The sequence below is a fragment of the Mya arenaria genome, chromosome 10, assembly GCF_026914265.1.
Source record: "Mya arenaria isolate MELC-2E11 chromosome 10, ASM2691426v1".
Lineage (NCBI taxonomy): Eukaryota > Metazoa > Mollusca > Bivalvia > Myida > Myidae > Mya > Mya arenaria.
The window spans coordinates 24,634,569-24,691,137 of NC_069131.1; the positions used below are offsets into that span (position 1 = coordinate 24,634,569).

The window sequence follows — 56,569 nt, forward strand, 5'->3', positions numbered from 1 at the left end:
TTTTGCATATTTTTTTTCGACGGTTAGTTCACTTACATGGGCACTATACGGCCGATTTTTCTACGTTTAAACACCTTTTGTGTTGGGCGAGGAAGTTTTATGCTTTTTTTATGTGATGCAGAATTAGAATAAGCGTGTGCTGATACAAATGTTAAGACGCGAGCTGTAAGACAGGTTATAATTTATCACAAAAGGCAATTTGTTATCCAATGAGAACGTACCGCGTATTTGTTATGCAAACTAACTTACCAGCTACACTTGTATACTATTCTAGCAATTCATATACACCGCCATTTTATTCCGCATCACACATTTCCCTCACTTAAAATTCGGAAAACACAAAACACGTTAGACCCCCCCCCCCCCCCGATCCAGGTACCCAATTGTTTCGATGAAAACACTAGATTATACTGGAATGAAGAATTTGTGTCTTTTTAAATACATGTACACACAAACTACAAAGAACTGCCATTTTCCAAAGCCTTTAATTCATAATAGAAACCTAACATACAAAACCTAAATTTCAAACATAACAATTTTTTTTTTATAAATACTGTGGTCGAAGCATAACCGTGACTATAATTACACACAACATGTCCGCCAGCAGACAGTATCGCAGATAAATTCACTATGCTACAAAATATCCGAATCGGAACACCTCGACCATTATCCAACAGTCTATCCCAAAGCTTTCCGGAAATGGCCGAGTTGTTACGATTGTCGTTAACAGAGAGGGGGACAATGTTTGAAACCGTAAACAATTCTAGAACATACTAAAACAATTGTTAAGCATGCAAAAATGTATATTAGCTAAAATTAACAAGAAATGCAAACTTATTTAAGGTACTCATAGAAAAAATATAATTGTAACAGAAATGTGTCTAAAAATGTACTCGATTAAGCTAATGTGTACATGGCCTAATATTAGCAAGACATTCGAAGTTATTTTAGGTAACCATAGAAACACAAACAGAAAAATCCAACGTTCGTCACAAGTGTTTTTAACACAACACTTTCAAATTTAATATAACTTTAGCTACACCAAAACGTGCAAAATTGTGCGTATAATAAACAAATATTGTCAACAAATCTTGTGTTACGGCAATTTTTATCTATGCCGATGAATATAGCACTTATATCAAACATGTTTCACAAAAATACACTGCCATTCAGACGTCGTTAACGGATTCTATCCTAGAGAATAATTAACTACAAGCGAACCTCGTTGGCTCGAACTCCCAGGGACCGGCGAAATATCCTCGAGCCTCGGAAAAATCGAGCCAAGCGGGAATGTTTACTTTTAGTATATAGAAATCGGTCCTTGACATCGAGTTCGAGCCAACGATGATTTCGAGCCATACGTGTTCGAGCCAACGATGATTTCGAGCCATACGTGTTCGAGCCAACGATGATTTCGAGCAATACGTGTTCGAGCCAACGATGATTTCGAGCCATACGTGTTCGAGCCAACGGGGTTTGACTGTAAATGCACTGTGATAAAATGTTGATTGATACAATCACGAATGAACTAGCTTCAATATCACGAACATACTTAAGTAAAATGTCAATCTCAACCTTAACTCTTTTACCGCAAACCACCAAAAGGTGTTTAAAATCGCATCTAGGTATTTTTCTCACTTTTTAAAAGCACAATATCTCGTAAAATATGTTGATTAAAATCTCTGACGAAGATTCGAAAGAAAAAAATATTCTACTGCAAAAAAAAAATAGTTGAGTACAACATATTGTGTTTTAACAATTACTAAGTATATTTTTATCTCTAGTATTAGTTTTCTTTGAAGCATTGACTACAGCTAAATAATGTCATAAAACCAAATAGAGCATCATTGAAATGCCATATACTGTAAAATAGTATGTCATTTGAGTGTTTTAACCCAGTAATGTATATATAATAAATGGATTGTTACTGCTGCGTTTTGATCCGGAACGTCATTTTCAACTCTCGTGATTTTGTTCATATATTGAGTTCGAGTCGAATTAAAACGCTCTCGGATATAAACGCATTACTAAAATCCATACCTATATGTTAAATTGAATATGTTTAGGCGTTTAATTATTTCATCGTTATAAACACTCGTTTTAAATATATCAGGTTGTATTTTAGATATTCTATAATTCGAAGGTAAATAAACACCTCCACCAGTCCACAGTTTTCGAGTTATCGCCTGTTCTAATTATCGCCTTTTCGAGTTATCGCCTATTCGAGGCACCACTGTTCGAGTTATCGCCTATTTGAGGCACCACTGTTCAAGTTATCACTGTTTGAATAATCGCCTATTCGAGGCTCCACTGTTCGAGTTATCGCCTATTTGAGGCACCACTGTTCAAGTTATCACTGTTTGAATAATCGCCTATTCGAGGCATCACTGTTTGAGTTATCGCCTGTTCGAGTTATCGCATATTCGAGTTGTCACTGTCTGAATAATCGCCGATTCGAGGCATAACTGTTTAAGTTATCGCATGTTCGAGTCATTTTCCTGTTCGAGTTATCGCTTGTTTGAGTTATATTATGTTCGAGTTATCGCAGTTTCACTGTAGTACACTAACTATATGGACCATTTTGTTTCACAGAAATTTTGAAAAAAAGGACTCATTCACTGATTTCGTGTAAGCAAAGATGTATAACTTTGTTAAAACTGAATTATTTTCTTCACTAAACAGCATTTGTCACATTCTCATTTGAACAAAGTGTGTAATTCCAAGCCCGAACTCATTTAAATTTCATTGTCGTTTCGTAAACATTTCGGCAAAATCGCATTTTCTGACATAGTGTTAACAATTATTAATAACAAAGTTCTATTTTAAACTTTTGATAATGTTTTATCATTGAAATAATCATTTTGTTCACATTTCACACCAACTTCCTTATTTTTGATGCCTGACCCAATACAACTTGAACGAGTACCTTTAAATTCTTATTCTGAAATTCATGAATATACACCTTTAAATCAACGTGCCATTCTTGGCGTACTGTCTGTTGCTAGGTATAAAGACAATTTCCTAACTGACGGCTTTTTAGCATCATCTGAATGTTTCGTATTGTTCCCTTTAATTACTTGTTGCTTGTGTGCTATTAAACACATCGACTCGTCCGTAGAAACAACAGGAGTAGCCTGTTTAATGCTGGTGTTATGTTTTGTCTTAAATGGGAACTGCTTTCTTTCGATTGCCCGCGAGTAGGAGTTTAATTCGAAAGACTCAAACGGTTTCTTATTTTGGATGAAGTTAATTTTACGCCCAGTGGGCCAAATTGATTTAAAACCGTGGTGGTAGGAAGTTAAAAGATTTTTGTTTGGATAGAGAGCATCTGAGTTTGCAAAAGGATGGACTGACAGGATCACTGTTTCTTTGTTCGGTTCCGGTTTCCGGTACGTCATTGGAAGGCTCGCCGTCTGTGGACGCTTAATGGGTGGTTTTGGCGTCGCTGGCGTTCTTGACGTTGCCGATGCGATTGTGCGACTGAGGGGATGCGCCGACTGAGCACGCCTCTGCGGAAGCGGTATCCTCTCATGAGCCTCGATATGTCTTCCACCAAGGTTTAAGTCAATTTTCTGCTCTCTTTGGGAATACGGCATTTTCATGTGAGGCGACCTTGGCCGTGTCAGAAGCCTCGTTGGCCACCGACAGCGCTCCGACACTGGCGACCTATTTTCATCATTGGATACATTTTTCATGAGGTCAATGACACTAACACTAACAGACGTTCCGTTAACGTCCCGTGATGATCGCGCACTTGTTGAGCGTTCCCTGCCTTGTCTGACCGTCCTGACGTTAGCCTTTGGCGTTGTGTCGAGGGTCAGGTCAATGTTAATATGTGAGCAAGGAATATCAGATCTACGGGCAGTGTCCGGGCGACCGGTGTTACTTTTTGAAACTGTCAATGATGGTGCTGTGGCAGAACGCTGCAAAATTGCATTTTGCAAATACTCCGCACGTGTTAAGCGATCCGATTCTTTGAGGTTTACATTTAAATCCCCGGATGTAGGGCTTTTCGGTAAATCAATACGCATTATTTCATTAACGAAGTTTTTTACTCGTTCAGTAGGCATTTCTGATTCCAAATCTTCCAGTTTGCTTAAAGATTCCGTAGAACTAACACGTGACAATGACTCATGCACGTGGTGTGCTTCTACCATGTCCTCGTCTTCTTGGTTATCGTCGTAAATAGCACGTGCAGAGTGCTTTGTTGCTGGATGCGATGTTGACGCTGCTTTCGCCTCTTCCGTTTCATCCCCTGACATATCTATATCGTATTCGTCAGGTAGATCAAGCATCTCTGAACAATTTACAGAATCCATTGTTTCTACACCAGAGTCAACAAAACTTTCAGTGAATTTAGTTTTCAAAGAAGCAGACGAACTTTGTCTGGAAAATAATTTCTTCTTATGTTCAATGTGTAAAACCGGTTTAACATCAGGTTTTTGTTCATGTTTATCATTCACTTCTTTTTCATCTCCTTTTCTTTCAACATCATAGTTAGAATGTTCGTCTTCTTCTTTAATAGCGTCTAACAGAAGCTGACCCGGGGTATCCGGTGGATCAGTTAATCGATTATCATCATCTACTTCCGGTTTTTCTAAATTTGCACAATCGAGCGTGCCATCATCGGTTATCACTTCCGGTGTATCAGGTGTAGTCTGCTTCGCGTCTAAGAAAACGCTGTCGCTCTCAGATGATACTGACGTCACACGATCCTCTCGCTTGACCTGAAAACGATAAATTACAGAGTTAAATCCTATTTACATCCTATATAAAATGTAGAAACCAGAGCCATTCTCAATTGTTAGATAGATTCCCATTTGCCAATGAGTTAAAATAAAACTTGTATTTAAGTGTGTTGATCATGGGAATCACATAGAATACATCGTTTTCTAATATCAAATGCCAAAAAGAACGTTAGTACAAAGTATGAAGCATGTTGTTTACGCTTGTGTTCTGTGTATAACGCAATGGATCGCAGTGTTTGCGTATTTCTTCAATTCGAAATACTAGGTTTGTCTATGTATCTGTACTAATCACGTGACATTCAGATGCTTATTATACACAATATAAACTGGGAAACCATTAATTTATGCGCTATTTTAAATGGGTAAACTTAGACAGCTACAACATATTCCTTAAATCAAGGAAACTATTCCTTTAAATATGTAAAATGATGTATTATCGACTTCATACTAGGTCGTATCGACAATTATATGCTTGTTTTGTTGAAATAATGTATTTGCCCATTTTGGGACCATCTGGTGTATAGCCCCTTTAAAATTTACATCAAGCGAAACATTTAATCCAATTTCAGTAAAAAGAGTGCACAAAACTGTCACAAAATACAAACACTTACAGTGTCTGTAGAAGAAGAAGAGGTATACCCCCACAACATAGAACGTTTCCGCTGATAGTCAGCTTTCTTTTTCGTATCTTCTTCAGTCTTCTCTGTAACTACTTCAGCCTCTGAGGTGACTGCTGTTTCCTCCTTTTCCTTTTCACCGCTTCCTAATTCTGTTTCAACACCACCTCCGTTTACATCGTCTGCGTTTTGATTAGGAATTACGTCTGCGTTTTCGCCGACGTTTTCGTTTAGAACGTCTGCATCCTTGTCAGCGTTTTCAGCCTTAGTGTCGTATGCTACGCTAACTGGGGCAGTGCTTTCAATGAGACGCTGCGCTAATTCTGCTGGAGATGTAATAAGTGTCTCGTCTCCTGACTGTGGCAGTAAAAACTTCCGAAAATCTGAAAGTTCAAATATGGAAAAAATGTATTAAAACCTCTGCCTCAGATTATACAGGGTAACGATTTAACCCTTTGCATGCTGGGTAAATTGTCGTCTGCTCAAAAATGTCGTCTGGTTTATTCTAAATTTCTTTCAATTTACTTAACTTTGGGGATATATTGACTGAGTGGCAAACAGCTTGGAACCAGACCAGACTCCGAGTAACTCGATGCCTGGTCTGGTTCCAAGCTGTTTGCAAAGCCTTTAAAATTGCCATCAGCAGTCTAAGGGTTAATATTCAATATGATATTTGCTAAACAAGAGTAACACAAGGGGTTTTCAGCGCTCACGTACCCGTTTTCCTCTTTTTATAAATGGACAATTAAAGCTGCACTCTCACAGATTGAACGTTTTGACAACTTTTTTTTATTTTTTGTCTTAGAACGAGCAAAGTTTTGGGTTAATATCTGCAAACCAGTGATAAAAGACTGATGATAAAAGATTAGATCGCAGATTTTCATATTTATGCTTCAACATTTATGTTTAAGGCGATTTTCTTAAACCGTTAGTAACGGTTTAAGCCACAAAACATTAATTTTGGAATCGAAATATGAACATCTGCGATCTCATTTTATGTCCGCAGTCTTTTATCACTGGTTTGCAGATATTAACGCAAAAAATTGCTAATTCCAAGACCCCCCCCCCCCCCCCCCCTCCACCCCCCCAAAAAAACCAACAACAACAAAAAAACCGGTAAAACTGTGAGAGTGCAGCTTTAAAAATCCCTTAGTAACGCACCTTACTGAACAATATGCGTTTTAAAACTGATAATTACAGTTATTCGTTTCATGAGAATATCTGCACGGATTTCCTTGTAAACAAATCAAGTGTTTACGCTCATGTTTCCGCGAACGGAATCACCTAACGGATTATGATTAAATAATAAATAAGCTTCCGACGCCAACGATGATCCAAGTACCTTTTAGTCGTTTAATAATTAATTATAACAAGCGGTTCGAGCATGCCTACTTAATACCGATGCAGGTTTAGTAAAGCAGAAATAAACAATAACTATAACACAATCAATTGTGCACAGTATATATATTTATACACGTATATTATACATCTACTACTCACATTTCAAAAAAGTTATATAACATTGGACGGTTTGCAGTCTTTGAAGAAATATTTTATAATCCCAAACTTAGGAACTTAAACATTAAAATATATATTAAACATCTAAACCCGTTTCTAAAAAATGTTGCATGACACTGAATGGTTTGCAAAGCCTTTAAATGAAAAACTATGTTATAATCCCAAATATTCAAACTTAAACATTAAACACTATATATTATACATCTACTCACATCTCAAAAAAGTTGCATGGCACTGAATGGTTTGCAAAGCCTTTAAATGAAGAAATATCTTATACTCCTAAACGTCCGGACTTAAACATTAACATTTGTTAATAAAGAAACCTCCTTTGCACCGCACGTTATTCCTACTTTTATCTTTTATTAAAAATACACCGAATGTTTAAATACTCGTAAATAAAGAGAGTTATTTTAGAAACTCTATTCAATGGGTGAAAATCACACTATTATTCATTTTTTGTCCACAAAATTATCAATTAAAATTTCTACCCGTCAATTATCACAGATAAAAATGAAAAGAACCGATTCCATCTTTTGTATAACTGACAAAAGTGTGGCTGTTTATCTATTGGTAAAATATTGATCGTTTCTTTTGGTAAATAACATTTACAATGATGGAAATGAATATACTGCGGACCTTATACAGAGCAGTTCGTTTTGTCTTTAAGGGGGGCGTGGCTTTTTATCGAAAATGTAGTTGCTCATGTCGAAGTTAAATATGAAGAATGCTAGTATTTATTTTCTATTTACACATGTTGATGAGATATTTTAACTTTGATCTTTAAAAATCAATTTGGAAAATATATGCGAATTCGGGAGAGCAAATTAAAAGTGGCATTTCTGTTTTTCTTTTCAGTTTTGAAAATAATTAACCCTTTTTTAAATGCAGTACAATGAGGCCAATTTGTACAGTTTTTTATTTATCCGATTACAAGTAATAGCCAGTGTTTATTTTAATATGTCTTCTGAAAGATATTTAAAGTCGTCAGGTCGGACGCGACCCGGCGCTGACTAGTCGTTTAGAAGACCAACAATAATGATGCTAACTTTCTTAGTGTTCAGCGCGAAATACCGCGCAAATACCTTTATATTAGCCAGTGCGCATGTGTGAACTTCAAAATAACCTATTTAATAAAACAAATTAATGCCTAAATGGAAATGTGGCTAATGTTTTCTTTACCATAGGGGAATATGAGGGTCATGCCAGTTTGTAAAAGAAATATTAAATACGTTTTAGGGCTTTCAATACATACATACTTGCATGCAAACAGCAATAAGAGTTACTTTAATCTTATTAATATCACACATGTTTGTTTAAAGCATTGTTAAACATATGTCTCTTCCATTTTCTTTTGCTTTGTATATGTATAGATTTGATGTTTATTCTGTGAAATGTTCATGCTAACTGTTCTAAATGGCAATTCATTATGCAAAGAAATTAATGCATTAACAGACATCTCTCTCCATGACTGTAACAAACATATATTCCAATCGTCTAATGGCATTTTAACCATGTATTTGTCAGACGAATTGGATCAAATAAAAGGTACTTTAAGTTGAGTTGAGTTGAGTTGTTAATTGTTTTTGGTTGTGTCTGCCACAAACGTCTAGGTTTATGATAAAAGCTTTGCATGGTAAGCACTTTTTATGTAAGAAATGTTGAAATCTGTGAAAAGCCATTTATGCATTAAAGAAAGGGTGTTGTTTGTTGTATGTTTTGTATTGTAAATTTTCGATTATTCTAACGTTGCATAAGATACACAAACAGAACACTATGTCAATGTACGGTAACATATTGACTGATATTTTCTCTCTTTCAATTTATATAAAATATATGAAACTCAGGCGCGTAGCTAGTGCCAATTTGCTGTGATCTGTATTTACTAATTTATTTAAGCTCGATTGTTGCGAAAGTTGAGCTTAAAGAATCAGTCCGTTTCCTGGGCAGAAATCAGTACTGGTGTCCATTTTAAGAGGCAATGAGAAAGTACCCCCTGGTGGGGATCGAACCCACGACCTCTTGCGTGATAGGCAGATACCATTGCCACTAGACCACTCTCACCTAATTTGGGATAACGTAGATCGAAATTAATTCATTGACGGACAGCATATTATCCCTTCACCCCCACCCCCCTTCTGTTTTCATTTCAATTTCGGGGGGTGGGTGGCGTGACAAAAAAACTTTGACCTTTCAAAATGTTATTACGCAACTGCTTATTTGCGTATCAGCTGCGTGTCTTAAACTATAGCACGCAAAAGAACTAAAAAATACAAGCAAAATAATCAGACACCCCGTCAAAGGAAAATTACATGCAATGCTAATGAATTGAATGCCTACATCGATGATAACGATAACAGAAATGACGAAACGATAAGGTGCCGACGGTCAATCCGATACTGGCAACAGTGCCAAAATAGCAAAAATGTTAAAGATGCACTCTTACTCCAAATTAAGATTTACCATAATTAAAACAATTGATTTGATATACCAAAAAGGAAAATACATGCCGAAAACAATGGAGCTTATGAAGGATACCGAGTTTAATTTCGAAAGAAATGTGCAGAAAACATGGTATTTATACCTTATGCGACTATACTAGATCATAGTAAATCTTTTAGCACTCACCAATCATTTAATATTTTTGCGTTTTCAGCTGTTAAATACACGCCGGTTACAATCTTGTTAACAGTAATTCATATTTTCAATAAACGCATTATTTATTAATTGAAGGTGTATCACTCAAAATTTATGATTGTTATAAATGTTTATGTATTGATTGTGAATAAGAGTGTCACTTTAAAAAGCAACAACATTACGGTTAAAAAATAACTTACACCTGGCGGCGAAAGTCTCCATTATTAATTCCAAATCAAACAAGGCTATAGTCTCATGGCCATCGAGCTATATTTGCCAACTTTTCAGAAATATCACACACGATTGAACTTTGAGACTTGCAGAAATTGGAATTTGTACAGCTCTATCAATGGTCTTGTTTGTATATCAAAAGCATGCTACCCAATGTTAAATTGATAACAAACAAATAAGCTTCATTTGTAGACATTTAAAGGCTGCTTATCTCTCCGTTTTGAACAAGTAGACTCCAATAAAGAACTATTTCAAAGGAAGTTATCGGCACTTTGTCTGATTTCACAGACGGAATTGTTTAATATGAACTAAACAGGGCACACGTTTGAAAGGGACATATAGGCGTTATTTATGCGAACAAAATGGCAATTTGCAATTTAAGTTATAAATGAACTGTTTATTACAAGAATAAATGGAATTACATGTATAATGACGTACGCTTCGATAATTTGTATAAATGAAAACCTTCATTTAAAGGCGGTTTAAATATACGGTTTGTAAAGGCAAACTTTACAGTTGATTGATAAGTAAGAGTGGTGGAGTGGAATGAGTGTCCGCCGCCCCTTACCCCAGAGGTTGTGGGTTAATTCCCTACCAGGGTGAGAGAGGTCTTATGGTATAGGTGTCCGCCTCTAACCCCAGAGGTTGTAGGTTAATTCCCTACCAGGGTGAGAGTGGTCTAGTGGTGTAGGTGTCCGCCGCCTCTCACCCCAGAGGTCGTGGGTTCATTCCCTACAGGGTGAGAGTGGTCTATCGGTGTAGATGTATGCCTCTCACCCAAGGGGCCGTGGGACCATTCCTTACAGGGTGAGAGTGGTCTAGTGGTATAGGTGTATGCCTCTCGCCCAATAGATCGTGGTTTCATTTCCTACCAGGGTGGGGGTGGTCTAGTGGTATAGGTGTCTGCCTCTCACCAAGAGGTCGTGGGTTCATTTCCTACCAGGGTGAGAGTGGTCTAGTGTTATAGGTGTCTTCCTCTTACCCTAGAGGTCGTGGGTTCATTTCCTACCAGGGTGAGAGTGGCATAGGTGTCTGCCTCTCACCAAGAGGTCGTGGGTTCATTTCCTACCAGGGTGAGAGTGGTCTAGTGTTATAGGTGTCTTCCTCTTACCCTAGAGGTCGTGGTTTCATTTCCTACCAGGGTGAGAGTGGTCTAGTGTTATAGGTGTCTTCCTCTTACCCTAGAGGTCGTGGGTTCATTTCCTACCAGGGTGAGAGTGGTATAGGTTTCTGCCATTCACTTCAGAGGTCGTTGGTTCATTCGCTTATAGGGTGAGAATGGTCTAGTGGTGTAGGTGTCCATCTCTCAACCTTGAGGTCGTGGGTATAATCCTTAGAAAATGAACGTTCACATGACCTTTTAATAAGGTCACTAGTTCTGATGATTTCTATACACGAAACGGAGAGTGATTCAAAATCGAGATAAAATAAATTAGCAAAGACAACCCTATCAAGACAATGCATGAGTAATTACAGGATATTTCAATCAGCTCAATATTGAAACCAAAACCGGCACTATCAAGACAATGCAGGAGTAATTTCAGATAAGTTGGAAATATATATCTCAGTTCAAAATCCGTTTCAGCCCAAATCATTCACTTTTTCACAACTTCAAAAAATGGCTCAACGTAAAAATGTATATGTTACATACACATGGTATTTTTAACGTTTAGCTATATATTTCATTTTGACATAATATAAGTAGTGCGTTAACGTGGTAACCTGATAGTACTGCACTTAGTTTGCATGACGAGTATGTGCTTTGGAAAAATAAACACATATATAAGGCCAAGTAATACAGTTTTAGAATATATAATGTATATATTCATATACATAGATACACATAATAGTGTATTACTTATCAGCGTGTTTAATTTGTGTTACATTTTATGTTATATATTGCATGGTATAAATGATATTTTCACCATCAAACCATGTTATAACAAAACAAACAATACCTGATTTATAGTCCAGAATGAAAACAAATACAAATCGTAAATCAATGTAATTTAGAAGATATCTAACTTGAACTAAGCAAATATATGGAAACAATTTAATTAAGCAAATTGATTAAAAGACACTTTAAACAATATTTGTTTAATGATGGGTGTGTATATTATATTGGATTCCAATATTTTCCCATAGTAAATGTGCCAAAATGTGGCCAGTCAACGATTCAAATGATTTCTGTTGATAAATTTTATTATAATCACAATGATTAATATAATATTCTTAAATGAGATATTATATTTTGACAATGTATACATCTGTACATACAATAAACGCCGTATAGTAAGATGGGATTGATTAAAGAAATGCCTTACATCACACTAAGTTATACAACTATTCTGTAGTTAGCAGGGACGGATCCAGTATTTGACGTTAGAGGGGATGTTACTTAGGGGCGTAAACTTTTGACTTGCACGCCTCTCGCAGAACCAAAATTATTTGGCTTAAAGTGTTGACAGGGGGGGGGGGGGGGGGATCCTTAAATTCAAAATTTAATTTAATGATGTATTTTTTACCTTAATGTTTAAATGCAAACAGGGAATTATAAACGTACATGTTCACCAGCAAATATGTTAACACTGATACTTTTGCGTTTAAAACACTTGTTCTGCTACTAATTGCATTATGCACCTGTCAATTGTAACCATGGCCCCCAACATCCGGGGGTATACCGGGGATAGCCGGGAAAATGGGCCGTGTTTTACCTTCCAGGTGGCCCTGCAGTGCCCTGTCTTCGCACCAAAAATAGTGGGGTATGGGCCTTACCTAGGGTCCCTGTGGTGCGGGGGCATTTGGCGGGGATTTTACCAGCAGTTTGTGTCCGCAGGGCGTTGATTTTACCCGGACTTGGCTAGACCGAATGCCAAAGTCCCCGCTATTCCCAGGACCGGGGGCGTGGTTACAATTGACTGGTGCATTATGTTAAAGTATGGGAACCGGTTCTCATATCAAAATGCTTGAGATTCACAGTGGACATAAACAAACTATTTTATGTTTTACTAGCATATATATATTCTAAACTATACTGTGTGTATAGTATATGTATGCTAGGAAAACATAAACATAGTTTGCTTCTATCCACTGAGCGTTATTCAGCAAATTATACTGTCATATTAACTGATAAAAGGCCACACATTTCCCTACAAAGATATCTTTGATCAGCGCAAACTACAGGCTATTGTAAGTATCGTGTTAACATGAGATTAATAAAATCATTTGATCTCCGATTGTAGATTTGCCGTGTGAATTAAGTGCGACTTAATAGGCTTAGAGTTTACGCATTCAAATGTCAATAAATATTTATTTACATCATTGTACAGCCGTTGATAATCTCCTTAATATTGTATTTCGTAACAAAAACTAAAAATAACGGATAACACTTTTTTAAAGTCCTTTTCAACTTACGTGTATATTCATGTATTACGTATGATCCGCGTAGGTGTTTAAATATTTGTTTTTTTCCCCGAAAGGATTAAAATTTGAATTGAATGGAAACAAAAGTATATCATGCAAATACAGTTGAACCCCGTTAGCTCGAACTCGCTTGGCTCGAATTTCCTCGTTGGCTCGAACTTGATGTAAAGGACCGCTTTCTTTAAACCAAAGCTAAGCATTTCTGCTTGGCTGGAAATTTCCGAGGCTCGAGGTATTTTCGCCGGTCTCTTAGAGCCAACGGGGTTCGACTGTAATGCGGAGACATGAGCGCCATCAGCGGCTGCCATAACTCGTTGATCAAGAGGTATACCTCAACAATTATCGAATAGTTTAATAACTTGCTAAGCACGTTGTGTATATATTATCACTGGTAGCATACCCAGTAAGTTTCGTGCGAATATCTTCAACGGTTTTTGAGCTATTGCACGGCGAAACCGACGGCGCAGGCGACGACAGCAAGACAATGGCAATATATCAGAAACAACAACGACGGCGACAACAGCAACAACGACGACAACATGAACAACAACAACAACTACTACTACTACTACTGCTGCTGCTGCTACTACTGCTACTACTACAACTACTACTACTACTACTACTACTACTACTACTACTACTACTACTACGAGTTATGATTTTTGTTCAACAACAACAACAACAACAACAACAACAACAACAACAACAACAACAACAACAACAAAAACAACAACAACCAAGAGTAGCAACGTCGACAGACGAGCTAAAATGCATGGATACAGGAGAATATCTTACCATCAAACGTGACCTTGCCGTCACAGTCAAGGTCAACCACGTTCACCATGCCGAAGAGTTCGTCGTCCGTCAACATTTCGCCCAGCCCCATCATAAGGTTGTAAACATCGCTTGTAGATATCACGCCGTCGCCGTCTGAGTCGATGAACCTGGAGAAAAATCGAGTTAAAAATTTAATAATTTTGCTCGTAGATGTCACGCCGCCACCGCCCGAGCTGATAAGCCTGGAGAATTCAAATTTGCTTATTGAATCATTGGGCTTTGGTGGAACTTTCTCTTGAATATAACCAAAAACCAATCATTATAAAAAGGTGGTTCTTTAAGCATAATGAACATGGCAAGCCATCTGACGTACTTAAAGGCCATCTGCATGTTGTCATATAGCTGATCCTCCCGGGCCTCACGCGCGAGGAGGGCCGCCTCCTCCTGCCGCCGCCGCTCGAACTCCTCAAACTCGTCGGTTTCCACCTCCTCCACGTCAAATCCCGCCCGCCGCCGATCTGAATGGGGAAAATAATGCATCAAAAGTTGACAATTAAAGGGCCAGAAAGTATGAGTTACTACATTGATTATGTTCTTATCGACCTTGTCAAAGTTAATATGCCCTGTTAACATTCTAACCAAAGTTTAATAAAGATTGGATAAGAAATGGTGAAATCAAAGAGCGGTGGAGGAAACAATACAGCCCAAACGAGCTATAAATAATAGAAACAAACATTTAATTACTTGCACCTTCACTTTAAATATAATATTTTATAATACTACTTTAAGTACTTTTTAAGTTTTACGTTTGGTATTAATAAACAGGCCTTCCATCAACATGCCCGACTTCAATCCGAATACTGTCACAGAAGGAAAGATCTGGGATAAGCATCGTTATAACAAAACCAATTAACCTATACGCGCATTAGCTTTTCACCCACCCCAAATAAGTAGATCCAAAAATTTGATCATACCGGAAATCCTTATTTTGACCACGGGGAAAGATCAAAAAGCACCCTTATGTATTTTTTTAATACTTCTTCACTATTTTGTTTTACTGAGTTGGGAGAAAACGCACCCACCATGGCCGATCGTGTAAGATATGTTTATCCCAACCCTCGCGCAACTTGTTCACTCGGTAAACCTCGTTTCCACAAAACACCCTACCCTCAGTCTTACACGAGCGGCCATGGACGTTACTTATAGTTTTATCTGGAATATCTTAATTAATATTCCCAAATGAGACTCAGAGTCACTCGTTGTTTAAATTAAGAGCAATCATAATGCACCATTTCACTCGTTCATACCTGCTTCTAGTTTTATAAGATCCGCCTCTTTTTTCGCCTTCTCCGCCTCCCGAAGATCGTGTTGACGTTGTTTTTCCTCCAGGCGTTTATCCCATAGTTCTGCATCTTTAGTCTGGACTAGACCAAGCACTACAGTTTCAAATTCCGTAGGATCGATCTCCCCAAATGCTGTAAATAATAATTTACGATTCATCATCATCATCATCATCATCATCATCATCATTATCATTATCATCATTGACATCATCATCATCATCATCATCATCATCATCATCATCATCATCATCATCATCATCATCATCATCATCATCATCATTATCATCATCATCATTATCATCATCATCATCATTCATCATCTTAATCACCATCATCATAAACATCAACATCATCATCATGATCATCATCATCATTACCACCACCATCACCATCACCATCATCATCATCTTTATCACCGTCTTTATCATCATCATCATCATCATCATAATCATCATCATCATCATCATCATCATCATCATCATCATCATCATCATCATCATCATCATCATCATCATCATCACCATCCCGTCATTTTGAAAAGAGAAATAACTACAGCAATACTTACATTCTATGCCCGATTCTCTGACTAGATCTACCACTTTCTCAACGTGGGGGTTAAATCCAAGGGACTTAAGCAAGGGAAACGCATTGTCAATATTCAGCTTGAGTTCTTCCCCTTCCGGAAATGCCAAACTGAATGCATTGCGTATGGCTGAAAAAACAACAATAACAATGTTAGACAGAGTTGAAAAACTAGAATATGTCCCCTTATTTTTAAAACCAAATTTTGAAGTAATATTTTGCGCGACCATATGGTTTCTCTGAAAGTTTATACATTTTTATTTCCTTTAAAGAATATAATAAAAAAGAAAAAAAATGTGTGTTTCACTGTCAGGTTTGAAACACTGAAACAAACATATATAACCTTTATACAATATAGGCTAAAAATAGAAAAACCCGACCCAATAAAGATCCCTCCTTTGAAAAAGCATGGACATTGAAAAGCAAAACATTTTGAATTTAGTTGTTATTCCTTTGCTAGGTCAACAACGGCGCAGACGCCAACGAAGACGACTATACGGACAACATTGGTCCTGCATGTCTGCCATGATACGCAAGCGACGTTAAGATTGAAACATAACGATTATACAGGTAAAAGCCCTTAAACGTATTTTTCTCTTTTTTTAGACTGGTGACATTGATATTTGCATTTACTATTATGTAATCTATTATAATTGCAAGTAACATACCGTCGCAGGCTTGGGTCTTCAGAACAGTGTACGGATCTTCTGCCTGTTTAGGTTCCTGAAAATATATGGTTATCAAATTAAGTATAATGCCTAGAAGATGCCTAAAGTGTTAAGTGTCTTTTGCCGTATTCTAGCGTTTCCACTTTTATTTTATGCCCGTATTCCAGCTTTAAAGTTTAACGATAGAGGAAGAGGATGTGCGCCATCTTCACCGGGAACTGACAAAAGGTTTATTCTAAGAGTGAAATAGGGCTTGTCGAACTAAATGGGCTCATTCATTGTATTTTAGTGTACGCCCATTTTATATTTATTATATTTAACATGAATTGTCCTATTATATACATAATAAACTTCTACAATTTACGGGGAGGTGTCAGCCCCACTCCTTCCAGCAATGGGTCAGTATGAAGTAATTTTATTACATTTAACTATCAAATTTTATATATTATACTCGTATTTTTTTTTTTATCGTTTTATTTCTATTTTTAAGAGCATATTTCATAGCCGTTTAGAGATGTATACTATGTACACAATACCATGGCATAAATAGCGAATATCACAATAAGTCCATATTTTTCCATAAATTAATTCATAAACTCCACGCAAAAGTATCCATGGCACAGACGGATGGAATTCAAAACATCCAACTTAAGTATATCTGTTCTTTTATTATATGCAATTTGGCCGGGTACATTTTATTGCCAAGTTCAGGGGCGTATCTTATTCATTTATAAATATTCGCTCGTAGTGTCTATACCATTGTTTCGGCACCAATATGTTAAAGAGGGTAGTTCCCATCCGTAGGGACATTTTGAAATAATAACATTCAAAAAGCAATAAATTATTTTTATAATTTAGTCTAAGACTTGAATTTTGATTCCTGATTTTGAAAATCAAGCACTTGTCCATTCGGGGGGAACTAAAATTGATTTGAACGCCCGAACTTGAGTTTGCCTAAATACGCCCCTGAACGCCTGCGACTTTTTTTATGGGTTTAACAATAATAACAGTGACAATGGAAAGAAGTTGAATAATATTGGCTGGCTTTGTTCACAGTTTGAAATGTGATTTCAACAAAATAAACAATTGTTTATGGTATAGTAAAACCTTTTCAGTAGCTTTCACAAGGCAATTACACATGGATGAACAGCTTATCTGATATTATAAATACTGACTTAACTGGCGAACTATTATAAGGTCATCAATTGGAACAAAAGAACGACTTACGCAACATTTTGCAAAAAAGGCACGAACACGCCAGAAAAGGGGTGAATGTCGAAGACAGTGACAAGTCTAAGACACTAATCTTATCTTTATATAATGAGGACAATGCGTATATAAACACTATTGGAATAGACAAAATATACCCAAACATTTTACAGGGAAATTAGCTTTGATTATCCGCAAGGCTTTTATACTTAAAAACTTATTTTTCTATTTATGAACATGTTACATAATACATTATAATTTTGGAACAACGGTCGCCTCACTTTGATAATATAATATACTATGTGTACTTTATATGTAAACTTTATGTTTTGTTAGTGACTTGTTAGCATAAATAAGTATACATTTATTATGTTCATATATATTGTTACCAACGAGCGATTGACATATTTGTATATAATTATATATGTTATGAATTACATTGATGAATGCTCATAGGCCAATGACTTTTATGCATTTGAATACACTATTAAACTACATTCCAGCCCCGTTAGCTCGAACTCTTTTGGCTTGAACTCCTTGTTGGCTCGAACTTGATGTTAAAGACCAATTTCTTTAAACTGAATGTAAGCATTCCCGCTTGGCTTAAATGTTCCGAGGCTCGAGGTATTTTCACCGGTCCCTGTGACTTCGAGCCAACGGGGTTTGTATAATAAATGACAAAGGGTCCTAATTCTAGACAAATTTGGTGAAGAACAAACGCTTCCCTTGTCAGGGTGGTCATTTGTAGGAAATGCTTTCAGGTTTAAGACCATACGAGGAGTCGAAGACACACAGTTTGGGGGTAGAGAAGAACGAGTTCATATGCCTAAAACTTATTTGTAGGGGTGGGGGATGAGAGCAAATAGGTAGGAAATGTAAGGGGGATACAAATAGCAAATAGGTAGAAAATGTAAGGGGGGGATACAAATAGCAGATAGGTAGAAAATGTAAGGGGAGATACAAATAGCAGATAGGTAGAAAATGTAAGGGGAGATACAAATAGCAGATAGGTAGAAAATGTAAGGGGAGATACAAATAGCAGATAGGTAGAAAATGTAAGGGGAGATACAAATAGCAGATAGGTAGAAAATGTAAGGGGAGATACAAATAGCAGATAGGTAGAAAATGTAAGGGGAGATACAAATAGCAGATAGGTAGAAAATGTAAGGGGAGATACAAATAGCAGATAGGTAGAAAATGTAAGGGGAGATACAAATAGCAGATAGGTAGAAAATGTAAGGGGAGATACAAATATCAGATAGGAAGAAAATGTAAGGGGAGATACAAATAGCAGATAGGTAGAAAATGTAAGGGGAGATACAAATAGCAGATAGGTAGAAAATGTAAGGGGAGATACAAATAGCAGATAGGTAGAAAATGTAAGGGGAGATACAAATAGCAGATAGGTAGAAAATGTAAGGGGAGATACAAATAGCAGATAGGTAGAAAATGTAAGGGGAGATACAAATAGCAGATAGGTAGAAAATATAAGGGGAGATACAAATAGCAGATAGGTAGAAAATGTAAGGGGAGATACAAATAGCAGATAGGTAGAAAATGTAAGGGGAGATACAAATAGCAGATAGGTAGAAAATGTAAGGGGAGATACAAATAGCAGATAGGTATCTGCTAGAAAATGTGAGGGGAGATACAAATAGCAAATAGGTAGGAAATGTAAGGGGAGATACAAATAGCAGATAGGTAGAAAATGTAAGAGGAGATACAAATAACAGATAGGTAGAAAATGTAAGGGGAGATACAAATAGCAGATAGGTAGAACATGTAAGGGGAGATACAAATAGCAGATAGGTAGAAAATGTAAGGGGAGATACAAATAACAGATAGGTAGAAAATGTAAGGGGAGATACAAATAGCAAATACATAGATATAAACTGTGAGCGGGATAACAATGGTAAATAGGTAGACACTGTAAGAAGAATAACAATAGCAAATAGGTTGAAGATGTAAGGGGGAAACCAATAGATAATACATTGGTAGAACATGTAAGGGTGCTTCCAAGAGCAAATTGGTCGAACATCTAGGGGGGATAACAATAGCAAATAAGTAGAAAGAAATCATGTATTTAAAAACCGCCAATTTAAATCTTAAAATAAACAAAAGAGCATTGTTATATACAATATAGCGCATTTCTTACCGAGCTTAAATACACCACGGACATAATGGCTGATATACCCCTGACAAACATTTCGAAAATATAGTATATGCTAATTTAGGAGATTTTCATACGAAAAAAGTTGTCGAGTATCAAGCATATGACTATCGATCACATATATTTAACAGAAAGTTCATTTTTAATGACTCGTACAGATTTACAATGACTTCCAAATGGCTGAGCCCATTGTCACTTAAATTGAACTTGACAAAAAGTACAGGTTATTCTGCACCAGTCCAATTAATTTTTGAAGGTTAGAACACGTTTAAAGAGCGATTAGCTTTGTGATTTTAAAAGACATTTGCCATGTGACCACTTTTCCTGTTTATATTGTGTTATCTGTTATTAAGTTATTTGGGTAAGAGCGAAAATAAGCGTATAATAGGCGATGATGATGATGATGATGATGATGATGATGATGATGATGATGATGATGATGATGATGATGATGATGACTTTATTGATGATGATGATGATGATGATGATGATGATGATGATGATGATGATGATGATGATGATGATGATGATTTTATTGATGATGATGATGATGATGATGATGATGATGATGATGATGATGATGATGATGATGATGATGATGATGATGATGAAGATGATGATGATGATGATGATGATGATGAACCACTTTTTCCATTGTCCAGTAGAGGTTCAGTTCAAGATTGCATTCAAATTGGTTAAAGGGCAATTATATTGAACAATCCTTCATAATTATATTGATTATAAGAAAAATATATTTTCGTTCTTCACTCTGGTTTTATAAAAACTGACGAAATTGTATTTTTTCGTTCGCTCGCTCAAACATTTTTTTTGGTGAAAATCCGAGAAACAAAACGTTAATTTGGTGTGGCCGAACAGTTAAAGAATTTTTTTTCCAACTAATGAATTAAATACCAAACACACAACCCACTTATCGACGTTAAACACTTCCTATTTAAAGCCACTATGGATATATTTACCCAAGGCAGGGTATGCAAATATGCTTAGGAAACAAGTATCAAAGAAAACAAACACAAATCGATGTTAAACAAAAAGTTAAGATCCTGGATAATCCCGTTTTCAATCAATCATTCATTCAATCATTCGATCAATCAATCAATCAAACAAACAAATAATCAATCAATCCATCATTCCAAAAAATAATCAATCTTAGAAAAAAACAGAAAACAAATCATCGAAATATTGTTTATTTGTATAAAATCTCTTTCCTGAGTTAAACCTACACGCCAGTGATTCTGTGTCATTTACATTTTAAAGGACCGCTTTAAGCTCATTCTGCGTATAACTCACGCGAAAGCTTTATGTGTCAAGTGTGAACTATATGCGTCACGTGTGAGCTATTCGCGCCACGTGTGAGCTTTATGCGTCAAGTGTGAACTTTATGCGCCTCGTGTGAGCTATATGCGCCACGTGTAAGCTTCATGCGTCACATGTGAGCTATACGTGTCACGTGTGAGCTATACGCGTCACATGTGAGCTATACGCGTCACGTGTGAGCTATACGCGTCACGTGTGAGCTATACGCGTCACATGTGAGCTATACGCGTCACGTGTGAGCTATACGCGTCACTTGTGAGCTTCATGCGTCACATGTGAGCTATACGCGTCACGTGTGAGCTATACGCGTCACGTGTGAGATATAGGCGTCTTGTGTGAGCTACATGCGTCACGCCTGAGCTAAATGCGTCATGTGTGAACTATACGCGTCTTGTGTGAGCTAAATGCGTCACATGTGAGCTATACGCGTCACGTGTGAGCTATACGCGTCACGTGTGAGCTATACGCGTCACTTGTGAGCTTCATGCGTCACATGTGAGCTATACGCGTCACGTGTAAGCTATACGCGTCTTGTGTGAGCTATACGCGTTACGTGTGAGCTATATGCGCCACGTGTGAGTTAGATGCGCCACGTGTGAGCTATATGCGCCACGTGTGAGCTATACGCGCCACGTGTGAGCTATGTGCGTCAGATGTGAGCTATTTGCGTCCCGTGTGAGCTACATGCGCCACATGTGAGCTTTCTGCGCCACGTGTGAGCTTTATGCGTCAGATGTGAGCTTTTTGCGTCACGTGTGAGCTAAATGCGTCACGTGTGAGATATAGGCGTCTTGTGTGAGCTACATGCGTCACGCCTGAGCTAAATCAGTCTTGCATCACTCAAGTAGACAATGCCCCTGTTTCTTAAACATTCTTAAGCGTAACTCGTTTGTGTATCTTATTTCGTTTAGTAAGACTACCTACTGAAATATGAGTTTACATAACAAACAGTAGTTTATCTTATTTATCCAATATATCAGTTCCTGTAAAAGCCTCAAAATTCTTTAAAAAGAGATTATTACACAATATAAACTAAATAAAAATTAGTGCGCTGAGCTTGATCATGTTATACGGGACCAAAACTTACACCCGAAAGAATCGGACATTTTAGTATGTTAGACTTGTTCAAACAACTTTTTTATCCAGTTTTAAATAATGTAATTAAAGGTGAAAGAAGATGCCTTTTACGCTAATTATATATTCCTGCGTGGTATAAAAACAGTGCCCTGAACTTGATCATGTTATACGGGACCAAAACTTGTCCTTACACCCGAAAGAATCGGACATTTAAGTATGTTAGGCTTGTTCAAACAACTTTTTTTCCAGTTCTAAATAATGTAATAAAAGTTGAAAGAAGATGCTTTTAACGCTTATTATATATTCCTGCGTGGTATTTTAATTAATATGTACATATTTCAGAATTATATCAGTGTTTTTTTTTTTGGTTTTTGGTTCGAACGTTAGGCCACATTACCTTATGTCGTAAATAAACATTATTAAATTTTATAAATGTCTGAAATTTCGGAACAGGATATAAAAGTTTGCCAAAGTATGTGTCCTCTTACCTGAAAATATGTAGGTTCAGACGCGTGCAAATTACCAATTAAATTGACAGCCTTTGCTGCCGCTCTTAAACGCGATTTTGTAGAAATTTCAGAAGTTCCTGTGCTTAAAGCGCTGTCTGATTTCTTCGACAGTCTTATAGAGTTCTGCCGTTTCACTGACGGTGGTTTTGATTTGTTAGAAACTGAGTCGCTAGTCGCTTCGTTTGGTTCATAGTCCTTCTCGGAAAAGTCATGTCCATCCATGTTCACTGAATGGCGTCGTTCCACTGGCGGTTTTGGTTTTCTGGTCGTAAAACTCATACATTTTAGCAGCTTCTTTTTAACCTTATCCTTCATTTTCTTTTTTATTTGTATAACAGTAAAACGTTTATTTCCTTTCACACCTTTTCTTCAGATGTTTTTACATGTATGTAAACTCCAAAAATTCCTAAAATCCCCATGTCACCGAAAACACATTTTTTTTTTACTTTTTTCTTCTTTTTTAAACCTTTAAAAAATTTTTTAATATCTTCAATCCCGTATTATAAATAATCCAATGTTTTTACTCCTACTTTACTCTTATTTTGTCCTCCGTTAAATTCGAATATAAAAGCTTTTGAAAAAACAACAACAGCACATTCAATAAAAACAGTAAAAAACTACAAATATATGTGACAAGTTTTTGTCTTTTTCAACATTATATATTTTCAAAAATCATTTTTTCCTGTAACATTTCTAAAAATAGTCACTTGCCAAACTCCATCAGTTTTTGACAGCATTCTTATAACTCAATATACATTTTCCGCCAAGAATGCCGGAATTTATTAAGTTATTATTAAAAATGAGCCTAAAGACATGATACTATAATTACATTCACACCAAATAGAATTAATTTGAAAAAATAATCATGCTGTGTGTTCTGTGTTAAGAAATAAGGCACATTAGAACTAAACCCGAAATACTGTTTTACCTCCTACTAAAGTTAAATAAGGTAAATCAAATCCCAAATATGTTCATATGATCTGTTATAATTCTCTAAATCATCTCGTTTTCATGTGAATATTATAATAGAAATTACAGATAATTGAATGATAAACGCATCGATATGCTATTATCATTAGATATGAATAATGACATAAAACGGGTTTTACAAAATGAATCTCAATTTGCAGATCTCCGATTACACTAACATCCAACTTGCACACACTAGCGCGGTCATGACTTTATTCCGATGAATGATATTTTAATTTCATTTGTAATCCCGCAGTAAGAATCAAGCGCACATCAGTAATCGTCTAAAAACTATCATGTAATGTTTCTAACACGATCATGGTATTAATCTCATCTTCAAACAAATTCTAACAGTTTTGAAATTCTCTTACTGACTTTTAATCTTCAATTATATCTTTTGTTAAAGATTTCCAATCCCATTTTACAAATTATCCAATGTTTTTATTTCTTCTTCAATCGTTTTTGTCCTTTTAATCCAAATAAAAGCTTTGAAAAACACCACAACACATTCAATTAAAACATTATAAAACTATAAATCCCATAAAAATATGTGAGATAATAAACTTTAATGACATTGTTCAACATTATGTATTTTCAAAAATCACGATGACTTTGATTATCCTCATTAAATAATTACATTATATCTTCCAAATTATTACACAAATGTAATGCTCCCACAACAAGCGAAAGGTACCCCTTCGCTGGGGGGAAATGGCAATCGGAACAACTCGGCTAGTATCCGACATAAATCCCGAACCTTGCCGGAAATGGCCGAGTTTTTTTTATGTCAAATGAACATACCATATGCCGGTAAATATAGTATTTTTTGCTTTATAGTTCAAACGTAAATATACAGGCTTTGCGGCTTCTTCATGTATACACTTTAATGAAGTTAAAATCATTTTATTTTCTTATTCTTCCGATCACAGAAGCAAAAAAAAAACCCCAATGAAAACGTAAACGATGCCGAGATAAACTGCATACTGTATTATAATATTTTTAGTAAAGACCTTTTGCTCTTTTCATGGTTAACCGTAATTACGAATAAGGGATATGCTTATATTGCGGAGCTCAATATTATAAGATATTTCAATATAATTTCACATTCATTTTTTTTTAAATTGCAGCCATAACACTATCCTTGAATTATCTGAAACTCTTATACAAAACGACACTGTTTTTATCATGTTCATTTAATCTAGTAACCTTCAGCAGGAACAAATCAAACTTACTTAAAGGACGCATGCAATTATACATACATTATACTTATCTTAAGGTACGAATACCTTCATTTTAAGCAAGATCATTGCATACTTTGTTGATGTTCTTTTTAAATCAAATTATTCATTTAGAAAAAAACCTCATACGCTGTATATTCTGTTTAGGCAAACAGGAAATCTAAAACTAAAGCTTAAGAATTGATTAAACGCTATAAGAATGATGTCGCATTGTCTCTATGATAACGTTGTGGCAATGTCTCTGTGATAACCTTGTGGCAAAGTCTCTGTGATAACGTTGTGGCAATGTTTCTGTGATAACGTTGTGGCAAAGTCTCTGTGATAACGTTGTGGCAATGTCTCTGTGATAACGTTGTGGCAATGTCTCTTTGATAACGTTGTGGCAATGTCTCTGTGATAACGTTGTGGCAATGTCTCTTTGATAACGTTGTGGCAAAGTCTCTGTGATAACGTTGTGGCAATGTCTCTTTGATAACGTTGTGGCAATGTCTCTGTGATAACGTTGTGGCAATGTCTCTTTGATAACGTTGTGGCAATGTCTCTGTGATAACGTTGTGGCAATGTCTCTGTGATAACGTTGTGTCAATGTCTCTGTGATAACGTTGTGGCAATGTCTCTGTGATAACGTTGTGTCAATGTCTCTTTGATAACGCTGTGGCAATGTCTCTATGATAACGTTGTGTCAATGTCTCTTTGATAACGTTGTGGCAATGTCTCTATGATAACGTTGTGTCAATGTCTCTATGATAACGTTGTGGCAATGTCTCTTTGATAACGTTGTGTCAATGTCTCTATGATAACGTTGTGGCAATGTCTCTTTGATAACGTTGTGTCAATGTCTCTATGATAACGTTGTGTCAATGTCTCTTTGATAACGTTGTGTCAATGGCTCTATGATAACGTTGTGGCAATGTCTCTTTGATAACGTTGTGTCAATGTCTCTATGATAACGTTGTGGCAATGTCTCTTTGATAACGTTGTGGCAATGTCTCTATGATAACGCTGTGGCAATGTCTCTGTGATAACGTTGTGTCAATGTCTCTTTGATAACGCTGTGGAAATGTCTCTATGATAACGTTGTGTCAATGTCTCTATGATAACGCTGTGGCAATGTCTCTATGATGACGTTGTGGCAATGTCTCTGTGATAACGCTGTGGCAATGTCTCTATGATAACGTTGTGGCAATGTCTCTTTGATAGCGTTGTGGCAATGTCTCTATGATGACGTTGTGGCAATGTCTCTTTGATAGCGTTGTGGCAATGTCTCTATGATAACGTTGTGGCAATGTCTCTTTGATAGCGTTGTGGCAATGTCTCTATGATAACGTTGTGGCAATGTCTCTTTGATAGCGTTGTGGCAATGTCTCTATGATAGCGTTCTGGCAATGTCTCTTTGATAGCGTTGTGGCAATGTCTCTTTGATAGCGTTCTGGCAATGTTTCTATGATAACGTTGTGGCAATGTCTCTGTGATAACGTTGTGTCAATGTCTCTTTGATAACGTTGTGGCAATGTCTCTATGATAACGTTGTGGCAATGTCTCTATGATGACGTTGTGGCAATGTCTCTTTGATAACGTTGTGGCAATGTCTCTTTGATAACGCTGTGGCAATGTCTCTATGATAACGTTGTGGCAATGACTCTTTGATAGCGTTGTGGCAATGTCTCTATGATACCGTTGTGGCAATGTCTCTACGATGACGTTGTGGCAATGTCTCTTTGATAACGTTGCGGCAATGTTTCTATGATGACGTTGTGGCAATGTCTCTATGATAACGTTGTGGCAATGTCTCTATGATAACGTTGTGGCAATGTCTCTGTGATAACGCTGTGGCAATGTCTATATGATAACGTTGTTGCAATGTCTCTTTGATAACGCTGTGACAATGTATCTATGATGACGTTGTGGCAATGTCTCTTTGATACCGTTGTGGCAATGTCTCTTTGATAGCGTTGTGGCAATGTCTCTATGATACCGTTGTGGCAATGTCTCTACGATGACGTTGTGGCAATGTCTCTTTGATAACGTTGTGGCAATGTCTCTACGATGACGTTGTGGCAATGTCTCTATGATGACGTTGTGGCAATGTCTCTTTGATACCATTGTGGCAATGTCTCTTTGATAGCGTTGTGGCAATGTCTCTATGATGACGTTGTGGCAATGTCGCTACGATGACGTTGTGGCAATGTCTCTATGATACCGTTGTGGCAATGTCTCTGTGATAACGCTGTGGCAATGTCTCTATGATGACGTTGTGGCAATGTCTCTTTGATACCGTTGTGGCAATGTCTCTTTGATAGCGTTGTGGCAATGTCTCTATGATGACGTTGTGGCAATGTCGCTACGATGACGTTGTGGCAATGTCTCTATGATACCGTTGTGGCAATGTCTCTACGATGACGTTGTGGCAATGTCTCTTTGATAACGTTGTGGCAATGTCTCTACGATGACGTTGTGGCAATGTCTCTATGGTAACATTGTGACAATGTCTCTATGATAACGTTGTGGCAACGTTGTGGCAATGTCTCTATGATAACGTTGTGACAATGTCTCTATGATAACGTTGTGGCAATGTCTCTATGATGACGTTGTGGCAATGTCTCTATGATAACGTTGTGGCAATGTCTCTATGATGACGTTGTGGCAATGTCTCTATGATAACGTTGTGGCAACGTCTCTATGATACCGTTGTGGCAATGTCTCTATGATAACTTTGTGGCAATGTCTCTATGATAACGTTGTGGCAATGTCTCTATGATAACGTTGTGACAATGTCGCTATGATAACGTTGTGACAATGTCGCTATGATAACGTTGTGACAATGTCGCTATGATAACGTTGTGGCAATGTCTCTTTTATAACGTTGTGACAATGTCTCTATGATAACGTTGTGACAATGTCGCTATGATAACGTTGTGACAATGTCTCTATAATATTGTTGGGGCAATTTGAGTCTCTATAATAACCTTGTGGCAATATCTCTATGATGGCGTCGTGGCAATGTCTATTTAATAGCGTTTTGGCAAAGTCTCTATGATAACAGTTTGGCAATGTCTCTATGATAACTTAGTGGTTTATTGAGAAATTTTGAAAATTATGCCAATGTCATAAACGGACAGAATTATACTTTTCACAAATTTAGAGCAAAACAATTCATAAAAAATCGGCCCAACACAATGAGGTTAACATTTAAACACATTATGTACACCCAGTAGCAGCGACCATGAGGCAGTTCACATTTTTGATATTTGCAATTATTAAGAAGAACTTTCAAAAACATAAAAAGCTTCTAAACCGGTATGATTCATTTATAGGAAGTTTTGCTCAAACTCTGCAAAAACAGATCTAATTATTACGAGTTTGTCCAATAACTTTATTAAAAGCTATCTTAATTACATATCGCCGATAATCTGTTAAATTGAGTTTGTAATACTTCCTACAATTATTTGAAACCTGATCCATTCTGATACTTTCGGTACCATTGATTCAAAACCAGTGTCATTTATGTCTATTATATCTCTATGTCCATAAACATACGTTCTGTCGTGAATTCACGTCTAAATGATGATAATCGTAATTAATCAAATCGTTTAAGTTTAAAAACCACTTAATCCATAGGGTCTGTTTTATGACCGTAGGCTGTATAGTTTACTTGGGTTTTCATCCATGCACGACAATGCTGTATAGTTTACTTGGGTTTTCATCCATGCACGACAATGCTTTATAGTTTACTTGGGTTTTCATCCATGCACGACAATATACATACACTAAAACACAACATTGATTAGTTATTTTTATTCTTTTTTCGCCGTCGTGCTGAACAAACACCAAATTCTTCACAGCCATGTTATTTTTAAAAAAACAACAACAACAAAACACAAAACAACAACAAAAATAACAACAACAGGGAAACTATTAAATAATGCTATTTTCGAAATTATGTAAGATATGAACCTGGACCGACATTCATAAAACATCTTAAGTCATTTCATAACTTAAGTCGTTTAAAAAATTAAGTCATTTTCCAAAGTTAAGTAACTTACTTATCAACTGATATAATTGCTTTATAATATCTGAAATAGTCTGATTTCATTGATTTGATTTAAAATACACCCTTTAATGTAAAGAAAACAGATTTACCTTTCTTATAATTGAATATGAATATCTTAGGAAATCGACTTAAGTTAATAAATGACTTAAGATGTTTAATGAATTCCTCCTCAGCTCTATCTATTTCCAAAGCTAGGTTTACTTTACCTTTTTCTGAGCTTTCATGAGTTTGAGAAATCTGTTAATGTCTGTTGTATAATATTCCAACCATTTTCAACATTTTACCCTTACATTTAAGCCAAGTCACGATTTGTTTCGAACATATTAAAAGAGTTTTGTTAAATATCCTAAATTGTATACACTCACTTCTTGATTCTTATTCGGTATAGTATTAAAAGACACACAAAAGGGACGCATTTTAAACAAATTTTATAAATATTAATTTGTGCTTACGCGTTTCGAACTAATAATTTTCTTAATGCAAACATAGGGAACTTAATTTGACGTAAATTACATAACAAATATCAATCGGAAACTATTGAATTATCACTATCTTTTTTATTGAAGACACATTGATCTTAATGTTATACTTGTTTGTTGATTAGGCTTGTGCAAACTTCACCTAGGAAGCCTACTATGCCTATGTAAACATAGTTAAGATATCTTGTAATGCCATAAAACCCGAGGTATTGCACATATTCGATAGAATATGGATAAAATATGGCTTAATTTAGCACATTTTCCGAATAGCTTTTCGTTAACTGCAAATTTATCGTCGAAAGCTGCCAACGACAGTGAGTCAGCAGTGATTTTTTCACAAATAATAATAATAATAATAATAATAATAATAATAATTGTCAGCTTAACATGTTTCCGGTCTTTAGATATAAAATTATTAATTAGTTCATTACTTACTTAATTCATTCATTCATTCATTCATTCATTCATTCATTCATTCATTCATTCATTCATTCATTCATTCATTCATTCATTCAATCATTCAATCATCCACCCACCGACCCATCCGTCCATCCGTTCGTTCATTCATTCATTCATTCATTCATTCATTCATTCATTCATTCATTCATTCATTCATTCATTCATTCATTCATTCATTCATTCATTCATTTATTCATTCATTCATTCATTCAATCATTCATTCAATCATTCAATCATCCACCCACCGACCCATCCGTCCATCCGTTCATTCATTCATTCATTCATTCATTCATTCATTCATTCATTCATTCATTCATTCATTCATTCATTCATTCATTCATTCATTCATTCATTCATTCATTCATCCATCCATCCATCCATCCATCCATCCATCCATCCATCCATCCATCCATCATCCATCCATCCATCCATCCATCCATCCATCCATCCATCCATTCATTCATTCATTCATTCATCATAATTACATGTAAAATTGACCTTTTCCTAAGCTATATTATATTACGAATAATTATTTTTGTATTGAAAAGAAACTGCTTAAACATTTTCTTTTTTCAAGTTTCATCAGCTATTTCCGAATCCAAAACCATTCCCCACCTAAAACTACCTCGCCCTTTACAGACAAAAAAATGGTAATCGTAGGTGGACCAGTCAATATAGATATAATATCATACAAAGATAATAATTTGTCAATAGGATGACATCGATAAATAAGCACCGCATATCTGCATTAATTTTGAGTTATTCCTGCAACAGAAATCCGGTCCAAAGTACCGAAGGTAGAATTCGGATATACACATTGGCAAATGGCTTCTGGTTCGCTTTATAATAGATAGCGATTAAGCCAAGTCTTTAGCCTTTTTCCGATATCTGATCCTACCGCCTTTGTCTGATGAAAGCAATTTTCAGGGTGACTCAGTATATTTCATGTCATTATTTGGTCCGTTTCGAAGTTCAATAAAAATGCCTAGTTTGGTGTCCCTCATTACATTGAATTGGCTGCCAATGTCTTTATTAAGTTTATTTTATTCTAGGACAGTTGAATAAGGAGAATGGTAATAAAACAAAACTCAATTTTAAACTAATCAAGATTGCAATCTAAATTAACGTGAATACCCCTGAAAGATAACCAAAACTGTACTTTAAAAAAATGAAAGTTAAACCAAATCATGACTAAGAGCTGCACTTTAAAAAACTGAAACATAATGTGGATATGACTTAGAAACTGTACTGGATTAAAACTGAAACAAAACGGGGAAATGACCTACAAACTCTGCTGGAATCTATTATACTGAAACTTAACGTAAACATGAGTTAGAAACTGTACTGGAATTTAACTGAAACATAACGTGAACATGACTTAGAAACTGTACTGTAATCAACTTTAACACTGAAAGTGAACATGGCTTAGAAACTGTACTGTAATCTACTTTAACACTGAACGTGAACATGGCTTAGAAACTGTACTGCAATCAGCTTTAACACTGAAAGTGAACATGGCTTAGAAACTGTACTGCAATCAACTTTAACACTGAAAGTGAACATGACTTAGAAACTGTACAAACTGTACTGCAATCTACTTTAAAACTGAACGTGAACATGGCCTAGAAACTGTACTGTAATCTACTTTAACACTGAACGTGAACATGGCTTAGAAACTGTACTGCACTCAACTTTAGCACTGAACGTGAACATGACTTAAAATCTGTACTGTAATCTTCTTTAACACTGAACGTGAACATGACTTAGAAACTGTACTGCACTCTACTTTATCACTGAACGTGAACATGGCTTAGAAGCTGTTCTGCACTCAACTTTAACAATGAACGTGGACATGGCTTAGAAACTCTACTGTAATCTACTTTAACACTGAGCATGAACATGGCTTAGAAACAGTACTGCAATCAACTTTAACACTGAAAGTGAACAAGGCTTAGAAACTGTACTGCAATCAACTTTAACACTGAAAGTGAACATGACTTAGAAACTGTACTGCAATCTACTTTATCACTGAACGTGAACATGGCTTAGAAACTGTTCTGCACTCAACTTTAACACTGAAGGTGAACATGGCTTAGAAACTGTACTTCAATCTACTTTAAAACTGAAAGTGAACAGGGCTTAGAAACTGTACTGCAATCTACTTTAAAACTGAAAGTGAACATGACTTAGAAACTGTTCTGCACTCAACTTTAACACTGAAGGTGAACATGGCTTAGAAACTGTACTTCAATCTACTTTAAAACTGAAAGTGAACAGGGCTTAGAAACTGTACTGCAATCTACTTTAAAACTGAAAGTGAACATGGCCTAGAAACTCCACTGCAATCTACTTTAAAGCTGAAAGTGAACATGGCCTAGAAACTGTACTGCAATCTACTTTAACACTAAACGTGATCATGGCTTAGAAACTGTACTGCAATCTACTTTAAAACTGAAAGTGAACATGGCTTAGAAACTGTACTGCAATCTACTTTAAAACGTTTAGTAGACATGGCTTAGAAACTGTACTGCAATCTACTTTAAAACGTTTAGTAGACATGGCTTAGAAACTGTACTGCAATCTACTGTAAAACGTTTAGTAGACATGGCTTAGAAACTGTACTGCAATCTACTGTAAAACTTAAAGTAAACATGACTTAGAAACTGGACTTCAATCACTTTAACACTGAACGTAAACATGGCTTAGAAACTGTACTGAAATCAACTTTAAAACTTAACGTGCACATGACTTAGAAAATATACTGTAATTTTACTTTAACACTGAAGGTGAACATGGCTTAGAAACTGAACTGTAATCTACTTTAAAACTGAACGTGAACATGACCTAGAAACTGTACTGTCATCTACTTTAAAACTGAAGTTGAACATGGCTTAGAAATTGTACTGTCATCTACTTTAAAACTTAAAGTGCACATGACTTAGAAAATATACTGTAATTTAACTTTAACACTGAAGGTGAATATGGCTTAGAAACTGAACTGTAATCTACTTTAAAACTGAATGTGAACATGGCTTAGAACCTGAACTGCAATCTACTTTAAAACTGAACGTGGACATGGCTTAGAAACTGTACTGCTTAAACTAAACGATAACATTACTGAGAATTCGGACTGCATGTTAAACTGCACATGATGCAAGTAAATTAAATGGAACGAAGTCAAAGTAAGACTAGATATGAAAATGAACTTGACTTAGACTTATTATATTGACAATAAACTAAATCATACATTGAAACTTTTTAAAACAATTTACACCAATAAGCCATATGTTTATTCTTAAACGGGATTTATCTTTAGGAGAGAGAGAGAGAGAGAGAGAGAGAGAGAGGGAGAGAAAGAGAGAGAGAGAGAGAGAGAGAGAGAGAGAGGCTTTAAGCTTCGTCCCCAATCCTTACTTATCATGTATGTTATTTATGTCCTAATGTACTTATATACAATAAATATTATTTAAACCAAACTGAGGCAATCAGAAGTCTATTTCAAATTTAAAAAAAAATAAGATGTTAATACACTTACCTCAAATTCCACGAACTTCCACTCTCCTTTAATGCAAACCAGTTTTTCGAACATTTTAACACACTACAAACTTCATGAATGGCCTTTTAATCATCTTCAAATGTAGGTATGTCCTCTCTAGCTATTGTGTACATTACAAGAGTATCCTGTTACAATACGTCCGTCTGTTTGACCAAGTGCTCAATAGTGTTAATCAAATGTTTACGTACAGGATTTAACATACATATTTGCTTTTAATATCACATTTTTCAATGAACATACTGACATCATTAAAGTGCAAATCTATTGACTGAGGATTTTTCTTAAAAATCAATTAAATGACGTTTGTATATTGTGGGAGCTTTAAAAGCCTATTAAAGATGAAATCAAACTATATTATCATATGTGATCGTTTGAATGGCCCGTTTGTGAATTTTGTAGTCAATACGTGCGTTGGTATTCTGTTTTCATTTTCTCGCTGTTCAAAACAAATGTAATAGAAATGTCAGCCAGTCTATCGATAGGAAACAAAACAATTTTTCACCAGTTTGACAAATGGCAGAATTTTGTCATGTCAAGTGGTGAATAGGTAATCAATTACGTACAATAGATAATCTGATATGTCATCCACAGAAATAAATGCACTGACGTTCATAGAAGTTGAAAATGCGTACCACCTTATACGCGTCAACCTATCCTATCATTTGAACCGTTTGAATTGTGGTATAACTATCTTTCTGTAAAAATACGTATAAGTTCATGTTATATGTACTTGCTATACAATTAAAAACGCTTTAACGATATAAAAAAAAACATGTTTTATAATTACAGTAAAACCCCGTTGGGTCGAACTCACTTGGCTCGAGATCATCGTTGGCTCGAATTAAATGTAAAGGACCGATTTCTTAATAGTGAAGGTATGTCTTCCCTCTTGGCTCGAATATCCCGAGGCTCGAGGTAAATCAACGGTCCTTGAGAGTTTGAGCTAACGGGGTTCGAATGTTTACCATAGTTAAATGAAATTACAATAGTAGCTGATTGTATAAAAGTTGAATAAGTTGCCCACAGACAATCTTTGGCCATTTTGCACAATTAAATGATTTGATTGGTGAATCGCTATTACTGAATAAATCTTGACCAATCAATGAACGTTTTGACTAAAATTAACCAAAACAAAGATTTAACCAGTTTTAAACAATGGCTGCAGATATTCTATAGTTTCAAAAACATGAAATTATCTAGGATATTCGAGAATGCCATTACATCTACCCCGTTACCGTGCATTTTAAAGATTCCCATGCTTTAGCTGAACAAAACATTGACAAATTGATTTCTGATATTAGAAACACTGCTGTTCAGTATATACAAATTGACACATTATACATCTTAGATACTGGTAATTGGAGATGGAATTCGAAATTTGAAATCTGAAGGGGCATTTCGTTAGCTTAGTGATAAATTGCATTTTCTGTCCTGTTCCACTTTCATATTTATGACTGAAATGCATTTAAAGATGCACCACTCTTACTTCCATTTAATGTTTTCCGCAAATAATTAAATTGTTTAAATATACCAAAAAGGATGAATAAATGTCAAGAATAATGCTTTTATGAAGGATACCGAGTTTTATTTGAAAGAAATGTGCAGAAATCACGGTTTTTCTACCTTATGCAATATGCACTTAATCTTTTAACACGCACCAATCATTTTATATTTATGCGTTTTCAGCTATTAAATACACAATTTATTATTTTAACAGTATTTAATATTTTCCATAAATGCATTATTTAGTAAGTAGTAAGAGGTTTAGCACTCAAAATTTATGTTTGTTATACATGTGTATGTATTAATTTTGAATAAGAGTACAGCCACTTTAAATGCTACCGATGGGATATATGTTATGTCATCTAAAGTTATCTTTGAGATATGTACCGTCTGCACTGGCTCAACTGACCCACCCAAAAATGATATTATTTCAAACAAAATATTATGCCTTGAAGTTTTACTTATTAATTAACTTGATAATGTATCGTTCATATTCAAATTGTATTATTTCGTATCATTCCATAACTAGTATAGGTATTATAAACATTTATACCACGCCTCCAACATAAATGACGCAACGCCATTGATCCAGGACTGGTCACGCGGTTACCCCATATTTTTTCATATTGGGTCATCAAATTTATATCGTACCAAAATGGCGTCTTTTTTCCGATTCCGATGAATATTCGGATGAATAAATGAAACATTAAAATATGTAAACAGCTTGTCGACGTGATATATACGTTACGGGGCTAGTAGATGACCCGATATGGGATATACGGGGCAAAGGAAACCCTATCGGGTGAGAGCGAGCCCATATCGGGTCACCTACTTACCCCGTAACTTATAACATTGTCTGGGACCTATACAGCATGCTTTAAACCATGCGTTGGTATTCTGTTTTCTTTTTCTCGCTCTTCAAAACAAATGCAATAGAAATATTAGCCAGTCGATTGGAAACGAAACATTTTTTACCTATTTGACAAATGGCAAAATATTGACATGTCAAGTGGTGAATAGATAATCAATTACGTACAATAGATAATTTAATATGTCATCCAGGGAAAAAATGCACTATCGTTTATGTAAGTTGAAAATGCATAACACTTAAACCGCGAAAAACCTATACTAACATTTGAATATTTTCAAGTTAGGTATTTGTCAGGGGTGGGTCAAAGAGTTGAAGTTAGAGGGAGCATAACTTAATGTGCGTTACCTTTTGACTTTCGCCCGTCATCAGAACCGAAAATAATTTGTTTAAAATGTTGACAGGAAGATTGTGGTTTATAGGTCCATGCAGTTGTAAAGCAGTATATAAGATTTGTTTTGTACCCTCTTGCCCCCTTTTTTCACCTGCCTACTCCTTCGACTCACAAATAATTATGTCAATCATCTTAATTAAAAGAAAGTTTAGTTTTACTTACGTTGTACCTAAAGGAACTATTGATAAGCGTTTATTTAAGGAAGGGCAACGTCATTTGACCAATCACAAACGTCGTTTAATTAAGATCAAAGGTATTCCAAAGAAAGCGCGTCCATCGGTATCAATCGGAACTCCTCGGCCATTTTTCATCGAAAACAGCCTCAGATGTATATGTACGGTTCAAAATGTCAGGATTCTTTACATTTAACTACGCTGCAAACAGGTCGCGTAGGAATGTCAATTTAGCAGTTAAATCTGAGGATTTTTTTATTATGAAAAATAAGTATTAATGTTCTATTTAATAGGCTATTACACTTCACAAGGAATTAATTTGAACTTGGTAATACCAATCACACATTAAATCACTACAATGAATCAAAATTAGTTATATTAACAGAACAATTTCTACACATGTACCGGCTGTTTTCGATGAAAAATGGCGGAGGAGTTCCGATCGCATCGGTATTTGAATAGTTAAAGGTTATGCGATCCTCTAAAGCCAGTCAGTATAAGTGAAAATATAAAGCACCAGTCAATTGCAACCATACCTGCCCCCCCCCCCCCCCCCCCAGGTCCGGGGGTATACCGGGGATAGCCGGGGAAATGGACCGTGTTTTTACCTTCCCGGTAGCCCCGGTGAATGCGACCTGGTTTTGTCTTTGTGCCAATAATAGCGGGGAATGGGCCTTACCTAGGGCCCCTAGGGTACGAGGCATTTGGCGGAGATTTGACCATCAGTTCGACCCCGCTAGGTGGAGATTTTACCTGGGCTTGGCTTGGCTGGACTGAAACACCCCGCTTTTCTCCGGACCTGGGGGAGCCGTGGTTACAAGTGACTGGTGCATAAGTATTTGATATATACAATTAAATTCATTTATACGTAAAATTGTACTAATTGAATTTCTGCATTACATTTTAATAAAAATTCCCATCAATAATGGTATAAGAATAGTTAAAATGCGGATGTGAGTCCATAATACGATACTTAGCTTTTAGCGAACACACAATATCATATTCAACGATGTTATAATGTTGACAATAATCTCAACATTAGCTTACGTGTAGATATAAGGATTTTACCTGACAAAAGAAATATTGGCCTTTAAGATTGGAAGGATGATGCGATTTTGTCAATGGAAGTAGATTTATGTGATACAATTGACTGCCTGAAAGGAACCGCAGGAATTAATTATAAAAAAGTACTTTAAGTTCTTAACAAATGCTCATTTACTGTATCTTATTTCACAAATTAAAAAGTGTATGTGTGTGTGCGTGCTGATGCGTGTGCGTGTATGGATGTTTATGTGTGTGTGTGTGTGTGTGTGTGTGTGTGCGTGTGTGCGCGCGTGCTGATGCGTATGCGTGAGAGTATGTGTTTATGGATGTATGCGTGCGTGCGTGCGTGTGTGTGTGCGTGTGTGTGCGCGGTGTGTGTGTGTGCGTGTGTGCGCGCGTGCTTATGCGTATGCGTTAGCGTATGCGTTTATGGATGAAAGCGTGCGTGTGTGTGCGCGTGTGTGTGTGTGTGTGTGCGTGCATGAGTGCGCGTGCGTGTGTGCGCGCGCATGTTCATGTGCGTGTGTGTACCCGCGCGCTAATGTATGTATGCGTTGGTGCGAAGCAAAACCTTTTATTCTGACTCCATACGAATAGTCGAGTTATTTAACGACTGACATAAGTATATAAGCCTGCTGGCTTACAGCACAGTCAAAGATTTACCCTAGTCTTATAGTAGATTAACAAAGTCCATCGACACTAATCCACGAAAGGTCAAGAATGCTTATCCAATGTTAAGACTTAGCCTTATACGGGTACAACTAAGATTGTGTTGGGATAAAAAAGTCGTTGGAGGAACACGACAGTTTTATAACGTTATTGTTGTTCCCGATTCACCAAGATCACCCAAAACTCTGATTCAAGAATCACGCAGATGCTGTTACAAATGTATTCACGATTTGTCACGAATCATCGGCAATCGTAGCGAAACTCGTGTAAGTGAGGGCCATGCTTCTCAGGAATTGGCCTTTTACTTTCGAAAACTCTTACAGCTGCACTCTCACAGATATACCATTTTTATGTCTTGGAAAGAGCAAATATCTGCAAAACAATGATATAAGATTGCTGACAAAAAATCAGATCGTAAATTTCCGTTCGAAAATTAATGTTTTATGGCTTAAATCGTTACTAACGGTTTAAGAAAAATGCATAAAACATCAATTTTTGAACTTAAATATAAAAATCTGCGATCAATTTTTTGTCAGCAGTCTTATTTCACTAGGTTTCATGGATTTTCGCATAAACTGGCTCGTTCCAAGACAAAAAATAAAAAAAAGTTGTCAAAACGTTTAATCTGTACTATATAAGCATAAAAAGCGTAATTATCTTTTTTCATTTAGCTCAATATCTTACTAAAATTTGATTTTACAAAATATTAATTAATTAATAACAATGTCGGATGTATGTCAGTACATCAGAAGAAGTAGTTCGTAAAAATATAAATAATAGTAGTGTTTTAACGTGTATTTTGTATTACTTAGTTTAAATTGATTGCCAGTGAAGTGTGTCTTTGCGTAAATGACTACGATTCCGATTCCCAAGAGTACAGTCATAAAATTTAACTGCTAGATTGAAATTTCGACGCGATCTTCTTGCAGCGTAGTTAAAAGTAAAGATGTAATGCACCAGTCAATTGTAACCACGGCCCCCAAGGTCCGGAGGTATACCGGGGATAGCCGGGGAAATGGACCGTGTTTTTACCATTCCGGTGACCCCGCACTGTCGGGTGAATGCGGTGGTTTTGTATTCGCGCCAAATATAGCGGGGAATGTGCCTTTCTTAGGGTCCCTGGGGTGCGGGGGCATTTGGCTGGGATTTTACCATCAGTTCGTCCCCGCAGGGTGGGGGTTTTACCCGGGCTTGGCTAGACCGAAAGTCAAAGTCCCCGCTATTCCCCGGACCTGGAGGGACCGTCGTTACAATTGACTGGTGCATAAACCGTCCATAAACACCCGAGGTTGTTATCGCTAAAACTGGCCGAGAAGCTACGAATGATTGATTTAATGCATTTGATGTTAAAGCTGCACCTTCACAGATATACCATGTTTACAACTTTTTATTTTTTGTCTTGGAAAGGGCAATTTTTTGCGTAAATATCTGCAAACCAACGATAAGGTTGTTGACAAAAAATCAGATCTTAGATTTTCATATTTCCGTTGGAAAATTAATGTTTTATGGCTTAAACCGTTACTTACGGTTAAAGAAAAATGCATGAAACTTCATTTTTTAACTTAAATATAAAAATATGCGATCTAATTTTTTGTCAGCAGTCTTATATAACTGCTTTCCATGCATATTCGCAAACATTGGCTCGTTCCAAGACAAAAAATAAAAAAAGTTGTCGAAACCGTCAATCTGTGAGAGTGCAGCTTTAAAAACTAAAACAAAAATCATATGATTTGTGTACAGATAAATCATATAAGCCTTTATAAATGGGAGTTTCAATTAATAGCTACGTGGCCACAAATTCTCAGTTTAAAAGAGCGGCAAAATATCGCTTACATTTTTTTATGCCGACGAATTCCGAATGACACAGTGAACGAAGAAGGCAAACATTTATGTTGATTATAATAGGCTTATCATGCAATACGCTATTGGGTGTATGTTTGGTTAAACTTGATTCCAGAGCTCAGCAAAGATTAAAGGCTTAAACAAAAGGCAGCCAGGTACAGATGCACCTATAGCACCTATAAGCCAGTAAGACATGAATTAGGCATAAGTTGTTCAACTGTACATTGAAACTACAATTTTTGATAGTTTTTTCAATTGCACATTTGATGACACAACCAGTGATAAAACTGACGTTGTCGATGATGACATTCTGAACTGTTGCCCGCGGCATTCTGAACTGTTCCCGCGGCCTTCTGAACTTTTTTTCCGCGGCCTATCAGCCTCGGGACAACAGTTCAGAATTCATTCCCTCCACCTCGGGACAAAAGCTTGGACTGTTAAATAAATGCCCCTGCAACAACTGTATAGTGTTGACCAGCTACCGAACTGTTGACATGCCATGTATAAAGAACATTGACCTGAGTCATATCATTAAGGAACAAGCAATGACGTTATAAGTATTTCACAAAGTTTAGGCCGATTACAAATTCCAAATAAGTTGAAATAACTGATTAAGGATTAAAACATCGCAGTGGGATACTGTCTTAATGATAACGTTTATATTTCTGGTTATTATCATATAAATTTTGTACAGCTAAATAAATTTATTTCTCGTTTACTCAAACGAAAACATATACAGAAACGTTAAACAAACATACATGATTTACATGTCAAACCCCGATGGCTCGAACTCCCAGGGACCGGCAAAAATACATCGAGTCTCGAGCCCAGTGCAGCTCTCGAGTACATGTACATAAATAAACATGATATTGTGTTGTCTTGTTAGCGGGTGGTCCGGTTAGTGCAGTGCCTAGCGCATTCGCTTCTCACCAAGGCGACCCAGGTTCGATTCCCGGCCTGAGCGCATGTGAGTTTGGTTGGTGGCACCAAGCCGGACAAGTGGGTTTTCTCCCCCCCCCCCCGAACACATAGACCACACTCTCGCGCAACATCGTGCAAACGTGAGTGACTTAGTATACGTTAGCATAACTTTTTCACAATCATTGTGAGATATATAATGTTTTAACTTAACATGATATTTGGAAACATGAATCTCTATAGACACAACGTTCAGGTTGCGTCTAATAAGCTGTGACTGTAAGAAGTCAAGTTTTCTTTCTCTGATACCCCCCCCCCCCCCCCCCAACGTATGATACACCCACGACAAATATACAACTGACCCCATTCGAATGGACAGTAACAGAATTAGCTTAACGTGTGTAAGAGACAGTGAATCAGCCGAAAGAGAGTTTTAAGTCTTCATTCGAAGCAAAATATTGCCTTCCGACGTAGCATTTAGACGCAATTTACCACGTGGTATACACACACTGTATAAAATGGGTTTCTGAGTCAAATATTCTTCAACAAATTTAAAAATGTTATTTTCTTTGAAATAACAACATATTCTATTTCTCTTCTGATTAATATACGATATATGGGATTTCAAATAAACAAACACATGCGTTGTCGCAGAACATTTTTTGCGAAGTATGTATACGATTATGATAAGTTTTGTAAAACTAAATCAAACCTTGTCGCATGCCTGGATAATTTCAACAACTGACAATTTCCTTCTTGGTGGTGATCGTTTCTCTGGAATATTTTCAAATTCAGGCAAATCGTCAACGGCGTCCTCCTCAATACTTATTTTCTCCTGAACCCCACACATTAATTCACCCACGTTGCTTCCTTCATCATTTGAAAGAATATTATCTACAAGTTCAACGACTTTCGTACCCTTGAAGGCATTTGCGTTGTTTAGTTTGCCTGTCGCCTTTTCGTACTCAGTATCGTCCGCACATGTGAACGTTGATGACCGCTCAAGTTTAGAAGGCGTACAGTCACTCTTCTTGATACTAGAAACACTTCTAGACACCCCTTTCTTCTTCACGGGATTTTTGGTTTTTGTGCCTTTCAATATTTTGTTCACAGCCTTTGTAACATTCACAGAGATTTGCCATTCCGTTTTTGTTGTATTTTCTTTCATTTTATTTTGGTATATTTCTTACTATTAAGCAGCACCTTTTACATCCAAGCTCTGACTAAATCAAATTGCATGCTATAAATGTGTGTTAAGTCTGTATTCGATAATCGTTATGTGTAGAATTATTTTAAATCTCAAAAGCCGTTGTAGTGCAATATAATAGTTCGTAACATTATATGCGATAAACCTTAATAAGCATCATAACTTGGTAGTTTTAGTGGCCTGTGGGGTGGCCTGTGGGGGTGGCCTGTGCGTAGGCCAATAGGTAGGAAGATTAAAAAATTAATAGGTTTTGACCAAAAGTTTTTTGTGATATAAGCATTATGCTGTTTAAGACACAAATTAATGAAATCACTCTATAACCGAAGTTTATTTCGTTATATTACTCCCTTTTTATGTATCATACAATGTAATACAATATAATAATTGGGCCTGGCCCCAATTTCTCGAAACTTCTTAAGCTTAACAGGCTTAAGAAGCTTATTTCAATTAGACAAAATACATACTTCAATTGAACCTTGATAAATGAAAAATGGTTTACTGTGATTATCATAAAGATAATTCCTATCTAAAGTATAAAAACTCTTAAAGAAGTTAATATTAGGCAATTTATAGTAAACCAAAAATAGTGAGCTTAGCTTAATCCTGTTATAAGGGACTTAAGAAGTTTCGAGGAATCGGGGCCAGTGGCGTAAATATGGTGTTAAAAATGTAATTCTTAATTTTTTTTTTATAATAGTGAATCGGTTAAAATAAGCATCACATAATCTCGATATGAAACACTACACTTTGCATTCTTATGATGGATGGCTTACCTTAATGCAGTAGCACATTCTTGCAATAAGTGATGGATTGGTTACCTTAAAATGAACTAACTAGAATCTTAATGATGTATGCATTAGCTTAAATGTACGAACACATCTTTGCATCCTTTTAATTCACGGATAAACTTCAATGAACTAACACATCATTGCATGTTTATGATGGATGGGTAACCTTAAATGCACTAACACATCTTTGCATCCTTATTATGGATGGGTAACCTTAAATGCACTAACACATCTTTGGATCCTAATTATGGATGGGTAACCTTAAATGCACTAACACATCTTTGGATCTAAGTGATCGATGGATTACCTTAAATGCACTAACACATCTTTGCATCCTAATTATGGATGGGTAACCTTAAATGCACTAACACATCTTTGGATCTAAGTGATCGATGGATTACCTTAAATGCACTAACACATCTTTGCATCCTAATTATGGATGGGTAACCTTAAATGCACTAACACATCTTTGGATCCTAATTATGGATGGGTAACCTTAAATGCCACTTACACATCTTTGCATCCTAATTATGGATGGGTAACCTTAAATGCACTAACACATATTTGCATCCTAATTATGGATGGATTACCTTAAATGCACTTACACATCTTTGGATCTAAGTGATCGATGGATTACCTTAAATGCACTAACACATCTTTGGATCTAAGTGATCGATGGATTACCTTAAATGCACTAACACATCTTTGGATCTAAGTGATCGATGGATTACCTTAAATGCACTAACACATATTTGCATCCTTATTATGGATGGGTAACCTTAAATGCCACTTACACATCTTTGCATCCTAATTATGAATGGATAACCTTAAATGCACTAACACATCTTTGGATCTAAGTGATCGATGGATTACCTTAAATGCACTAACACATCTTTGGATCTAAGTGATCGATAGATTACCTTAAATGCACTAACACATCTTTGCATCCTTATTATGGATGGATTACCTTAAATGCACTAACACATCTCTGCATCCTTATTATGGATGGATTACCTTAAATGCACTAACACATCTTTGGATCTAAGTGATCGATGGATTACCTTAAATGCACTAACACATCTTTGCATCCTTATTATGGATGGATTACCTTAAATGCACTTACACATCTTTGGATCTAAGTGATCGATGGATTATCTTAAATGCACTAACACATCTTTGCATCCTTATTATGGATGGATTACCTTAAATGCACTAACACATCTTTGGATCTAAGTGATCGATGGATTACCTTAAATGCACTAACACATCTTTGGATCTAAGTGATCGATGGATTACCTTAAATGCACTTACACATCTTTGGATCTAAGTGATCGATGGATTACCTTAAATGCACAAACTCATCTTTGGATCTAAGTGATCGATGGATTACCTTAAATGCACTAACACATCTTTGGATCTAAGTGATCGATGGATTACCTTAAATGCACTAACACATCTTTGGATATAAGTGATCGATGGATTACCTTAAATGCACTAACACATATTTGCATCCTTATTATGGATGGGTAATCTTAAATGCCACTTACTCATCTTTGCATCCTAATTATGGATGGGTAACCTTAAATGCACTAACACATATTTGCATCCTTGTTATGGATGGATTACCTTAAATGCACTTACTCATCTTTGGATCTAAGTGATCGATGGATTACCTTAAATGCACTTACACATCTTTGGATCTAAGTGATCGATGGATTACCTTAAATGCACTAACACATCTTTGCATCCTAATAATGGATGGATAACCTTAAATGCACTTACACATCTTTGCATCCTAATTGTGGATAGATAACCTTAAATGCACTTACACATATTTGCATCCTTATTATGGATGGGTAACCTTAAATGCCACTTACACATCTTTGCATCCTAATTATGGATGGGTAACCTTAAATGCCACTTACACATCTTTGCATCCTAATTATGAATGGATAACCTTTAATGCACTAACACATCTTCCCATCTAAATGATGGATGGATTACCCTAAATGCACTAACACATCTTTCCATCTAAGTGATGGATGGATTACCTTAAATGCACTAACACATCTTCCCATCTAAGTGATGGATGGAATACCCTAAATGCACTAACACATCTTCCCATCTAAATGATGGATGGATTACCCTAAATGCACTAACACATCTTTCCATCTAAGTGATGGATGGATTACCTTAAATGCACTAACACATCTTCCCATCTAAATGATGGATGGAATACCCTAAATGCACTAACACATCTTTCCATCTAAGTGATGGATGGATTACCCTAAATGCACTAACACATCTTTCCATCTAAGTGATGGATGGATTACCTTAAATGCACTAACACAGCTTCCCATCTAAGTGATGGATGGATTACCCTAAATGCACTAACACATCTTTCCATCTAAGTGATGGATGGATTACCCTAAATGCACTAACACATCTTTCCATCTAAATGATGGATGAATTACCTTAAATGCACTAACACATCATTGCCTGTTTATGATGGATGAGTAAACTTAAATGCACTAACACATCTTTGCATCTTAATGATGGATGGATTACTTAAATGTACTAACACATCTTTCCATCTAAGTTATGGATGGATTACCTTACATGCACTAACACATCTTCCCATCTAAATGATGGATGGAATACCCTAAATGCACTAACACATCTTTCCATCTAAGTGATGGATGGATCCACGAGAGTCGGATGAAACCTCCCTGATCAAAACGCAGTACTAATAACCATATTTTATTACATGCACGTGACTTTACACGAACGACGTCATGCGCATGTATTTGCAACACGAACGCCGTCGGAAACATGTATTTGTTTTACGAACGACGTCGAAAGCATGTATTTGTTACACGAATATTTACACCTCAACTTCCATTCCTTAAATGAACTGCCTTTCGGCAATTGCGTTTATCAATCGATGAACGCAACATCTTGGGATATGTTCGGATCGCAATTCATTGTATAACAATATACATGAAAACTATTGATCTTGTTATTGTTTGTATTGTGTCAGCAGGTCCCGTAAAATATAAATCAACATTTTAGAAAGTGTTAATTTATTATATTTTAAATGTATTGATACTAAAAGTGTTTCTATTTTACGTTTAAAAGTGATTTCAAGTGGTTGATCTTCTCCCGCGTTATTGTGACGTCATTTGAAAACATGTTTCCGGTTACAGTCGGGTCGTTCTATTTACAGAATGGGTAAAAAAGGATAACTGAAAGTTTTTTTTTAAATGAAATGGAGTGTTTTTTTAACAATTATTGAATAAAATAATGAACTATTGGTGTAAATATAAGGAATTAATTGCGGAGTTGATGTAATTATCGGGGATATGAACACAATTGTTATTCATATGTTGTTCATACCCCGATAATGACATCATCCCCGCAATTCATTCCTTAAATGACGTAATTAGCATGTAATTGTCGCACGAATGACGTTTTTTTAAGGAATGAATGGCGAGATTGATGTCATTATCGGGGTATGAACGTAGTTGGGGTGGTTACAGTAAGGTTTACACGCGTTCTTTGACCAGCCCAACTGCGTTCATATCCCCGACAATGACATCATTTCTGCAATTCATTACTTATATTTACACAAATAGTTTATAATTAGATTCAAGAATTATTGAACAAATACTTTATTTCATTGAAAAAAACCTTACAGTAATATTTTTCACCCATTCTGTAAATAGAACGCACCGACTGTAACCGGAAACAGTTCATTAAATAACGTGGGAAAAATAAACCACTTAAAATCAATTTCAAACATAAATTCGAACCATTATTGCAACAATACATTAAGAGCGTCATAAATTAAAACTTTCTTACATGGTGATTTATTTTTACGGGAACATGGTGACACAATTAAAACAATAACAAGATGAACAATTTTCATGTATATTGTGATGCGATGATTCGCGATCAGAACATATCCGAAGATGTTGCGTTCATCGGATGATAACGGCAAATGCCGAAAGGCTGTTATGGAAGCGTCCAGGTGCCAAAGTGAAAAATATTTTCCAGTACACAATCTCCTAATTAGGAGATACTAACTCATAATTATGACTTACTAAGTCCTAATTACGAGAAACTATCTCATAATTAGGAGATACTATCTCCTAATTACGACTTACTTAGTCCTAATTAGGAGATACTAACTCATAATAATGACTTGCTAAGTCATAATTACGAGACACTATCTCATAATTAGGAGATATTAACTCATAATTATGACTTACTAACTGCTAGTTATTGCCCTTTATTTGTTTTTTATTGTTGTCATTTTCCAGACATTAACTTGCAAACTTCTAGATGGAATTTATTAAAACCCAACATTATGGTAAAGCACGATGAGAGGAAGTGCAGTAAACAAGAAGCATAACTCTATTTCGGCCAATTACAGAGTTACTGCCCTTTGTTACTTTTTCTTGTCCGAAGCATAACTTGAAAACTATTGGATGGAATTTAATAAATCTTCATACAGTGATAGATCATAATTAGAGGGAGTGCAGTGTACAGGGACCGCAATTCTATTTGAGCTAATTACAGAGTTACTGCCCTTTGTTACTATCTCTTGTCCGGAGCATAACTTGAAAACTATTGGATAGAATTTAATTAAACTTCATACAGTGATAGTTCATAATGAGAGGAAGTGCAGTGTACAGGAACTGCAATTCTATTTCAGCCAATTACAGAGTTACTGCCCTTTGTTACTTTTTCTTTACACTATATTAGCAAATTACAGAGTTATTGCCTTTTTCTGTGCTTTTTTTTCAAACTTTTGTCCGCACAGTAACTTGAAAACTACTAGATGGAATTTCATAAACTTTCATACAATGATAAATCATAATGAGAGGCAGCGTTCTGGGGTATAACTCACCTTCAGTGATAGCTCTAGTTTTAATTAATTGGTTTAAGTAATGTTGAGACAGTGTGTTGCACTCACGACAATTTTGTCTTATTTGTGTTCATCAACCATTGCAAAAATAGATATTCAATAGACTTAGTAAGTCATAATTATGAGTTAGTATCTCCTAATTAGGAGATAGTATACTGGAAAATATTTTTCACTTTGGCACCTGGACGCTTCCATAGGCTGTTCATTTTAGGAATGAAAGTTGTTGTGTAAATATAAGCATGCATTTGTTCAATAAACGACGTCATAACCAATACTTGTCGGACGAACTACGCAATAAGCATGTATTTGTCACGCTAACGCATTTTCGCTGAACAAATTGAACACTGATTAATGAAAATAAATCCACCAACCTTTGTTTTGAAGGTCTCTATAATGTTTTTGGAAGAATATTCTTTCTGCAATGTACTGCTTCCATGTATTTTGGCCTTCGCTTTTGTCTTTAGATCAATCTCATCAGGTAAAGTATCTGGACTTTCGTCACCCACTGTGCTTATTTCGTTACCGGCAGGATCTTCGGGTTCAACTGCTGTAGCATTATCCTCTCCTTTTAGGAGATTCCAAGCAGTTGAACTTTTACGAAGAAGCGGCTTCTCGTTAGGTTTATCCGAACTGCTAGTTTTTTTCCGACTAATTTTTGGCTCCTTTGCCTGTATTGTTTTCTTTAACTTCACCACTGAGCGCACAGTATTTCCAACCTTTTTCCATTCGGTTTGGTAAGTTGTTGATGACTCCAAAGTTTTCCCAGATTTTCTTTCCTTCATTTTGAGTGAAGACTTTAAACTCACGCTAAATTTGCTCTTCAGTTACAGCGCCTCCAGTTTTGTCATTGAGTTATACAAAAAAATCTTCTTCGCTTGTTCATTTATCAGACAGGTTGTGATTCTCTATATTAAGTAACGAGATTCATAAAAACAGTCCCCTTTTTACAATGTCTGCAGACTGATAAACCTCAGCAGAATAAACAGCATTTCAAGGATAAGTTGATTTAAAGAACTCAAGTTCATGTGTTTAAACAATAGAGTCCTGGTTACAAGGACCGAAGTGCATCTGAATTAACTTACTAGTATTAGATTAAAGTATTAGTTGTAAAGTACTTTTGAATCCTTTATGAAGATTTCCTGAAACGTAAATAAGTCTTCTTAATAAATGAAAAAGAAAACTACAATGTAGTTGTTTTTCGGTTCTTTGAAGATGCACTCTTACTCCCAAATAAGATTTATTACTATTACACTTAACTGATACAAAGTTTAATTTGATTTGAAATAAAAGTGCAGAAAACACGGCATTTCTACATTATGAGACGATAGTTGATCAGTGTAAAACTCTTTGGACTCATCAGTCAGTTCATATTTTTGCATGTTCAGCTATTAAATTCACGGTTACGATCGTGTTCTAAGTAAATAATATTTTCCATAGATGCACAATTAAGTAAGTAGTCAAAGGTTTATCAGTCGAATTTTATGTCTGTTTCACATGTGTATATATTGATTTTAAATAAGAGTGTCACTTTGAAATTAACAGAGTGTAATTATTATCAATATACGAAATAATATATGGAATATGCAAAACAGACTAATAGTTATTCATATGGATGCAAATACATATTACCATGAGAAAATTTCAGTATCAGTCATTTCAATAGTTTTACGACAAACCACCAACACCAGTACCAACAACAACAACAAAAACAACAGCAACAGCAGCTGCAGCAACAACATCAAGAACAACAACAATAACAACAGCTACAATAACAACAACAACAACAGCAGCTGCAGCAACAGCATCAACAACAACAACAACTACAACAACAACAACAACAGCAGCTGCAGCAACAACATCAACAACAAAAACAACTACAACAACAACAACAACAGCAGCTGCAGCAACAACATCAACAACAACAACAACAACAACAGCGATACATCATCAACAACAACACAGCAACAACATCAAAGAATAAAGCAAACCTGAGGGTTTACATATTTTTTTATGATGGTATGCTGGAAATATATCCATGGATAATGCTTATGTATTTATATGACATTATAAACCTTCAAATTAATAAAATATTTTGAGATTCAGTAAAAAAAGAAATGTCATATAGTGAATTAATAAATTTAAACTAAAGCTAATACAACTAGATGTACTGGTGGTATTACGTGTACTTTTGGATTTCAATAATCCGCATTATCGTTAAATGTAACAGTACATTATTACAACTTATATGTATACATGTCTAATCGAAGCTAAATAAGTATTTATCAAAGGTGCGTAGGGTAATAGTGTATGACCTTTTCACAAGGATATTGTGTAGTGCAGTAGAACACCGCTATTTCGAAGGCGTCGGGACCCAGCTAAAAACTTCGAAATAACGATTATTCGAAATAAACATTGAGAAAAATAATCCGAAGTTCAACCAACGATTGTCTCTGAAATTCGGCGCATCCGAATTCTACTCTATCGGCGTCACAAAATATTTGTGTCGTGAAATTTCAAATGGCTGCATTATACCATTGTATTTTTTACACTATGTAAAGCGATGTCTAACAAAATTCCGAAACATATATTTTGTTATTATTTTATTTACACAAATAATAATATAATAGTAACATTTATATATAACAGAAACATACAATAGCACAAATTACAGCACAAATTGTAAATATAGCATGTGTATGTATGAAATGAACTACGATTATCCGTTAAGGCCATCGTGTCTCCGTTCTTGCGCAAAGAATCGACATTTTAAAGGGACAACGGCGATTACACGAAAGTGCAAATGCGAGGGAGCTAAAGGAGGGTGGCGAAGATGCGATAACACGAAGACAAAGACGCGAAAGTACAAATGCGATGGAGAGAAGGGACGGTGGCGAAGATGCGATAACACGAAGGCAAAGACGCGAAAGTACAAATGCGAGGGAGCGAAGGGTGGGTGGCGAAGATGCGATAACACGAAGGCAAAGACGCGAAGGTACAAATGCGAGGGAGAAAAGGGACGGTGGCGAAGATGCGATAACACGAAGGCAAAGACGCGAAAGTACAAATGCGAGGGAGCGAAGGGAGGGTGGCGAAGATGCGATAACACGAAGGCAAAGACGCGAAAGTACAAATGCGATGGAGAGAAGGGACGGTGGCGAAGATGCGATAACACGAAGGCAAAGACGCGAAGGTACAAATGCGAGGGAGCGAAGGGAGGGTGGCGAAGATGCGATAACACGAAGGCAAAGACGCGAAAGTACAAATGCGAGGGAGCGAAGGGACGGTGGCGAAGATGCGATAACACGAAGGCAAAGACGCGAAGGTACAAATTCGAGGGAGCAAAGGGACGGTGGCGAAGATGCGATAACACGAAGGCAAAGACGCGAAGGTACAAATGCGAGGGAGCAAAGGGATGGTGACGAAGATGCGATAACACGAAGGCAAAGACGCGAAAGTACAAATGCGATGGAGAGAAGGGACGGTGGCGAAGATGCGATAACACGAAGGCAAAGACGCGAAAGTACAAATGCGAGGGAGCAAAGGGACGGTGGCGAAGATGCGTTAGCTCGAAGGCAAAGACGCGAAAGTACAAATGCGAGGGAGCGAAGGGACGGTGGCGAAGATGCGATAGCACGAAGGCAAAGACGCGAAAGTACAAATGCGAGGGAGCGAAGGGACGGTGGCGAAAGTGCAATAACACGAAGGCAAAGACGCGAAAGTACAAAAGTACGGAGTCGACGGAGCGAAGGTAACTTCGCTTTTTCGCCTTTGTCCTTTCGCGTCTTCGTTTTCGTTTTCTCTTTCTTTCCCGCCTTTACCTTCGTATTTTCGCTCCGCCTTCCGCCTTCCGTTTAACAATCACTTACCATAACAAGTGCAATTTCCATGAAATACATTTAACTGGATCCTCGTATTTTAATGACTTTATGTGAGCTGAGCAATCAGTTATACTATATATATATATATATATATATATATATATATATATATATATATATATATATATATATATATATATATATATATATATATATATATATATATATATATATATATATGTCGTCTAACATGGTAACAGTTACTCTTGTTCAATTGATATATTTCATGACTCTAGGTTTCTTCTTGTCCAATTCTAGAATAACATTTCAATCTATTACGCCTTGAAACATGACATTTTAATGAATCAGTTAAAAAGAAGATGGCGCGACAGAACAAAACTCTCGCCCACGTGCGGCCCCTCCCCTCCTCCAATTGATCAGGATGACAACCTTCTCGCTCACTTGTGCCCCCACAACGCCTACAACTGACCGGGAGGACAACATTCTCGCCCATTGATGTCCCCTTCACTCCTCCAGTTGACCGAGAGGACAACTTTCTCGCCCACTGTTGCCCCCCTCCCCCTCCTCCAAATGGCCGGGAGGACAACTTTCTCGCATACTGATGTCCCCTCCACTCCTCCAGTTGACCGATAAGACAACTTTCTCGTCCACTGTTGCCCCCCCCCTCTCCCCTCCTCCAAATGGCCGAGAGGACAACTTTCTCGCATACTGATGCCCCCCCTCCCCTCCTCCAAATAACCGAGAGGACAACTCTCTCGCCCACTGTTGCCCCCCCTCCTCCAAATGACCGGGAGGACAACCTTCTCGCCCACTGTTGCCCCCCCTCCCGCCCTCCAAATGATTGGGAGGACAACCTTCTCGCCCACTGTTGCCCTCCCCTCCCCTCCTCCAAATGACCGGATGGACAACCTTCTCGCCCACTGTTGCCTCCCCCCTCCCCTCCTCCAAATGACCGAGAGGACAACTTTCTCGCCCACTGTTGCCCCCCCCCCCCTCCTCCAAATGACCGGGAGGACAACCTTCTCGCCCACTGCTGTCCCCCCCCCTCTCCCCTCCTCCAAATGACCGAGAAGACAACTTTCTCGCCCACTGTTGCCCCCCTCTCCCCTCCTCCAAATGACCGGGAGGACAACCTTCTCGCCCACTGTTGCCCCCCCCCCTCCCCTCCTCCAAATGACCGGGAGGACAACTTTCTCGCCCTCTGTTGCCCCCCTCCCTCCCCTTCTCCAAATGACCGTGAGGACAACCTTCTCGCCCACTGTTGTCCCCCCCTTCTCCAAATGACCGAGAGGACAACCTTCTCGCCCACTGTTGCCCCCCTCCCCTCCTCCAAATGATCGAGAGGATAACTTTCTCGCCCAATGTTGCCCCCTCCCCCTCCCCTCCTCCAAATGACCGGGAGGACAACCTTCTCGCCCATTGTTGCCCCACCCCCTCTCCTCTCCTCCAAATGACCGGGAGGACAACTTTCTCGCCCACTGTTGTTCCCCCCCCCCTCCCCTCCTCCAAATGACCGGGAGGACAACCTTCTCGCCCATTTTTGCCCCCCCCCGCCTCCAAATGACCGAGAGGACAACCTTCTCGCCCACTGTTTCCCCCCTCCCCCTCTAAATGACCGGGAGGACAACTTTCTCGCATACTGATGTCCACTTCCCTCCTCCAAACGACCAAGAAGGACAACCTTCTCGCCCAATGTCCCCCCCCCCCCCTCCCCTGCTTCAAATGACCGGGAGGACAACTTTCTTGCGTACTGATGCCCCCCCCCCCCCCTCCCCTCCTCCAGATGACCGGGAGGAAAACTTTCTGGCCTACTAATGTCCCCTCCCCTACTCCAATTGACCGTGGGGGACATTCTCGCCTACTGATGTCCCCTCCCCTCCCCTTCTCCAAATGACCGAGAGGACAACTTTCTCGCCCACTGTTTCCCCCCCCCCCCTCCTCCAAATGACCGGGAGAACAACTTTCCAACTTTCTCGCCCACTGTTGCCCGCCTCCCATCGTCCAAATGACCGGCAGGACAACTTCATCACCCTCATATGCCCCCTATCCACCTGTGTTTTGTGTCGATGGACAGTTTAAAACAGCTATTAAATTACTAAATATATACAAATGAAAAGTTAGAACACCTATACACGTGGTTTTACAATACGTAGCTGCTGGATAACAGGAATACCAAGATTTAAACTCATTTCCGTTTACCCCCAGGGGGTATACCGGGGATAGCCGAGAAAATAGGCTGTGTTTTTATCTTTCAGGTGGGCCCGCAGTGCCGGGTGAATGCGGTGGTTTTGTCTACGCGCAAAATATAGCGGGAACTGGGGCTTACTTAGGGTCCCTTGGGTGCGGGGGCATTTGGCGGGGATTATACCATCAGTTTGTCTACCAAAGGTTGGCTGGATCGTAAGTGAAAGTCGTGAAAAACCGCTATTCCCCGGACATGGGGGGGGGGGGGGCGTGGTTACAATTGATTGGTGCATTATAAGGGTGTATAAATGTTTGTTTTTCAAAATGTGTAGAATCCCTGAAGAATCGAATTTAACGTACGCTGTCAGCGGACACGTAATTGTGCTACATACTATGACCGTCTTGCACAGGAAAGAAACCTGACCGTCTTGCGCAGGAAAGAAACCTGATTAAATCAAATATGAAAGTAAAAGGTTTATTAAATATCAGACTGTAATTATAGTGTTTTTCTATTTTTATTAAATTCACTTCGTTACGAAGGGGACGTTTCTGATCTTAAATATTTCGTTCACTTTATCATACATATATTTACCATTATTATATTAAAAAATATTTATATGGGCGCGTAGCTGCCAATACGCGAGTACACGGCTTAATCTACATGATTGTAACAACAAATTAAACAATTCAGCCTAAGTTACAGTATTCTTACTTGACGACACGTGCCGATATATCGACATTTACATTGAACATTTGAAATACAGTGGACAGATAATTATAATTCTGTTAGATAATCTGAATGTTATATGAACATAATCGGGACTTATTTGTTTGCTATTTTAGAGAAAAAATTATGCCGAGTAAAGGGTTTATTTGATGATTTAATATCCTAAAACTGTCCATTTTCCAGTACTTAATAAAGCACTCCAGGGCCAAAACAATCAATATGCACCGGATTGTATTGATGTTTTATTAAATCCCCAGCACAGGTATAAATTCACATGAATAGCGAGCTAGCTACGTCCCTGTTTACTGCGTAAATCCTTGAAAAAAAAGGAAACAACAGCCTATAAACAGTGACATTACCTTAGCTATAACGTTAGATTTACGATATGCTACATATGTGTATAATATAGTTTTTATCTCTCTTTGATGACTTATTTATAAACCTAATAATACAATTTTTTAACTATTTAACTATTTCACTTTTTTTGCTATTACGTACTTATAAGAAATCTATATTAACAAAAACGTAATGAACAAACGTATAAATCTAGATGAGGTTTTGAATTGTATAACGGGCCTTTCATAATTTACCAAAGTATGTTTATTGTGGAGAAACGGACTCCGGATATAGCTCAAAACGTCTTAGTTAAACAGACAAATTTGCAGTTGTTCTTCGGTACCTGAGGAGAGATTTTGCTGTATTAACACTTATCTACCGAATTCACAAATGAAACAAGTATTTGAACTAATAGGTGAATGCTAAATTTGGACCATGGTGTACTTTATAATGCTTACGATTAAGCAGATTATGAAAACAAAATACTTCAAATCTGAGATGATCACCTTAAAACACTCTGAATTTCGATTAGTATTGTTATTTTGAGCATAAGCTAAATTAGTTTATCACAAGAATGGGCAATGCTATTGTTAAACTGTTAAAGATATGTCCTCAGAAATGTTCACAGTAATGTGCTGGGGATAGCCTTATTATGTATTGGGGATAGTTTCAAAGTTGAGAAATATGTACTGGGGATAGCATGTAACATGGGACCAAAATTGATTGTAGCACTGCTTATTTATATTTGCCAGTGAAACGTTTAGTTATATCCCTTATGTTACACTGAGCAGATGTGTTAAAACGACTGCTTGTGTTTCTTTTTGTGGAGAGAGAGTCAATACTTGTTTTTTATGTTTGCCGCACTGGTCACACCTGATATTTTAAGGCTTTGATATCTCATTCACCTTTTATTTAGATTTTGGCGTTGTGGTCCTTGGTATGTCTCTAAGAACCTTCATTTGTCTTTTGAGTTTGCATTTATAGTATGTTGAATAGTTACAGGTGCTGCACACATACTTTGTTTCCTAATCCTCAGTCACATTTACCGCTGACAAACCCAAGCTTTGATAGTTGTGAAAAACACACCATGGTTAACTAAAAGATATAAACTAAATACTGTATAAGTTTCTTATTTATGTGGATAAAATCTATTTACATAACATGAATTGCAAATTGCATATTATAAACTAAGGGGAGCAACTCAGTCTATCGGAACCACATCTATTAATGTAATATCTTCTCAATTAGACCAACCATTACAGGTATTGCAAGGTCGAAGAGCGGACTTAAAGACAACCGAACATACCGAAACGTCAGAGTGAAACAGTTAGAAGTACATACAGATAGAAAAACCAACAACAGTTTTGGCTCTTATCCCTCGATATTGACGCCATCGAACAATTTTAGGTATAGGTAAAAACTTTAAAAGCCGTCTCCATTATCACAATCTCGTTATTTTAAGGATACTATTTTCAGTCAACTTTATAGCTTTCCCTTAGTTACTTATTTGCTTCATCTTTCCCCAGTACACCTTCAGGTCATCAAAAAATATGA

At 36.9% G+C, this 56,569-nt stretch overlaps 2 protein-coding genes across 5 annotated transcripts; one reads left to right on the plus strand and one right to left on the minus strand.

The window, feature by feature from the left end:
- Nucleotides 1–474: 474 nt before the first annotated feature.
- On the minus strand, nucleotides 475–33,885 carry LOC128205150 (uncharacterized). 4 transcript variants are annotated; one of them, XM_052906599.1, is made up of 9 exons: nucleotides 23,951–24,128; nucleotides 22,821–23,412; nucleotides 16,542–16,596; nucleotides 15,857–16,003; nucleotides 15,256–15,423; nucleotides 14,322–14,466; nucleotides 13,967–14,115; nucleotides 5,360–5,748; nucleotides 475–4,727 (listed from the first exon to the last, which is right to left on the minus strand). In XM_052906599.1, exons 2-9 carry the CDS (start codon nucleotides 23,154–23,156, stop codon nucleotides 2,970–2,972), a joined length of 3,147 nt encoding a protein of 1,048 aa, XP_052762559.1. In that variant the 5' UTR covers nucleotides 23,157–23,412; nucleotides 23,951–24,128; the 3' UTR covers nucleotides 475–2,969. The 4 variants fall into 4 exon arrangements, with proteins under 4 accessions (XP_052762559.1, XP_052762558.1, XP_052762560.1 ...); XM_052906598.1 differs by having other exon boundaries at nucleotides 22,821–23,646; XM_052906600.1 differs by lacking the exons at nucleotides 22,821–23,412; nucleotides 23,951–24,128 and adding an exon at nucleotides 33,573–33,885.
- Nucleotides 33,886–50,800: 16,915 nt separating this feature from the next.
- Nucleotides 50,801–52,370, plus strand: LOC128204494 (uncharacterized). Its single transcript, XM_052905907.1, has 2 exons — nucleotides 50,801–51,677; nucleotides 52,285–52,370. The coding sequence occupies exons 1-2, from the start codon at nucleotides 50,801–50,803 to the stop codon at nucleotides 52,368–52,370; spliced, it is 963 nt and encodes a 320-aa protein (XP_052761867.1).
- The last annotated feature ends 4,199 nt before the right edge of the window (nucleotides 52,371–56,569 follow it).

Bases quoted from the DNA above. Each gene is read 5' to 3' on its own strand.
- LOC128205150 (XM_052906599.1), bottom strand. From the start codon at position 23,156: ATGAAGGATAAGGTTAAAAAGAAGCTGCTAAAATGTATGAGTTTTACG. The intron at 15,424-15,856 runs GTAAGTATTGCT...TATTATTTACAG, and splicing joins CAGAGAATCGGGCATAGAAT to CATTTGGGGAGATCGATCCT. The intron at 4,728-5,359 runs GTAAGTGTTTGT...TATCGTTTTCAG, and splicing joins CTTCTTCTTCTACAGACACT to GTCAAGCGAGAGGATCGTGT.
- LOC128204494 (XM_052905907.1), top strand. From the start codon at position 50,801: ATGGAGAGAAGGGACGGTGGCGAAGATGCGATAACACGAAGGCAAAGA. The intron at 51,678-52,284 runs GTAACTTCGCTT...TCACTCCTCCAG, and splicing joins ACGGAGTCGACGGAGCGAAG to TTGACCGAGAGGACAACTTT.